General features: G+C 37.7%; 2 protein-coding genes and 1 pseudogene across 2 annotated transcripts; all 3 read left to right on the forward strand.

The window, feature by feature from the left end:
* The first annotated feature begins 29,626 nt into the window (after positions 1-29,626).
* On the forward strand, positions 29,627-30,967 carry or64a1 (odorant receptor, family 64, subfamily A, member 1). Its single transcript, XM_042740249.1, has one exon. It carries the CDS (start codon positions 29,894-29,896, stop codon positions 30,926-30,928), a length of 1,035 nt encoding a protein of 344 aa, XP_042596183.1. The 5' UTR covers positions 29,627-29,893; the 3' UTR covers positions 30,929-30,967.
* A 15,016-nt stretch (positions 30,968-45,983) lies between these two features.
* On the forward strand, positions 45,984-47,314 carry LOC122139740 (annotated as a pseudogene).
* A 6,755-nt stretch (positions 47,315-54,069) lies between these two features.
* LOC109049258 (olfactory receptor 52Z1-like) lies at positions 54,070-55,336 on the forward strand. The gene is made up of 2 exons (XM_019066993.2): positions 54,070-54,087; positions 54,238-55,336. The coding sequence occupies exons 1-2, from the start codon at positions 54,070-54,072 to the stop codon at positions 55,183-55,185; spliced, it is 966 nt and encodes a 321-aa protein (XP_018922538.1). The 3' UTR covers positions 55,186-55,336.
* Positions 55,337-72,089: the final 16,753 nt, after the last annotated feature.

The following is a 72,089-nucleotide window of genomic DNA, read 5'->3' on the forward strand; positions in this document are numbered from 1 at the left end:
ATAAATGTTTGTGAAAGTACTAATAAAACAATACAAATGCAAACAAATGCAAAATATGATTAGAAACATTTTGAGTCCCCCTCCATCTCCTGACAGTGGTTTGGTCCTGGGACTCCTGGCTCCTGATTGGTAATTGAGTGATAGTGGAGCGTTTCGGAGCGAGAGAAAATCACAACGCTCCGACATTTAAAAAATCCACTCCTCGCACCTGGCAAAATCACAGAACTCCGCTCCTCGCTCCGCTCCCACTCCGCACTGCTCACATACTCTGATAGACAGGTGTGTGGCTTTCCTAATCAAGCCCAATCAGTATAATCAAACACAGCTGGACTAAAATGAGAGTGTAGAACCATCTCAAGGATGATCAGAAGAAATGGACAGCACCTGAGTTAAATATATGAGTGTCACAGCAAAGGGTCTGAATACTTAGGACCATGTGATATTTCAGATTTACATATACAAATAATTTGAAACACGTAAGAAAGTTCTACAAATTATATGTTACACATTTACAAGTGATAGGGGATGCAGAAATTGTTATAAATGACTTGTTTACATATACAAATTATTTGTAACAGGTAAGAAAGTTCTACAAATGATATGTAACACATTTACAAGTGATGAGTAGTGTACACTTTAGATTAGGGGATACAGAAAGCTTTGTAAATTATTTATGCGTTTACACATCATCTATAACAGGTGCTGAACACTTTGTAGTGTGTACTGCAGTTTAAGTGCTGACTGGTGAGGGTATAGACAGCTGTCTTCTCTGACACACATGGAGACTTTAAAAGCAATGCTGTCTCTTTAAAATCTGATGCACGTGTGGTATTTCTGACACATATCAGGTTTTCTCCCAGCTCTTTACGATTATTTTGCACTTTATAACTCATTTAAGGCCTTGTTTAAAAAAATCACTCACCAAAACTGTGTATTTTTACATAATTTTTTGTCGTTTGAAGTGCTACTGGCACGCTTGTCTAAAGTGGCTAGCCAGCATATATATTCAGCTGAATGCGCAGACTTTAAAACTATACTGCATTTGATAATCACCTTTGTCCAGTCTGCGCTATTTCTGCATTATGACCGATAAAACTGTCTTTATACTCGTTTTAAACTGGAGTTGTGGATATCTCATAACTCCCTCTCACAAACTCTTGTCAACGCCGCCATCTATTGATGTTGTGGTCTTCAGTAGATTGTAGTTGTTGCCAGGTTTTCACAAGAAAACCCGCCCAACGCTACTCAAAACTAGCCCAATCGTGTTTCGTGGGGGTCCCCAGTTAAAAATCAATTTTTTTGGCGAGGTTCCCCTGCTTAAATTCGCATTCCAGTGGATAAATATCATGTTATTGGAGTCGCTTCAACCCGCGGACATGAAAAAAAAATGGTAACACTTTACAATAAGGTTGTATTAGTTAACGTTAGTTAATGCATTAGTTAACAATAACTAACAATGAACTACGCATCTGTTCAACATTACTTAATCTTTGTTCATGTTAACTTATTTATATACTAATGTATTAGTTAATACATTAGTTACCATGAATTGTTAATTTACACATTTACTAATGCATCTCTTCACATTAACTAATCTTTGTTCATGTTAACTTATTCATATACTAATGCATTAGTTACTACATTAGTTACCATGAACTAACAATGAACAACTCCACTCTTCAGAATTACTTAATGTAATGCATCTCTTCACATTAACAGATTAACTAGTTAATGATGTGGTTAATGCATTAGTTCAAATGAACTAAAAATTAACAACACACATGTTCAGCATTACTTTATCTTTGCTCATGTTAACTTATTCATATGCTTCTCTTCACATTAACAACTTAATTAGTTAACTTTGGTTAATGCATTAGTAACCATGAACTAACAATGAACAACTCCACTCTTCAGGATTACATAATGTTTTGCTTATGTTAACTTACACATTTACTAATGCATCTCTTCACATTAATTAATCTTTGTTCATGTTAACTTATTCATATACTAATGCATTAGTTAATACATTAGTTAATATGAACTAACAATAAACAACTCCACTCTTCAGGATTACTTAATGTTTTTTTTTTATGTTAACTTACACATTTACTAATGCATCTCTTCACATTAACAGATTAACTAGTCAATGATGTGGTTAAAGCATTAGTTAAAATGAACTAAAAATGAACAACGCATCTGTTCAGCATTACTTTATCTTTGCTCATGTTTAATTATTCGTATACTAATGCATTAGTTCATGTACACAGCAAAAAATCAAGAGTGAAATCAACTCTGCTGGGAGTACATGTGAGACCACACTCAAGAGTGTGAAAGTGTTAAAATAGGAGTGTTAAATTAACACTGAAGCGGAGGTAAAGTTAATGAGATAATTAAGTGATTAACTGAGTGATGATTGACCATTATTGACGAGACCTGATGTTAACAAGCTGAATCACGTTTGGTCAAAGACAAAAATCACTATTTTTTATGTCACCATTATAGTGGTCAGTGTTTGCTTTAGTTGTGCTCTTGACCCTTACGTTTTTAAAATTAGATTTGGTTTGGCTGTTATAACTCAGTTGTAATAGAGATACGAGCAAAAATAAAAACATGATTATATGATATTAGTTATGTTTTTACATAATAATTATTTGACCTGAATCACCGAACTTATTTAAAGCCTAAAACATTAGGTCTGAACATTAGAAAACAAACTACTAAAAGTAGCATTGAAAACAAAAATAGAGTAGTAAGAATAAAGGAAATTACTAAGACAATTCAGGTAATAATTTATTCATGCCACAGTGCATCATGGGAGCCATGGATGAATTTTGATAGGTGGCACCCAGAATGCACTGCAAACACAAGTCTCCTGCAACATGGCTTTTTTGATTGTCACCATCGTTGAGGTTCACAGGTTGATTCTTGATGTTTGCATGTCTTAATGAAAGACTCTTTTGAAAGATTTTTGAACAAACAACTTTTAAGAAATTCCACAGATTGTATTTAAAATGCCAGCAATCCTATGCTGAAGAATCATTTGGCCACAATAATCAACAATGAAAGTTTAACTCAGTGATTCAGGAAAACCAATATTTTTTGTTTTCCCGTCTGTTTTATAACTCCACTACAACAACCAAACAAAATCTGACTTTAAAATGTTAAGGGTCAAGAGCCCAACTAAAGCAAACATTGGCCACTATAATGGTGACATGAAAATAGTGATTTTCGTCTTTGTTGATTCTGCTCGTTAACATCAGGTCTCGTCAATAATGGTCAATCATCACTCAATTAATCACTTAATTATCTCATTAACTTTAACTCTGATTCAGTGTTAATTTAACACTCCTATTTTAACACTTTCACACTCTTGAGTGTGGTCTCACATGTACTCCCAGCAGAGTTAATTTCACTCTGGATTTTTTGCTGTGTATTAGTTAACATGAACTAACAATGAACTATGCTTGTCGATAGCTTTATTTAATAAGCTTTATTTAATTATAATACAGTATGTACACATACATTTATTTAGCAGCTAATACACAATGGATAAACAATACTAACTCCCTATTTGGACACTGATTTGGGCTATTGGTAAACTTGGAAACCATCTAAACATCAACTGATAATGTTTCTTATGTTTGTAGACTGTTTATTAACATGACTTACTACTATCAAAGGGTAATTTAAGGGAATTAATTTGTGAAACTTATTGTAAAGTTTGCACTAGTCCAACATTAACTGATGTGCTACTAATATTTTTACACTGTTTATTAACAAGATTAAGGCATAGGCTACCACTAACAAAAAATAATAATAAAAAAGTAAAAAAAAATTAAAAATACATAGATTGAACAGTTTTGTTCCTATAGCGTGACATCATACACTGTAAAAAATGATTCACTTTATTTACTCAATAAAATTGTTTAAAATTGTATATCCTATATTATTAAGTAAATTTAACACATTAGAATTAATTAGAAATAATCAAATTAGATGCTTACAAGCAACCATTCAAAATGATTAGAAGAACATGAAAAAATTAAGTAAAATTTACACAAAAATATTGATTTCATAAAAAAAAAAAAAAAAAACAGAAAAAAAACCCCACTATGCTAAAGAATACTATGTTATACATGCCAGCCCAGTAGTTGGCAATCATGAAACACCCTGTGAAAACATTTTTGTTGCTTACATAGATATGATACAGGCATAATGTTCAGAAGTTTGTGTCTTCAGTCCCTCAAAACATAGTTATTGAAGACACCTAAAGTTCACAAACAGAATCACTGAAGGAGAAAAGGCTAAATGTATAGGGTTTACCATTATAGTGGTCAGTGTTTAGTGCTTTAGTTGGGCTCCTTGACCCTTGACTTTTAAATACTGCATTTTGTATGGTTGTTGTAACTGAATTATAACAGCTAGATATGCCAAGAGTAAAGCTGTTCAGGTGGTGTTGGTTATGATTTTACAAAATCATTGTTTGGCCTGAGTGTTATAAATAGAGTCTGTTCTCTGAGTTAAATTAACATTCAATGTAGCAGCCCCTGTAATTCAACAATAGAAGACCTGAAATTTCCTGTTAAATCCAGAGTTTAAGAATTCTGATTAAGAAAAAAAATTATAAATAGTGGGGAAAGGAAACCTTCTTTTAGACACACAGTGACATCAAGAACCAGCGTATGAATCTCAAGAATGGTGACGAACAGCATATTCAGATTAACAGATGAACTGTAAGCATCACAAAACAAGTACTAAAAAATTGCATAAAAAAGTAAAAATAAAAGAGAACATATTAAGAATAAAATCTTAATACAATTAATCTCATAATTTATTCATGCCGCAAAGCATGATGGGAGCCATAAATGAGTTTTGATTGGTGGCACCCAGAATGCACTGCAACATGCTTTTTGATGGTCACCATTGTTGAGGTTCTCAGCCTGATTCTTGATGTCTGTTGCCTAAATGAAAGAATTTTTTTTTTTTTAAATGTTTTGAAACGTTTGCTTCTTACAATCTCTCTGATTATGCTGAAAATACCAGACCTTATACTGTACAGACAAAGGACGTCTGTTGTTGATAAGACACAACCAATTCAGAAATCCAGATCAAACGATGTCAAAACAAACAACACCAGATGATCTTATTCTTTATTGGCTTGTCTAACTGCTGTATCACAATTACAGCAATCAAAAATTTTTTTTAAAAGTTTAAGGGTCAAGAGCCCAACTAAAGCAAACACTGACCACTGTAATGGTAACCAAAATGTAGATTATGCTCCTTCAGTGATTCTGTTTGTTAACATCAGTGTGTCTTCAATAACTCTGTTTTGGGGGCTTGAAAACACAAGCTTTTGAACACTATGCCTGTATCATCTCCATGTAAGCAACAAAAACATGAATTTGTGAATTACATTTTTTGCGCTGTGTTTCTTAATCGCTAACTACTGGCCTGGTATGAATACCAACATAGTATTCCTTAGCAAGTAGTGATTTGTTTTTTTCTTTCTCAAAGAAATGTTTTTTTTTTTGTTTTGTTTAAACTTTACTTATTTTTTTGTGGTGCTATTTGACTCATTTTGAATGGTTAATTTCTAAGCATCTCATTTGATTAATTCTAATGAATTCTTATGTGTTAAATTCAATTAATAATATTGCTTGTAATCTGTTGCCACAATTTTATTAAGTAAATATAGTGTATTATTTTTAACGGTGTACACCAACTACGCACACATTTCCTATCATGTATGCCTATGAAAGACGATCAAAACCAATCAGAGTAGGGTTTTTGGGGCGGGTTAACATGTGCAACCCCACCTCTATATGCAGGTTGCAGCCAGGTGCTTCTCGTTTTTTTGTCCAACAAAACCAATATTTTTTGTATAACATTTTACTTTTTTTTTCATGTTATTTTACTCATTTTGAATGATTGCTTGTAAGCATCTCATTTGATTAATTCTAATTAAATGCTAATGTGTTAAATTTAATTAATAATATTGCTTGTAATCTGTTGCCACAATTTTATTGAGTAAATATAGAGTATCACTTTTTACAGTGTATTATTATTATTATTTTTTATTTTTTTTTTACTGTCTATGGCAGCGGTTCCCAAACTTTTTTCCTGCACACCCCCTTCTATGTCCCAACCGGGTTGGCGCACCCCCAATCCCCACTTCAAAAAAAACAAATAAAATTAAAAAAACACAACAAAGCTTTGTTTTATCGCCATATAAAGACTCATGTTTAATCATGCGCAAATAACCAGAACACACATGACAATAACAACATCAACAAAGTTTCAATATAATGCAACAAAGGTACGCACAAGCTTCCACTTTTAAGAGGACGAGTGACAGACACAGGCTCAGTAACAGAAAAGCACGGTTATTTTCAGCCGCGTAAAAGAAAAAATTGCAGCAAAGGCTAGGCCTATTAAATGACCTTGGAGCTAGCATCATCATCATCATAACACAACGGTTATGGAAATTAGAACAACATTACATTGAATTAAATTGCAATGAAGTTACAAACGATCTACAACATTAAAGACAATAAGCTCCGAAATAGATAAAATAAATAAAAACGAGGATCAATCTGAAACTTTTCAAGTGCAAAAATAAAATTAGCCTACACACGATCCACAACATAATTAAGTAACAAAGAGTATAGGCTCAAACATAAAATAAATTAAAAGAGGATAAAAGAGGATCCATCTGGAACTTTTCAAGTGCAGTGCAAAAGTCGCTCAGCCTGCAGCGAGAGAGAGGGAGGGGGTGGGAGACAGGGAGGAGGATGCACTGTAAAAAATGATTCACTTTATTTACTCAATAAAATTGTTTAAAATTTTATATCCAATATTATTAATTAAATTTAACACATTAGAATTAATTAGAAATAATCAAAATTAGATGCTTACAAGCAACCATTCAAAATGATTAGAAGAACATGAAAAAATTAAGTAAAATTTACACAAAAGAATACTATGTTATACATGCCAAAACAGAGTTATTGAAGACACCTTAAGTTCACAAACAGAATCACTGAAGGAGAAAAGGGTAAATTTATAGGGTTACCATTATAGTGGTCAGTGTTTGCTTTAGTTTGGCTCTTGACCCTTGACTTTTTAATATTACATTTTGTATGGTTTTGTTGTAACTGAATTATAACAGCTAGGTATGCCAAGAGTAAAGCTGTTCAGGTGGTCTTGGTTATGATTTTACATAATCATTGTTTGGCCTGAGTGTTATAAAATAGAGCCTGTTCTCTGAGTTTAAATTATCATTCAATATAACAGCCCCTGTAATTCAACAATAGAAGACCTGAAAATTTCTGTTAAAATCCAGAGTTTAAGATTCTCTGATTAAGAAAAAAAAAAAATTGTAGTGGGGGAAGGGAAACCTTCTTTTAGACACACAGTGACATCAAGAACCAGCGTATGAATCTCAAGAATGGTGACGAACAGCATATTAAGATTAACAGACTAACTGTAAGCATCACAAAACAAGCTACTAAAAAATGCATAAAAAAGTAAAAATAAAAGAAAATATTAAGAATAAATCTAAGACAATTAATCTCATAATTTATTCATGCCGCAAAGCATGATGGGAGCCATAAATGAGTTTTGATTGGTGGCACCCAGAATGCAGTGCAACATGCTTTTTGATAGTCACCATTGTGGAGGTTCTCAGCCTGATTCTTGATGTCTGTTGCCTAAATGAAAAAAAAAGTATTTTTTTTTTAATATTTTGATCAGAAATCCTTCTTAGAATCTCTCTGCTTATGCTGAAAATACCAGAACTTACACTGTACAGCCAAAGGACGCCTGTTGTTGATAAGACACAACCAACTCAGAAATCCAGATCAAACGATGTCAAAACAAGCAACACCAGATGATCTTATTCTTTATTGTCTTGTCTAACTGCTGTATCACAATTACAGCAACCAAAAAATTTGTTTAAAAGTTTAAGGGGCAAGACCCCAACTAAAGCAAACACTGACCACCGTAATGGTAACCAAAATGTAGATTATGCTCCTTCAGTGTTTCTGTTTGTTAACATCAGGTGTCTTCAATAACTCTGTTTTGGGGGCTTGAAAACACAAGCTTTTGAACACTATGCCTGTATCATCTCCATGTAAGCAACAAAAATCATGAATTTGTGAATTACATTTTTGCGCTGTGTTTCTTAATCGCCAACTACTGGCCTGGTATGCATAACATAGTATTCATTAACATAGTGTTTTTTGTTTTTTTTTTTCTCAAAGAAATTTTTGTTTTGATTTGTTTAAACTTTACTTTTTTTGTGCTATTTGACTCATTTTGAATGATTAATATCTAAGCATCTCATTTGATTAATTCTAATGAAATTCTTATGTGTTTTAAATTTAATTAATAATATGGCTTGTAATCTGTTGCCACAATTTTATTAAGTAAATATAGTGTATTATTTTTAACAGTGTACACCAACTACACACACATTTCCTATCATGTATGCCTATGAATGACGATCGACCCAATCAGAGTAGGTATGGGGCGGGTTAACATGTGCAACCCCGCCTCTATATGCAGGCTGCAGCCAGGTGCTTTCTCGTTTTTGTCCAACAAAACCAATATTTTTTGTATACATTTTACTTATTTTTTTCATGTTATTTTACTCATTTTGAATGATTGCTTGTAAGCATCTCATTTGATTAATTCTAATTAATTCTAATGTGTTAAATTTAATTAATAATATTGCTTGTAATCTGTTGCCACAATTTTATTGAGTAAATATAGAGTATCACTTTTTACAGTGTGTGTTAGTATTCCCAGTAGGCCTATATGTGTAGCAATAATATGAAATACTTACCCATATTAATACTTGCATTAATGGGCTTGCATCTTGGCACAAAGCTCTCCGACGTTTGGTGCAATGGAAAACAGTTTAAGCCTCAATTCCTTCTCAACAGCATCCAGTCTTTGCCGATGTTTAGTTTTAACTGCTGCCATAGCAGAGAAACCAGCCTGGCAGAGATACGTTGTGGCGAAGGGCATCAAAACTCTCAAGGCTTGCTTTGCCAAGACTGTGTGATGTCAGTGACTCGGTCCAAAAATCCACAAGTGGCTTTCGTTTGAACTGTAAGTGCAGTGCTCCATCAGATCCTGCTCGTGAAATGACAGCTGCGGGACGGGCAGGGAAACTTCAAATGGATTGCGAATCCAAGCGCGAGATGTGTCCATAGGTGGGAAGTGTTTCCGTAGATGTTCGGCGAGTTGGTTAAGGTGTTCAATTATGAGATTTTTACATGCTCACCCAGGTCCACGTCATTTTCCCCCAAGAACTCGTGAAGCGTAGTGTGTGTTCCCACTCAGACAACTCGCCCAGATCCGTAGCTTCTTTATCATGGCCTCAATCCTGTCTTGTGTATTGAACACAGTTACACTGACTCCCTGCAGACTTAGACTGAGTTAATTCAGAGCTGAGAAGATGTCCGCTAGATAGGCGAGCCTTTTCAGAAAATCTTCGTCATGCATACTGGAGGCCAGATGAAAAGGATTCTCCTCAAAAAACTGCTGCAATTCGTGCCGGAGTTCAAAGAGCCTTGTCAGCACTTTGCCGCGGGACAGTCAATGCACCTCTGTGTGCAGCAGCAGTGATTTGTGTTCGCTGCCCATCTCATTACATAACAGTGTGAATATTCGTGAATTTAGCGGACGTGCTTTAATGAAGTTCACCAGTTTGACTGCGTCGTTCAGCACGTGGCATGTTTTTGGCAGCGAGGGCCTCTCTGTGAATACTGCAGTGTAACCAGCTGATGGATGGGCAGACTCTCCTAATATGAGCTATAAGCCCCGTGTGTTTCCCCGTCATTTATTTTGCCCCATCTGTGCAAATTCCCACACAGTGCTCCCAGTCGATCCCATTGGTCTTCATAAAAACATTAATTAAATTGAAGATTTCCTGTCCTGTTGTTCGGGTAGCAAGGGGCCGACAGAACAAAAAATCTTCTTGTACCATTCCTTCAAAAAGGTAACGGACATACAGAAGAAGATTGGCCAGATTTGCAACATCTGTAGACTCACTTTTCTTCACACAGCTGACTAGTGTAGCCAAGATGTCTTCAGACATGGCATCAGTGCGGCGTGACACAGTGTTATTGGACACAGGACACTTTCTCTCCAATCATACACTCCACCATCTCTTTGGCCGCTGGCAAACACACGTCTTTGGCAATTGTGTGCGGCAGCCCTTTTCTCCCTACTCTGTAACTGAGCAGATATGAAGCCCGTAATGGCGTCTTTCGTAGACCCAACGCATGAATGAAACTGCATTTTTTTGGGGGGGCTTTTCTGCAACTCCTCCAACTTTGCTTTAAAAAAATGTAAGGGGCTTTTGACTTAAATTGCCATGTTTCGTGTGCAGGTGACGATGGAGATAAGACGGCTTCAGACAGCTGTTTGCTAGAACTTCACTGCACAACACGCACTGAGCCTTCGGGCAATCTGTATCGCCGATCCAAGTGAAGCCCAGACCCAGATAATTGTCATCATATTTCCTTCTTTTTTTCCCCGTCTGGTGTTCACCCTCATCACCTCTTTTTTGCCATCTCCTTCCCTCCACTTCAGTTTCCTCCGGCGCATCTTCTGACTCCTGCTCATTTTCTCTATTCTCTCCGTCTCTGTTGCCTCCAAATCCTAACTCTCTCTTGGTCCCTCTCCTCCTTCATGACTAACAACTTTATCATAAGACGTCCCACTTGACAGTTTCCCTGATTTCAGCCAGTTAAGCATATTTATAATATATATGTGGAATGAATGAAACGCATATAGACTAGCCGGCAGTGCATAAAAGAAGAGCAGTGCGTAGAAGAAGACAGCAGTTGTCTTCTTCTACGTTTCTATCAAAAAGTAATAAATTATATATTTTTTTTATTTAAAATAAAAGTGATCACAAAGGAAATGTTTACTGTTCATATTTTTTTATTGTATGGAAATATCCCACTTAAAAAAACAGACCGCCATTACATTTTTCCTCTCGCGCACCCCCTGGTGGCAGCTCGCGTACCCCTGGGGGTGCGCATACCACACTTTGGGAATCCCTGGTCTATGGTGACAGCACATCACACACTTAACAGGATTCCATTAAAATCTAAATCACAAATCACGACTGTAATTGCGGGAAATCTCGCACGGACAAACATGTCTTTGGTAAACAAATGGCGGACGACTTGCATGAAGAAATAGTGATTATAATATTTGGATATCTTTTTAATATTTGGATATCTTTTTTCATTCAGTGGGCGGAGATCTGAATGAAGTCGTGGAGATGGTGTGAACATGAACTTTATATATTACAGTGCTAGCTGAAGGAGAGTAATGCTTCCGTTTTCCTTTGGAAATCGCTTCGTTCCACGTGACGATCTACTGAGCGCGCACATCTGTTCTCGGGGTTCGGCGGTTAAATCGCCAGCGGGAACAGGACAGACTGGACCTACAAAAACATTGTCTGCTGGAGTGGATTAACAGTTAGTTAATGTTGATCTAGTGCACACTTTACAATAAGGTTCACAAAACCCCTTAGTAAATGCTTAGTTTATGGTAAGTCATGTTAATAAACAGTCTACAAACATGAGAAGCATTATCAGTTGATGTTTAGATAGTTTCCAAGTTTACCAATAGGCCAAATCAATTCCCAAATGGGGAGTTAGTATTGTTTATCCATTGTGTGTGTTAGCTGCTAAATAAACGTGTGTTTATACTGTATGTAGTATAATTAAATAAAGCTTATTAAATAAAGCTGTCTACAGGCATAGTTCGTTGTTAGTTCATGGTTACTAATGCATTAACCAACGTTAACTAATTAAGTTGTTAATGTGAAGAGAAGCATATGAATAAGTTAACATGAGCAAAGATAAAGTAATGCTGAACATGTGTGTTGCTTAATTTTTTAGTTCATTTTAACTAATGCATTAACCACATCATTAACTAGTCAATCTGTTAATGTGAAGCGATCCATTAGTAAATGTTTACAAGTTAACATTGCCAAAACATTAAGTAATCCTGAAGACTGGAGTTGTTCATTGTTAGTTCATGTTAACTAATGTATTAACTATTACATTAGTATATGAATAATTTAACATGAACAAAGATTAATTTATGCTGAAAAGATGCGTAGTTCATTGTTAGTTAATGTTAACTAATGCATTAACTAACGTTAACTAATACAACCTTATTGTAAAGTGTTACCAAAAAAACCCTTGGCAACACTGTTAAAGTAGCCCAATTCTGCAGGAAAACCGCAGACTTGGTACTGTTGCGTCTCTTCCTTTTCTTTTCCGGCTGGCCCGGGCCAGTGTTGCCACCTTGTGGACAAACTAACTTAATTAGTGTAAACACAATTCAAGGCATATATGCGATCTGCACATACTCTTCTCACAGGCCGGATGAAGATGATTGGCAGGCCGCATTCAGCCCACGTGCCACCAATGGCCCTGCTCTAAGCCTTCAAATGATACCATATATGGGCTGATATCATATAAGGAATATACACATTTTTTATGTGATTTTGGACCCATATCCAGGTCCGCAGAGTTAGTTTGTTAGGTCACAGCCACCATAGGTAAATATACTAAAGATTTGCACAAGGCAATAAAGCCCCGTTTTTTGATAATTCTCTGTCAGAATTTTAGTCAAAACAAAATGTGTAACAGCAGATCCACTCAATTAAAAACACTCAATTAAAAATGAAAATAAATAATATAAAACAGACTATATTTTATATGATGAGAGGAATACACACTAACTAATTTGAGCTAGTAATTAGGGCTTTATTAGCTAGCTTACATTTGATTTAAACTTACTGCTATCATAAAAATACACTTATATGTAGAATTAAAATTCTACATGTGTCACATTTAAACAACAAAGATTTTAGCAGAATGCTAGTAATTAGGGCGCTTTATTATAGCTTCCATCTGTTTAGCTTACATTTGATCATTCACTCATGTACTCGCCTCTCCTGACAGCAAAATGCTACTCATAAAAAACCCGACAAGTAACTTAACTCAAACCGTTTGAGTAAACAGATATCCTAAAAACCTGACAAGTTAGGTTTACTCAAAGGAAACCAATTAAAAGTTTTAAAACTAACATGTGTCCCGACAAGTAACGTAACTCAAACCTTTTTGTCCAACCTTAAAAAATGACAAGTATTTTTACTCAGCAGAAACCGATTGCATATTTTTTAAAACTTAACAGTTCTGACTTATTAATTCAGTTGAGTTCACTGCGCTATTTGCATTAAGTATTAAGTGATTAATTGATTCCATCTGAGCATTTAGCGTGAATTACTGAATGTGAGAGAAGGAACTACAGTGCACAGCCTCATAAAACCTGACAAGTTATGTTAACTCAAACCGTAAGGAAACCTCGCCCTCTCCTTTAAGTTTTAAAACTAATAGTTGTGAGTACAACTTAAGTGGTTTCACTGAAAGACAAGATATATTAAATAATGTCATGACTTTCAAACAGAATTAAAGAATTTGACTTCAGACACAGCCTTAGGTGAAATCAACTGAGGAAAAACACATTAAATCTCTCAAGATCTGATTAAACAACACAAACAGTCTCTAATTCATTAAAACTGGCACAAATATTTGAGAATTAACTGGTTTAGATGTTGGTTATGTTTTCGATTTAAAGTAATACATGATCAAATGTCAATTAAAAATTTTGAATCCACTTTAGTCGCGATTGATTTATTAGAATAAGTGTGCACATCAAATTATCCTGACTCATTGAACCTGAATCAAATTAGTGAGATTGCGTGAACTTAAATTGTCGTTTTTGAATCCACTTTAGTCGCGATTGATTTATTAGGTTATTTCAAGTCAGTTTTTGATCTCTAATCCCTGCTCTAATTCTCTAAGATCTCTAATTCTTAGCGTCTTTTATGAAACAGCCCCCAGGTTTGGAACAACTTGAGACAGAGTTTCATTCTCTGCCTGTTGTTTTAGCAATCAGTATGAGGAATTATACAAGTTATGGAGGAATTAAGTTAATGTTATACTAATGTTATAATGTTATAATTCCAAATGTTCAAAACAATGTTAAAAAATGGTAGATTGTGAAAAGGATTGCACACAGTAGCATCTACATATATATGTACATGATTCCAATCAAAGGTTTTTCTTTTTTTTTTTATGTCAAATTGGTTTGTACACTCTTCAACTAGGAAGAAACTCTACATTTTCCATCACTGTTCCATCTCTGTGTCATGTGCTCGACCTTCCATTGAAATGATGCAATATTCTTTACATACAACATCATTAATAAGCCTCACCGGGACTTGCTCTTTGACCATATGACCAACGGGACTCAATTAAAGTGTTGTAATGTTAAATTAAACCTAAAGGTCCATTTATCTTGACCCAGTGGGAGAAGTGCTGGACAAGCTGATTTCCTGTGATGCCCAAGGGACAATATTAGAAAAGTGAAAAACACAGTAATGACCCGTTAATAACATGTTTATCTTTGTTGAGTTGCATCATTTGGTGATAAACATTTGGTCCCTCTTTAACCTTTAACCTTACTAACTTAAATGTTCCTTATTCCTATTTCTTTTTGTGTATTGTTCTCTTTTTACTCTTACAATGCATTTTGTTTATCTAGATAAAGCCATACAGTACATAAATACAAGACAGTGCATGTACAAAATAGAGCATTTATACTGATATATTGATATTGATTTTGGTACTGAAGAAGGATGCTAAAGCACATACAATACTGTCTATCCACTAATAATGGTGTCCTTGGTGCGTATTAGCAAAACAGGCTGTGAAAAAAAAGTCTTTGCTGTTTATCCTCACAGTGTTTGATTAAAAAAAAAAAATCTGCCTATTCATAATGAATGTTTTAAAGTTCACCTAATGAGTTATAAACACTTAAGCAGTAAGTCATGAGCTCCTGCTTCAATGGGCTAGTAATATGAAGTGATACACCCACTTTTTATAGTCACCCATTACTATTGTAAAATTCCAATCAAATTGAGATATTAACAATTGACCTTGAAGAAGATGTCTGTAAGAATCTTGCATTTACATAAAACTTTAACATTAAACTAGAAACATTAAAGCAGAAAAAAAATTGATTGAGATAGGATGGTTATAGAGCTATGATAGGTAATATGTGTTAATTATTATGCCATTTGATTCAAAGATTTGATTATTTCATCATTTGCATATTCATGACTGAAATAAAATAATTAAAAATGTAATAATATAATTTCAAAGCCCCAAATAATCAACAGTACAGCTAAGCTGAACAAACATACTACAGTTGCCATTGCTGCAGTATGTAAAAGTGGTTCTTAACTAGTTTTGTTTCAGGACCAATATTTTATATTGGAGATCACATGCATAATTATTGTGTAAGTCGATTTTCTGATAATATATATATATATTTTTTGGTGTGTTCTAAGCACATCTTACCAATTCCAAACTACACCAATCTTACAGTAATAAACTACTATTGATTTTACATATATTGATTTATAAGTTATATATGATTGTTAACAATGGATGGAAGTGAAAAATTGCTTATATTCAGGTGTGCATAGTTATTAAGCAGGGTTAATTTTACAGGTAAAATAGGCCAAAAAAAAAAGAGATTTTACTCACACTGAAAATCACCATTTTAGCATCATTGTTTGAAATGCAGGGTCCTCCATTGCTTTAAATAAGAAAACCTTGGCATCAGTATGCCGACTCGAAAGGCACTGAGAATTTTATTTACACTTCTCAATACCTCATAATATTATAAAATACTAATATTTTTTATATAAAATAACATTTATTAAATAATAATATTTAATAATAAAAAACAACAGCCATTATAAAAGTCGCATAGCAATTCGGTCAAGATTACAAGTGCTGAACCTGGCTTCGTTAATTTTTTTTTTTTTTTTTTTTTTTTTTTTTGAAATTCTGCTTATATTGGACTCTATTGCTGAGTGATATGTTCATATTGTATATATTTTGTCAAGATATACATACAGTCATGGCTAAACGTTTTGGCAGTGGCATAAATTTTGTGTTTTGCAAAGTTTGCCGCTTCAGTATTTATAGATTATTTTTCCACATGTTTCCATGGTAAACTGAAAAATAATGATACACATATAAGTTTTAAAGGCTTTTACTGGCAAAAAAAAAAAAAGTGATTATTTGACTATTGTAAAAAGAAAAAGTTATCAATATTTACAATGTTGACTCTTGTTCTTCATAACCTCTGCAATTCGCTCTGCATACTGTATATTAGTTTCTGGGCCAAATCCTGACTGATGGCGATCCATTCTTGCCTTATTAGTTCTCGGAGTTGATCACAATTTGTAGGCTTCTGCTCATCCACTTGCCTTTTGAGGACTGACCACAGGTTCTCTATGGGATTGAGATCCGTGGAGTTGCTCCAACATGCTGGAAAATGTACGGATCATCACCAAATTGCTCATGGATCGTTGAAAGAAGTCGCTCTTGCAAGATGTTTTGATACCATTCTTTATTCATGGCAGTGCTTTTCACAATGATTGGAAGCGCTTCTTCCCTCCTTTAATAGCAATCAGTCTGATCTTAAATTCTAATTAGTATGATAATGATTTTACCTGACCAGTGGTGTAATGTAACGAAGTAAAATACTTTTTCGTGTTTTCACTGTTATACACTTGGGGGCACTATTAAACATCTTCTGAACGAGTACAAAACCTCCCAAACAAAAGACACGTGAACAGGATGGAAAAAACTAGCCATTTCTTATGTAAACAGATGCATATGATAAATAATGCGATCTTTAGCAAAAGACATCATATAAATGAAAAGTGCATAATGTTATGGAGTAAAACAGGGGTCGGCAACCTACAGCACGCTTGCCAACAGTGGCACGCAAAGGGATAATCCGTGCCAGGGATTATCCCTTTTGCTGTGTGACTATGAGACGTTATTACCTCTCATAGTCACACAGCCTATTAGGAGCTATAAATACTATTAAAGTGTGAGAATTAACTTGCGCTTCAGATCAAAGCCTCATCGGTCTAACAGTGCCTGTCAAAGTCAAAATGACTGAGATGGCCAATCAAATCAAAGTAGGCAGGGTTTACTGTTGACAAGCAGAGCGCGAGGTGTCAGTTTGATGTAAAAGAAAGCGAGGTAAGATAAAGCTGCAAATCATTTTATATTACTCCACTTTTAACTATAAGTTTTACGATAGAAATGTTAAATTACCGACAGCTATATCCAGTGATGCAAACTACTTTTTTTCTCAAATGTGGCCATTTTGAGAGAGAGAGAGATAGAGAGATGTTTAAATCGTCTGCGTCTGTGTGTCTCTCTCTACAAATAATGAAGCTGAGTTTAGTTACTTAAAAACGTTTTTAACTTCCTCGTTGCTGAGAAATATAATGTAGAGATTCAGTATTGATCAAGAAAAGTCACGTGGCAGTGCTAACAAGTTTATGATTCTTACTTTTTGCACAGCGCAGTCTCAGATCTCTGTATGCCAGTTGTGTGTCTGTGCATCCGTGCATCAATTAAAGCAGTGCATTAATATAGAACATGATTAAACTGAATGGCTTTAATGCATTAGCCTTGTCACACACACACATACAGTGCTGTTTAGTACGGTCACACTGTATATGTGTAAGAAACTTTTGAAAAGTTTAAAAAACAATTGATGAAAATTGCATGAAAATCAAATATGCCTATTGTTTTTATCGTATTATTAAACGTCATGCCCAAAAGTATCCCAACCCCTGGAGTAAAATGATGATCCAGGAAGTGGTATATGGCTGTGCAAGCTTTGGAGGTGTTGATGGAAGCAATTTTTACAGTACTTAAGAAGAATTTTTGTGAGTATCTGTCCTTTACTTTAGTTTTTATATTTCAGCCAACTTTTACTTTTACTCCACTACATACTTTTACCCCGATACATTTCCCCAAACCATATTAGTTTCTTACTACAATAATGCCATATCATTAGACTTTTCATTCCTGACCTCACTCAACAAGCCTAAACACAAAATCTGCTTTCGCAAAACAAAATAAATTAACCCTGAACACCTGTCTTACGACCTACAAAACCTGGCCATATCCGCCCATCACTCTTCTCCTGACGCACTTGTCGATCATTACAATACCGGACTGCAAGAGATACTTGATGCCCATGCGCCCCTCAAGACACGGACTGTAACATTTACACGCTCTGCTCCGTGGTACACTGGTGCGCTACGTAGACAGAAGGCGGCTGGGAGGGTCCTTGAGAGGCGTTACGTTGCCTCTGGGCTGACTGTCCATAAAACTGCTTATAGAGGGCACCAAAGATCATATTCCAAATTACTCAGTCAGGCACGATCACAATATTATTCCAACATCATTAACAATAATCCAGGAAATTCAAAACAGCTCTTTAAAACAATAAATCATCTTCTCGGTCCACCAACCCTGAGGCAAAATAACAGTACAGACGATCAGTGCAATAAATTCCTTGATTCTTTCACCACAAAAATAACTACCATCCGTTCTAACCTAACACCCAGCAATGTCATTCCATCCATTCCCTCAACCTCAGCACCAACATTCTCTCATTTCATTCTCCCCACACACAGACAGGTTGAGACTCTTATACACAGTATGAGACCCTCAACGTGCTCACTGGACCCCTTTCCCACTGCTCTGATCAAATCAAATATGACTTTCCTAAGCCCTCTCATCACCACCATTATAAACTCTTCCCTGCAATCTGGCCATTTTCCAATCTCTCTAAAAACTGCACTTATCAACCCTCGGATTAAGAAACCCTCCCTCGATCCTGATGTTTTATCAAATTACCGGCCCATTTCTAACCTCCCATTTCTTTCTAAAGTCATTGAAAAAGTCATTGTCACCCAAATCCACAATCACCTCCACTCACACAGTCTCTATGAAAAATTCCAGTCTGGTTTTCGCTCCGCCCATAGTACAGAGACAGCCCTGGTCAGGGTCACAAACGATCTGCTTGTGGCCGCTGACCATGGCTCTCCATCCATTCTCCTGCTCTTGGACCTCTCAGCCGCCTTCGACACTGTTGACCACGCCATCCTTCTCCACCGTCTGCAACACTTCATCGGCATTTCACATACAGCATTTCAGTGGTTTCAGTCCTACCTGACTGATAGAGTTGAGTATGTGGCCCTGGGGGGAGCCAGGTTAAGGCCCCACACAGTCACATGTGGAGTGCCTAAGGGTTCGGTCCTCGGCCCCACCCTTTTCTCCATTTATATGCTTCCCCTGAGCCACATCATAAGCAGGCATGGAGTTGCCTTCCATTGCTATGCTGATGATACTCAGCTCTATGTCAGGTTGGACCCCACATCCCCTACATCATCACTCCCCACTCTAACTGCCTGCCTGGAGGAGACAAAGTCATGGATGACTGACAACTTCCTTCAGTTAAACAGCTCCAAAACTGAAGGTCTCTTCATTGGGACCCCACACCAACTCCGATCCTCCACCCTGACTATTTATTCATTTGCTGGCCACGACATTTCTCTCACATCCTCTATAACAAACTTGGGGGTTCGATTTGACCCCCACCTATCATTTAACACCCACATCCAACTTATTTGTAAGACTGCATTCTTTCATCTCCGGAACATCTCCAAACTCCGCCCCTCCCTCTCCTTTTCCGATTCAGAGAAGCTGGTTCATGCCTTTGTCTCCTCCAGGCTCGACTACTGCAATGCACTCCTCATCGGGATCCCTGGCAGGAGCCTGCAGAGACTGCAGTACATTCAGAACTGCGCTGCCAGGGTTTTGATGAGGATGCGTAAATCTGAGCACATCACACCCATCCTCCATAAACTTCACTGGCTTCCTGTTAGGTTCAGGATTGAGTATAAGATATGTCTCCTGACCTATCAGTGTGCCCACGGCAGCGCACCAGTGTACCTCCAAGACCTCATCAATAGGCAAAACCCAACCCGACATCTCCGTTCCTCTGATAGCCACCAACTCCAGGTCCCCAAGTCCAAACTCCGCACCATGGGAGATAGGGCCTTCCAGGTGGCTGCCCCTCGACTGTGGAATACCCTCCCCAACCACCTAAGGAAGCCACAATCTATTGAGGTTTTTAAAAATAATCTAAAGACTCACTTATTTTGTATTGCATTTTCTTAATATAATTCTGTTTTATTGCTGTTTTTGACTGTTTTTATGTTTAGTTTTTTTTTTTATCTGTGCACCTGTAGCACTTTGAGATGTGTTCTTCATGTGTAAAGTGCAATACAAATAAAATGTATTATTATTATTATTACAAAATAGTCAGAAGAACACGGATTGCAGGAAAACAGGTTTGATGAATCAGTGTTCTGGCACTTGCAAGACTGCTAAAAACCCCTTTGCTCACGTGCAAACAAGTGCGCGCACAACTGCGGATGATTAATTTTCCACTCAAGTTAAGGCTGGGGTGTGCAATATACAATATATCTTCTGTGATAATATGGTAAGTGTTGTTTTAATGATGTGCGATCTGACATTATCAAGTGGACTATTTTACCAAATCACACACAAAGTGCACACACGTTGATTTATTATTCTATTAAAACTCAAAATTCCAAGCATTCTAAATTATGAATGGCAAAAATGCTTCTGTATGCTTTTTATATCTACATAATTTAATATAGTTAACTTAATCTATCACACAAAGAGTATTGTTGCTTGTTTTGCTCAATTTTGCCAACGAAAATAGTTCCAAAAAAAAAAAAGAAAAGTTTAGCGTCTCTGAGCAATGGATGGTGTTTACTTATTGAATGAATCAGCTTTTTGAACGAATCGGTTGCTAAAAATGATTCAGTGATTCACTCATTAACGATCGGTGCATTCCAAACGGGATATATCGCTCTCCAAAGGGCACTTCGGAGTGAAAACAATCATGGCCGCCAGATTGAAGGGCCGTTCAAAACCGAAGTGCTCACAAATGGCCACTTGAAAGGGCCCTTCTGAATGGAGGGCTTCGAAGGGTACAACTGATGGACACTTCGGGTCCCATGATCCTTTGCGCAGATACTTTGTATGATGACGGGCATGTGATTATGATGTGATTATGATGCAGAAGGGCACTTTAAGAAACAGTTGTTTGTCCCCTACAGTTGTTTGGGGAAACTTCATTTTACAGCGATATCGTTGACTTGATTGCAAATGATTGCACAGATACTATTTAAACTGAACTGAACTGCATGATGACCTCACTGAATTCAATGATGAACTTCCTTTAACTGTCATTTTGCATTATTGACACACTGTTTTTCTAATTAATGTTGTTCAGTAGTTTTGACACAATCTGTTTTGTTTAAAGCACTATATAAATAAAGGTGACTTGACTTGACTACACCCCTTCAAAGCTCTCACTCCACATGGTAAACACTTTGAAGGGATTAGGGCATAGGGATAAGCCATTCCAAATGGAACACAGAGACAGTCGGATGCTTTGTTCCTGAATGAACAAATATGTAGAATATCAATGACTCACTCATTAACGTCACTTGTTGTCACCTACTGATGGTTTTAATTTTGCATTTTTTTTAACTGCAGGTTAAATGCATCTGTTACCCGTATCAGGGCTGGGAAGCCTGAATGGGTGAGGTGAATTAACCACTTCTGCCGGCTCTGTAGAATGATAAATGAAACGCTGTGAGACAGGAGTACTGGCTGTAAGCTCCGGCAAAGTTTAATTAACTCTGAAGCTCCCGGTGCAGTACCTTAGTTAAACAGCACTAAACGCCCTCTACAGGAAACAATAATAACAGCAACATTTCCTTTACCCACAACAAAGAATGTAACGATGAATTTACCCATCAATAAACAAATGTTGAAGGCATCATTTATAAACAATAAAATTTTTAAAGGGGGTGTCCTTTTTTCCTCTTTAATTTTAACATATATATATATATTTTTTTTTTTCAACCTACTACACTCTCCCCTGTTTTTTTTTTTTTTTTTAGATGACTCCTGGCATCTGAATAACCTCTGAAAATGTGTTATTTGCTTTCATTCTCTTCTTTGAATCACTACCTCAGTACACCTTATGACAACAATGACAACAAGGGTTGGTGGCCATATACTGAAAGTAATGTGTCCCATTTTGAGATATATAGGGTTGTGTGAGTTGTAGTGAGTGTACCTCTGACCTCCAGGGTTGATAAGATGGAACACCCAGAGTGTCATATGTGAACATTTCTCTTGGTTTTCCCACTCTTTGTGTCCTTCTCACATTTCCTTCCTCCAACACTGTAGTTCCCCTTTCCATTTCATTTTCTGCAACTCTGACTGTTTCTCCTTCATTCCTTCGCCTCTCCTCATCAGGCATCACAGACCTTTGATTTTTCCCAGGAACAGATGGAGACTCAAGAATTTGTTCCCACTCCTGACCCTGGTTCCTTGGTGAATCACCTCTTTCATCAGGATAAAATTCTGTTGCAGTTGGACGGAGGTAAGAATGGTTTTGGGTTGTTTGAGTTTCAAGTTCACTCTCTGTTGGTGGAACTGTCACAAATCTATAGCAAGGTATGTTCGTACGAAGGTTATAACGGTAAGTATGTTCCTCCTCATCTGAGGCATCTGAGTCTGACTCATTCTCCAGCTGATTTCTCACTTGTTTTCTGTGTTTTCCTTTCCTTGTCTCCTTAGCTTCCGCACTGGGATCTTCCAAAGGTAAATCATTGACAGCGAGCAAGAGGTTGCGATGAAGCACTCGAAGGGTCTTGGAACCTGTCTCGGATTGTATCTTGTATACTGGGCTATCACCGATACGCTCTAGGACACGATGTACATCCTTTTCCCAGTATGCACGTAACTTTCCCAGGCCACCTCTTTCCGAAAGGTTTCTTACCAACACCCGGTCTCCTGGTTGAAGAATGACACCTCTTACCTCTCGGTCATAGTATTTCTTGCCCTTTGCTGAAGACTTTTGACTGTTCTCTTTCACGATCTGATATGCTTGCCTCATTCTGTCTTCCCATTTCCGTGCAAAAGTTTGTTGGTTTGAACCCTCTGTCTTGTTTTCCAGGTTAAACAGCAAGTCGACAGGCAATCGGGGTGATCGGCCGTACAAAAGGAAGAATGGAGAGTAGCCGGTTGCTTCATGCCTGGTACAATTATAAGCATGCACAATGTGAGGCAAGTAGTCCTTCCATTCTTTCTTTTTTTTTTCCTCCAGAGTCCTGAGCATTTGCAGAATTGTCCGATTTAATCTCTCCACAGGGTTACACTGAGGATGATATGGTGTGGTTCTAGAGTGGGCTATTCCTGACAACTGTTGTAACCTCTGAAACAGTTGATTCTCAAACTCTCTACCCTGGTCGTGGTGGAGTTTTTCGGGATACCCAAAGCGAGGAATGAAGTCCTGGAAAATCTTTTCTGCTGCTGTCTTACCGGACTTGTTTCTCGTAGGATACGCCTGCGCGAAGCGGGTGAAGTGGTCTACCAGCAGAAGAATATACTCACAACCACCCTTGCTTGGCTCAAGATGCAAGTAGTCCACGCTCACCAGCTCAAATGGGGAACTAGATGTAATGGATCCCATGGGTGCTCGTTGGTGGACATGTGGATGCTTTTGTTTTATGCAAGCACACTTAGTTGTTACATACTCCTCAATCTCCTTCCTCATTGAGGGCCAATAAAAGCGTTCACGAGCGAGATGGAGCACTTTCTCCACTCCTACATGTCCCATTTCATTGTGCAACTTTCTAAGTACTGTGGTTTTAAACCGCGGAGGGAGAACTAATTGTCTGGCCTGTCCTGTCTTACGGTACAAGATCCCGTCCTCTAGCTCCAATTTGGTCCATTCAAAGAGAAGTCGCCTTGTTTCTTTATTCATGTTATTCTTGTCTTTTTCGTTTGGTGTCCAGCCCTGTTCTTTCAACATGATTATCTCACATATCGCTGGATCATCTCGTTGTGCAGCTTTGATGTTTTCAGGGGAGACTGTGGAGATGCTGCCCTCAGTGCATATTACATCTTCCCCTGGACTACTGAGCTCTAAGGCGGCAACCCACGGAACATCACTGTCGGCCACAGCTTTACTACCCTGCCAAACAGCAGACACAGTTTCAGGTGATAAGGTTTCCGTGTGTTCACCCATGACTTCAATCAGTTTCAGGGGCTGTCTGGACAGTGTATCGGCGTCGACATTGGCTTTACCAGGTCGGTATCGGATGTCAAAGTGAAAGTCCGCTAACTCACCCACCCAGCGCTGCCCTACTGCATTCAACCTTGCTGTGCTGAGGATATAGGTCAGCGGATTGTTATCGGTGTAAACTGTGAATGTTGGAGCATAGTAGAGATAGTCTCTAAACTTATCGCAGATGGCCCATTTGAGTGCCAAAAATTCCAGTTTTACCCGAGTGTAGGTGGTAGTTCTTTTCAGCCGGGGTTAATGTGCGGGACCCATACCCACTGACGCGGAGTTTATTGCCCTGTTGCTGATAAAGCACAGCCCCTAAACCTTCATTCGAAGCATCGGTATGTAATACCAGGGGCAGGTCACAATTTGGGTAAGCTAGCACTGGCGGGCTTGTCAACATATCGACAAATTTGGAAACAGCCTCCTGATGTTCTGCAGTCCAAACGATTGGGGTTCTCGAGTTAAGCTGCCCTTTTTCATTCTTTCTTAGTGCACCTCGACGATTGGGAACTTGGGGGTTTTGCATACTCTCTCTTGTTCCAGGTGGCGTGAGGAGAAGCTCAAAGAGTGGCTTGGCCAATCTCGAGAAGTCTTGGATGTAAGACCTGTAATAACTCAGGAATCCCAGCAGCGTCCGCACTTCTCCCACTGTGCGAGGTTCCTTATTTTTCAGGGCCCTTACCGCCTCCAAGTCTGCTGGGTCTATTTGGATTCCATCTCCGGACACCAAGCGACCAATGTATCGCACTTGACTTCTAAATAGCTCACATTTTTTTGGTTGAAGCTTAATTCCATGCTCTCTCATCTTACTAAAAACACTTCGAAGATGGTCAACATGGTCGCTGAAGGATTTTGAGTAACACAGTACATCATCTAAATAGGGTGCGCAGCACTCACCTCTAATACCCTCCAACACTCCTTCCATGCATCGTTGAAATGCAGCTGGGGTGTTTGTTAACCCAAAGGGAATACGCACCCACTCGTATAGTCCCCATGGAGTGTTAAAGGCAGTGACATGTCTAGAGTCCTCACTCACAAATCCCTGATGGTATGCGCTTCCCTGATTCAGAATGGAAAACCATGAATTTCCCCCAAGGCTGTCTAACAGATCTTGAATCCTGGGGAGGGGATGTCGATCAGGGATGGTCTTGCGGTTAAGAGCTCGAAAATCGACACACAAGCGCAAGCTACTGTCTTTTTTCTGAACACATACCACTGGTGACGAATACGATGAGGATGACTTCTTGATCCAACCTCTGTTCAACAGATTCTGCACATAGTCTTTCACCTCCTTATAAAGGGGTTTTGGGATGGAATTATAACACCTCTGGACTGGTGTATCATCTGATAAACGGATTTTCAACTGCAGATCAGGAATACACCCGATGTCTCCCTCATCCTGAGCAAACACATCTGACTCCTCAAACAACATTTTCCTCACAATATCTTGTTCCTGTTTATTGAGGTGTTCAAGATCAACAGGTGGGTGCCATTTTTCCCCAAACAGACTCTCATGATGTTCCCTTTTACAGACATCGTCCGCTGACGTGAGCTGGGATGCACACAAAAGCGCACCATTGATCTGTTGATCTGGATGTGAAATGCTGGAGGAAGAGCAAACGGGTCTAATTTCGCTAATGGGTTCAATATTACCTAAGACAAGTCTCTGAGGTAGGTAAATGTTATGGTTTGTGGAATTTTGAACTGGAATTTTCACTGTCTTTCAGGCACCAGGAGGCACATTTACAACAGCAGGAAATAACTCCAACCCTTCGGGGATGAAACTTTCTGACGCTGGTTCGAACATCATGGTCCCACCCTTGTGCCCTGTTCTTACTCTGCATTTTACCTCTAGGACCTGACCACAGGGGATGGTGGCTCCTGACTTCCCAGTCTTTACTATACAGCTGGCAGTACATTCTTGGAGGAGGTTAGAGTTCAGTGGCACCTTTTTGCATCTGCAAAGCTTCAGACAGAAGATCAATTAGGCTCAAGTTATTTGCACAGTCATTATTCTCCCTTATGATCTCCTCAATTACATTGAACCCAAGCAACGGGCAGTCCATGCATTTTCGACTCACCAAAAGGGGCACTTGGATGGCGATTTTGTTTTGTTTGCCACTTGTGATCTCTAATAAAACCTCAACCCACCCATCAAAGGGTACAGCTGTCCCATTTGCTGCAGTGACGTGTAGCTGGCTATCTGCTAATAGAGATTCTAGTGGTTGGATTTCGATGTTTGGTAGGTTCTTCTTTAGCCACATCTGTCCAGCCATACTGATCTGAGCTCCACTGTCCAAAAGCATTTGAGTCTGGACACCATTTAAATGGCAAGTTATCATGCAGCGACTGCCAATCAGCTGTGCGACACGCTTCCCTCCAATTTCCTTTGCTCTGTTGGATGTGTTCTGTGTTACAGGTTGCTCACCTCTGGGTGCATGGAAAGAAGGTTGGGACACGAGATCTTCTCCGGTCACTGGTGGTCCCTCCCCAGTGACCTCCTCTCTTTTAACACCCGACTTTTCATGAGACAGCCCACAGCTCGGTGCCCTGCTTGACCACAGAAGAAAAACAGTGAGTACATACTTCAACATTTTGGGCTATACACTGTTGGGCATTTACCCTTTGCCTCTGATTTCACTGGTTGTTGTGCACTTGCAGCGACGGTTTGGGTTTGCTGTTGAACACCAGGGCCCATTGACATGACAACTTTCTCTAGATTCTTCGTCAATGCAGATACTTGTACAGAAAGTTCATGAATAGCATCACGATTGGCTCTAACTTCGGCATGATTCAGTGAAGAACATTGCCCCTTCACATCCTCCTGCTGTGTCACACTTGCAATTGTGACTTTGGATTTGTATGTGTGACCCATTCGTTTTTGTCTTTCAGTTTCCTCACTAACAGACTGTGTAATCAGTTCTAGGATCTGATCATCTGAGGTTTCCTGTGTACCTATTGCTGCTTTAATGTCCCTCCGGACAAATGTGTATTTTTCATTCAGACCCTGATACAGTGAGTGCAGAAAAACACCTTGGACCAGTTTACGGTCATACTGAAACTCAGATTCTGTTTGTTCTGAAGCAAACAACACCCTCTGCTTAAGCCCCATTAACCTATACATAAACTGTTGAGGGGATTCTTTGTCCTGTTGTTTTGCATTGCTCAGCTCCTGAAATAATTCAGTACTACTTTTGTCCCTAAGGTGAGCTCAGCTACGGTAAGGCTGTCTTTTGTAATAAGCATCTCTTTGAAGGTACCAGGTTTGATAACCTTTAACACTGTTCGAATAACTTCTGACTCTGAGAAATTTTCTGCTATACATTCATCAATTTGCTTACAAATACTGTTGAAACTCAAGTCTGAATTTGAATCAGAAATTTGCCCACCGTAAATTTTGAACTCTCTACGTGGCAAATATGATGCAACATCAGAGAATTTGATAAGACCAGTCATTTGTTCAGACACTCTAGGCAGTGGAATAGTTTGTTCAGCTCTTGAATGTGATGTCAGACCTGGAGTTTGTGCTACCTGCACCCTTGCAGCCGCTGATGTCGATGCAGGTCGCGATACCAGTCCCACAGTCTCTTCATTTTCTGCGACATCCGAAGCAGAATCTTGTTCTGTAGCAGTCAACTCACGAACGAGGTCATGAAGGGTCAGCAAACGGGCCATTCCTTGGTCCTCTAGACACTGCAGTTGTTCTCCTCGCATGAAATCAACGATGACGTCGTAGAGTTCCACTTCTGTTGCATCCCCGTCTGGGACCCCCTTTTCTCCCTCCTCCGTGCAACACAGGGCTACCTTGAAGAGTGCTTTGCAGTTCGAAGAGCTGACCAGCAGGTGGAGCTGCTTCTCGATCTCCCACCGTAGTTCTCGAAGAGTAGCCATGACCGGACTGCTGGTGTCTGCCGTTCAACTCGCTGGTCTGGGACGAATGACGTTTAACCACTGTGGTTCTTTGATGATCAGCACCCGACCACCAGGTGGCGCTGATCCCGGACGAGCCCCCAAATTGTTACCCGTATCAGGGCTGGGAAGCCTGAATGGGTGAGGTGAATTAACCACTTCTGCCGGCTCTGTAGAATGATAAATGAAACGCTGTGAGACAGGAGTACTGGCTGTAAGCTCCGGCAAAGTTTAATTAACTCTGAAGTGCCCGGTGCAGTACCTTAATTAAACAGCGCTAAACGCCCTCTACAGGAAACAATAATAACAGCAACATTTTCTTTACCCACAACAAAGAATGTAACGATGAATTTACCCATCAATAAACAAATGTTGAGGGCATCATTTATGAACAATACAAAATTTTAAAGGGGGTGTCCTTTTTTCCTCTTTAATTTTAACATATATATATATATATTTTTTTTTTTTCAACCTACTACACATCCATGTCCCTTCTGAGATACATTAAACTGTAGGCTAAATGCAATTTCAGATGCAGATTCCATAAATGATTTCTTATGTTGGAATGAAAAACATTAAGTACTTGATGAAGTGCTTCCTATTCTTACCCAAAACTGCAAAATGGAAGAAAGAGTTAAAACTGAACACAATCTTGCTACTCAAGCTGTGTATGAACAGCTTTTATATATATTTACTTGCTTCATTTAACTTTTGCATTTCCTTTTGTCACGGTGTGCCTACTGTGAGGAGTGAGGAATGATGAGAACGCAGGAGAATCATAATCAACAGTCTTTATTGACATCTAGGAAATCACACATCGGACATGGAATTGGCATTCAAGACAGCACACTAGACATGGAAACACACAGGGCTTAAATCAAGGGACTAATCAAGGAATAGACGATATACAACTGGAACTAATGAACATAATGACATGAGGGAAAACTGGGTCAAGGAGCACGTGGGGGAGGAAAACACGAGACACACAGGAACACATGACTGATAACTTTACTTTCAATACTTAAGTATGTTTAAGATATATAAAAATACTTTTCGTACTTAAGTACAATAAATATCACATACTTTAAGACTTTTACTCAAGTGATATTCTAAACAGTGACTTCAAATTCTACCAAAGTAATTTTCTGGTAAGATATCTGTACTTTTACATGAGTATGGCTTTCAGGTACTTTATACACCACTGTACCTGACTAGTATTTTTCTAGTCATTTTATGTCAGGATAACAAAAAACAACAACAACAGTGATATTTTATTTAGTTAGTTAGTGATTTTTTGAAGCTTTTAGCAATTATTTAAAATGCATCTGATCCCTCTACACAATAATCTAGAAACAATGTGAATGAACACCACAACAGCTTAAGCAGCTAAATTTATGTCACTGCCAAAACTTTTGACCATGACTGTATAGCTACATTCAGTCATATTGTGTAGCTTAAAGTTATCTGTGCCATTTTCCTCTCTACTTGCATAATTTATTGCTCATTAAAGTTATACATGTATTACACTTGTTAAAAACCAACAGCCGTCCTGTAAAATATAAAGGTTTTAATTTTAGTTGATGAACTTAATTAACAGCAAAAATGAATGTGGCCAATTCTCATGTGTACAGTTTGTAAAGACCCAGATGGTGTCAGCTCTTGTTATATAATCTGCTCACAGCAAATTGAGCAGTTGCCTCAGATCAGAGGCAGCAATCAGTTCTCTTCACCTTGATTGTTACTTTAAAATTAGCTGGAACAAATAAATACATTTTAGACTGAACAAGGGACATCAACAACTACTCGGATGCTTTACTCTTCAAATAACAGACAAAAACTGAATCCAGATATTTATTTTGAGTGGCACTTTCACTTTTTGATCTTTTTTAATCACCAAATGGAAAATGGAACCATGCCTTCCTATTTTTATTTCACTTTATTCAAGGACTTTGTTCACATGAGATATCTTATCCTAATATTGACAATTACAGTTTATTTAGCAATTATATTATTTAATGCCATCATTTTGTTTGTGGTCTTTAAAGAAAGATCTCTTCATGAGCCAATGTACATACTGATATCTTGTTTGTCTGTCAATGATCTCTATGGCTCAGCTGGTTTCTTCCCTAGGCTAATGGTTGATCTCCTTTTTGATACAAATACAATTTCTAGGCCAGCGTGTTTTGTTCAGATTTTTATGATTTATACTTATGCAATGTCTGAATTTTCCATATTAACTCTGATGGCATATGACAGATATGTTGCCATATGCAATCCTTTAAAATATCATAAAATTATGACCTCAAAAGTGACAACATTCTACATGTCACTAGCATCACTTTATGCAGTGTTTTCTGTGGGTCTGGTTATTTTCTTCTCAGCCAGGTTGCCTTTGTGTGGGACTGACATAGCACGACTGTACTGCTCCAACTGGTCTGTGGTTCGACTGTCTTGTGGGACTTCCACTTTGAGTAACAACATAATTGGATTTGTTGCCTCAACAACAACAGTTTTTCTCCCTGCCTTCTTCATCTTCTATACTTATGTCAGAATTTTGATCATTTGTCAAAAAAGCTCCAAAGAATTTAGAGGCAAAGCATTACAAACATGTCTTCCTCATATTATAAGCTTTGTTAACTACTCTATAGCTTCATTTTGTGATATTGCTTTAAGTCGGTATGATTCAGACAAATTTAAGATTGTGGCTATCATTTTTTCAGTGGAATTTCTGGTTATCCCTCCTGTTCTGAATCCCCTTATTTATGGCTTAAATTTACCAGAAATTCGCAAAAACATTGCATGCTTGTTTAAGCACTCAAAAGTTGGCAGTTTTCTAGAATAAGTACTTAAATATAACATAATATTGTTTTAAAAAGCTACTTACTGGTTTTACAGTGTTGTTAAGCATAAAACTTAATTTTCTGAAATTATTTATTTAGTCGTAAACAATGAGGTACAAAAAAAATAAAAAATCATACTTCTGATGTCTTCATAAAACTAATGATCTCCTTGATGTTCTGTAACAATTTCAACTCTAATATTCAATAAAATACTTATGGCACATAGTACTTTACTATGTTTAAAAATGTCTTTCATTTTTTTTTTTTTGCTGTAAGTCCAGTTGTAACAATATGCACAAATGACTTTGTGTTATATGTCACCAGTTTAAATGTGAAAGTTGAATATTTAAACTATATAATAACGAATGTATGGTTAAAAACCCTAAAAAAAAATAAAAAATGTTTAAGCATTGTAAACGTGGACATGCAGGATTATTAAATTTTCTTGCATGGAGCTATCAAAACAAACAGTGACACAAAGGGAACTTACAAAGTCCTGGCTATGACCACACAACCCTGTCAGGCCTGACTAGCATAACTGGGAATCACCAACATCATTCAGGGAAGTTATAGTGAGTTACAAATTGCTTTCTCTTGTAGTCTGTAGGGCTACACCATAGATTTCTTTACTATGGCCATCAACTTTCTTCTTTATTTTATCTACAAATGTTACCCCCTGACCTTGGGACAACACGTTCACACTTTATTTATTTATTTTCTAAGTTGTAATTCACATGCCATCCTGTAAATTAACACCAAACTAGGATTTAACTGGAATATTTTGTATCACTTTATTTTACAGTGTCCTTTTTACATGTTACATGTAACAGTAAATTAAGCATAATTACATGCAACTAACTTGAAACCAAACCCTAATTGTAACTCTAACCCTGAGCACGTTGTTTATTAATATTAATTAATAACTCATTACTTAATTGTATAATTACACCATATGAATGCTTTAAAATAAATTGTAACCAAATATGTATATCATCTAAATGTCTTGGACATGTGAATATAATATGGATATGCACAAAAAAAAAAAAATAAAAAAAAATAGAAAACATGAAATACTATTATAAATGCAGGGTTTACTAATGATTCAAGTGCATAGTTCATTAGGTACTTATCAACATTAAAATTCTGTCTGTCGTTTACACTACTTCAGCATTGTTGACCCTTGAAAATGAAGACTAATGAAAACGCTGCAGACCCCGTATTAGTTTGAAAACTCTGGGGTTGCATTTCAGTGTAAACGGACCAAAACTGAGACTTTTGAAAACGATGGCATGGCTACCCACATTCACTCTACGTTCCTTGATGACTGTGTAAACAATAACATCCTGCTCATTGTTGTATTGTGACGGGATGAGGGGAACAGAGGACTCAAATGCAGATGATCAGATGCAAATGGAGGTTTATTTTCAAAGGTGAACAAAAATAAATCTGTAACCCTAACAGCGAACAACTCTCTGGGGTAATCCAGCTTCGGTCAGCAGAGTGATGGGGACCAAACAGGCTGATCACTTCCCAAGACCCAACGCTCATACATGACAAGCAACCTGAGAGTAAAGCGCGACAGAGAGCAGCAGTACTTATCTCTACACATCCTCGGGTGCCGGTAAATACAGATGTAAATACAGTGCAAAGCAGAGTCAAGTCAAGTCACCTTTATTTATATAGCGCTTTAAACAAAAAAGATTGTGTCAAAGCAACTGAACAACATTAATTAATAAAAAACACTGACAACAACACATCAGTTCAGTTTAAATAGTATCTGTGCTGTCTTTTAGGGCTGTAGAGGTCCTTTCTAGGTACTGATCCACCATCTGGATCATTTGCAATCAAGTCAATGATATCGCTGTAAATGAAGTGTCCCCAACTTAGCAAGCCAGAAACCTTGGGAGAAACCAGGCTCAGTCGGGGTGAAGAATGGAGAAAAAACCTTGGGAGAAACCAGGCTCAGTCGGGGGGCCAGTTCCCCCCGCAAATGAAATCAGCAGTTCAATGGCTGCAGCATAAGTCAGATTGTGCAGAAGAATCATCTGTTTCTAGGTGTCATGAGACAAGGTCCACAGGGGATCTGTATCTGGGGCTAGTATTGTCCTGGTCTCCGCTGTCTTTTAGGGCGTAGAGGTCCTTTCTAGGTACTGATCCACCATCTGGGCTGACTATTGCCAGTGAGTGACCCTCTGATCTGGATACAGACTAGAACTGGTGGCTACGGTGACCTCGGAATAAGAGAGAAACAGACTAATGTTAGCATAGATGCCATTCTTCTAATGATGTAGCAAGTACATCGGGTGTTATGGGAAGTGTTCCCGGTTCTGGTTTACCTAATTAATGCAGCCTAAAAATCCTTTAACAGATTTGGATATTAGAAGCATATTAGTGTGTTATGTGTAAGTGTTAAAGAGATAGGTCTTTAATCTAGATTTAAACTGCAAGAGTGTGTCTGCCTCCCGAACAATGTTAGGTAGGTTATTCCAGAGTTTAGGTGCTAAATGGGAAAAGGATCTGCCGCCCGCAGTTGATTTTGATATACTATGTATTATCAAATTGCCTGAGTTTTGAGAATGCAGCGGACGTGGAGTTTATTAAGCGTGCAGAACAACCACCCAATAAAGCATTACAATAATCTAACCTTGTGGTCATAAACGCATGGATTAGCATTTCTGCATTTGACATTAAGAGTACAGGCCGTAATTTAGATATATATTTTGAGATGGAAAAATGCAGTTTTACAAATGCTAGAAACGTGGCTTTCTAAGGAAAGATTGCTATCAAATAGCACACCTAGGTTCCTATCTGATGACGAAGAATTGACAGAGCAGCCATCAATCTTAGACAGCGTTCTAGGTTATTACATGCAGAGTTTTTAGGTCCTATAATTAACACCTCTGTTTTTTTTTCAGAATTTAGCAGTAAGAAATTACTCATCCAGTTTTTTTATATCGACTATGCATTCCGTTTTTCAATTTGGTATGTTTTGCCGGGCCGCGAAGAAATATAGAGCTGAGTATCATCAGCATAACAGTGAAAGCTAACACCGTGTTTCCTGATGATATCTCCCAAGGGTAACATGTAAAGCGTGAAGAGTAACGGCCCTAGTACTGAGCCTTGAGGTACTCCATACTGCACTTGTGATCAATATAATACTTCATCATTCACTGCTGCGAATTGATGGCAGTCATATAAGTACGATTTAAACCTAAACCTACATTTAAACCTTTTATGCTAATGCACTTCCATTAATGCCAACAAAGTGTTCTAGTCTATGTAAAAGAATGTTGTGGTCAATAGTGTCGAATGCATCATTAAGATCCAATAGCACTAATAGAGAGATACAACCACGATCAGATGATAAGAGCAGGTCATTTGTAACTCTAAGGAGAGCAGTCTCAGTACTATGATACGGTCTAAATCCTGACTGGAAATCCTCACAGATACCATTTTTCTCTAAGAAGGAATATAATTGTGAGGATACTACCTTTTCTAGTATCTTGGACAGAAAAGGGAGATTCAAGATCAATCTATAATTAACTAGTTATTTGGGGTCAAGTTGTGGTTTTTTGGTGAGAGGCATAATAACAGCCCGTTTGAAGGTTTTGGAGCACTGAACAACAAGCACCCTGACCCGTGACAGTACCCCTCCCCTCAGGGACTCCCTGGAGGATTCACCATTATGCCGATGGAATTGGTCGATAAGAGCACGATCCAGAATGTCGCAAGCTGGAACCCAGCATCTCTCCTCTGGACCATAACCCTCCCAGTCTACCAGGTATTGGTGACCTCTACCCCTACTCCTCACATCAATTAGCTGCCATACTGTATAAACCAACAACCTCTCGGTGAGTCTGGGAGGCAGAGGGGCAGAGGTCTGGGGCTGAAGGGGGGAGCGAATAATGGGCTTGATCTTAGACACATGAAAAACTGGGTGAATATTCTTAAATAGGGGGGTTAGAAATGATGAACAGTCTAACGAATATGGGTCCCAGTTTACATGTGAGAAGTTTGTAGTGAAGGTCCTGAGAAGACAACCAGACCTTCTGACTGCACATGCAAAATGGGGGCTTAGTACGGCGATGGTTCTCTGATGCCTTGTTCTTTTCACCAGTCTGAGTGAGGGCTTCTCTCGTGAACCTCCAAGTATGGAGGCACCTCTAAATGAAGACATGCACAGATGGAACAACAGCGTTGGATTCTCATAGACGAGACCGGGAGGAAGTACATAAAAACATCAGACTATATAAAGGCCTTGACGAGTGCAAGTTCCAAGATAGAATACTTTAATGATCACCACACAGAAAAAAGAGAGCGCCAACTAGTTATTTATCAGAGCAAATTAATGCCACATAGCTAAGCTAGAGCTAATTGCCTTAATATATGTCCTGAGAATAGTAAAATAATAACAGATTAGACGAAAGTATGATGAAATGCTTAGTTAGTCAATATAGGGGGAAGTCGTGGCCTAGTGGTTAGAGAGCGGGCGGGCGGGCGGGTGGGCGGGCAATACCACGACTGAGGTGCCCTTGAGCAAGGCACCGAACCCCCAACTGTTCCCCGGGCACCGCAGCATAAATGTGGCACACTCCGGGTGTGTGTTCACAGTGTGTGTGTGTGTGTGTTCACTGCTGTGTGTGTGCACTTTGGATGGGTTAAATGCAGAGCACGAATTCTGAGTATGGGTCACCATACTTGGCTGTAGGTCACGTCACTTTCACTTATATTTGGAAAACTTTAGTGTTTGAGCATAGCAAGAAAACGTGTCCGTTTACGTTCATGCTCTTATTCAGAGGATGCTCGTGCAGAAATAGACAGCGAGGACCTCTTTGCAGAAATGGTCTACGCAACAGGAGAGACTTACTGGAATGAGGTAATACTTACCTCATTCCAGTACAAGGCAATCAGGAATTGTTATAGATAGACACAAATTAAACAATGACTGAATAAACAAAGACAAAAGCATATAATTAAGACAACAAATACCTTACAGTGTGCTAGGCATAGCATATTTATCATTTATCAGTATAAAGACTGTAAGCTTTTTGTACATTGAATGTATTAGTTTGATACAACATCTTAATTATGCAGTGCTAGTCTGCTAGATAAACAAACAATCACACAACACCAAGCACTGTATCTTAAACGTGTAAATAACCTTGCAGAGAATTTATGCCCAAGCACCACAAGTGCATAAAACAAATGATACACTGTAAAAAATAAGTGTCATTTTAACTGTACAATTTTGTAAAAACGCTACAAAAAAAAAGTGTTAATAGGTTAACAGTAAGTTCCTGTACTATATACAGGGAAAAACTGTAAAAGATCTAACCAGACATTTCATGTAATTTTACAGTAAAATGCTGTTAATTTTACAGTTTTTAGAAATAAAAAAAGAACAAATCAATGTATAATTTACAGTCAAAAACTGTAAACTGATATTCCCAGAATTCCCTGTGTGACGCTACACATTTGAAAGTATTTTGTTTAAATAATCATGTTTTTTAATAGTTTTTTGTTATCAGTTGTACATTTGGGCTTTATGTTACATCTTCTGCTGTTTAATGAAAGTTTATTGAATTGTTTAAGTATCGTGTGTCACCATGATGGTGTTTTGTGTTTGCATGAATGACTTTGTGCACCTTCTATATATTAATATAAACTTCTGCTTGTGGCGAAGCTACTTGTGATGAACTTCGATTCTTCATGTGGCTTTCTCTTTTACCACCTGCATTATTATGGTGGTTGTCAGTATGATAAAGGTACAAAACAGATTTTAATAGCAGTGTGCGTTGTTGAATTTACTGGTTTACATTCAAATTTTCTTGTTTGTAAATAACAGTTTTATACTGTAAAATTTACAGTTTTTGGCCGTAATTGTGTTTACAGTTTTTCTGTATTTTTTACAAAAGTATTCTGGCAACCACAGCTGCCAAAATTATTTTGTAAAAACTACAGACTTTTTTTTACAGTGTACTTATAATGGTGTAGGCTGATGAAGTGATGAGGACGAGATGCCAAAGGAGACCGGCAGCCTTGTTTCTGACTGCAGGCCCGGAGAGACTTCATGCGCGCAGGTTCACGTGAGTGTATAGATGAAATGTTTGGTTGATTGAGACCCAAGAAGCGCCGACGCGACACGTTTCCAAATCGGCGGTTTTGAGGTATTTTAACACTGTTGCTGTGGGGTTACTTTTCATGTCCGCGGATTGAAGCAACCCCAATAATGTGACAATTTAGTGCCTGGAATGTGAATTTTACCTGGGAACCCCTCTCGAAACGCGATTGGGCTAGTTTTGAGTAGCAATTGGCGTTTTTGAGAAAACCTGGAAAGCACTTGGAAATCCGCCAATGTTTCACATTCTCTGCTGAGAAAACTCAGAAGCCTGTATATCCTCCAACATTATCAAATGAACGCAAAGATTCACCGCGACGGCAGAGCAATGCCAACGATCTAGTGTCCATCTTGAGAGGAATGTCAAACTCACAATAGTTTGCAGGAGATGAACTAAACTACTGTATATGCAAGTAACCCAGGGAAAGGCAGGCAATAAGTCAAGTTTGAGCAAGAAACGTCATCTGCAAACACAATGAAGGGTGAGTAGAGGGCTTTTATATTCCTTGTGTTAAGTGCCGATTGGCTAGATCTAATTGTAATATGTGACGTGGCATTAAGTCTTCCTAGTAGAACTTGCACTGACGCTTCCATTTATGTGAAAACTAATACATGTAGATTAATAAAAAAAAAAAAAAATACTTACTCATGTTTATGATCTCTGCTGGTTCAAGCCACTGCATCAATAATCTAAAGCTTCTTGAGGTGAATTATGTCTTATTTGTCACTGTGAGTCTTTTTTTGAGGGAAATTCTGTCTTATTCCTCTCAGCTATAAGCGAAAAGTAAAATTGAAAACCCTCGCTGCTTTGTTTGCTCTGATGTGAGCGGTTACCTGCCGCTAGCTTCATGTGGATGATTGTAATATCAATAGTGCGCTTAGCGCGTGGGCATGGTCGCATTAGATATAATGAAGGGAGACGTGAATGACTGGACATAGCGTTGGTTTCATATGGATTACTTTATCACAGAATATTTGTTTTCAATAAGATTGCATAGATAAAGAGTAGACATGTCAAGCTTTCTATAGATACATCTCTTATGTCTCTGTGTTGAGTATTTGCTGAGTTACAGTTCATTTTAATGACGTGTTTCTAAATGAAGATCACTGCAGACCTAAGCGGCAGACAGCGCACCCTGTTTCTTTTCTTTATTTTATAAATGCACAAGGTTTTGTTGTTATTGTGTGTATACAAATAAAAGAAGAACCTTTACAGATTCGATTGATGTATTGCTCTTATCTGTACGATCAAAACTGAAAGTGTAATTTAAGTTATTTTCTGTGTTATCAGGAGAAGATGCCACAAATCCGTGTTAGTCGACCCCAGAGGGTTAACCCTCTGGAGTCGATTAACGCGTATACGCGTTTTGGGGTATTTTCTCCTGATAACCCCGAAAAGAACTTAAATTACACTTTCAGTTTTGATCGTACAGATAAGTGCAATACATCAATCGAATCTGTAAAGGGTCTACTTTTTTTTGTATACAGACATAATAACAGCAAAACTTTGTGCACTTATAAAATAAAGATAACAAACAAGGAGTGCTGTCTGCAGCCTTTGTCTGCGCTGATCTTCAGATACAAATGCGTCATTAAAATGAACTGTAACTCAGTGAATACTCAACGAAGAGACATGAGAGAGATATCTATAGAAAGCCTGACATGTCTACTTTTAAACTAAACAAGTGCTGCTGAAAACAAATATTCTGTGATAAAGTAATCCATATGAAAACAACGCGATGTCCGTTTTTCACGTCTTCCTTCATTATCTTCTAATGCGACCACGCCCCCGCGCTGAACGCGCTTTTGAGATTCAAATGTTTCACTGAAGCGCGCGGCTTTTGAATACGCCCACACAACAGAAGACAACGCAGCGAGACTGTTCTTCGAGTTTTTATTATTTTACTGTTTGCTTCGCGATGAGAGGAATAAGACATAATTCACCCCAAAAAGATGTGATGTGGTTGAGGATTTGAGATTTGGATTTCCTCAGAAAAAAGAATGAAGCACTTTATTCAGCAGAGATCATAAACATGAGTAAGTCTTTTTTTATTTATTTATATACTTGTACTAGTTTTCACATAACGAGTAAACATTTTACTAGTTAGACTTTTTCCAAAGACTTTTTCCAAACTATAATTCCTGACTAAATGTATAATCAAGTGAAATATTATGAAGTTTCAATAACAATATACACTACTATACCGTTCAAAAGCTTGATGTAAATAATATAAATGTAACAATAAATGTAACTGTAACAAATGTAACAATCATTGCTGTTCTTTCAATTTATCCCCCCTAAAAAACCTAAAAAAAAAAAATCTCAGCTCTTTTCAACATTAATAATAATAATAATAATAATAATAATAATAATAATAATGATAATAATAACAATAAATGTTTTTTTTTGTAGAAAATAAGATTGTTAAAAGGATTTCTGAAGGATTGTGTGACTGGAGTAATGATGCAAAAAAATTCAGTTTTGAAAGTCAGCTTTGATTTTTTCCTAATAAACTGTTTAACTGCACTCACAAGTGAATATTAAATTATGTTGTGGGGATAATTAAATATATTCTAATAAAACTACAAACATAAAATTATATAGATTTATTTTGTCCTCACATTCTTCTTGTAACTCACCCCTCTCAGTGACACAGGTGACTGAATGGCTCATTATGCAGCTCATTATGCAGGCCTTTGTCTTCTCAGGTGTGAATTCATGATAGTTGACGCCTACTCTCGCATATGACTTTTACCAACAAAAAGTGTCTTAGAAAATTTAAATCAATATATTGTTTTCTGTAAGTGAGTAAACAAGATGATTTTTCACATCATTTAGAAAAAAAAAATTCTAGGCTACAAGCTCCAGTTCTCAAAATTCCTGGGAACCAATGTTCTTTATGTGTTTTATTGCCTTATTCAAGTGGTTTAACATTTTTAGTTTTTCACTAACCACGCATAACATTTTTTTTCTCAAAAACACAATCTTGTACATACATGCTGCTCACATATTATTATAGCCTAGTTTGTGCTGATTACAGTGAGATTAGATTTTAGCCATTTAGATATTTATATAAGAAACTGAAAAAAGCACAAATGTCAGGGCATGACAAAACTTCTCCAGGCCCCAAAAATACCCTTAGACTCCAGAGGGTTAAAATGCCATTTTAACACGAAAACGCATTAGTGTAAACGGTGCCTGAGTTACATAATTTCCTCTATAGTGGATCTATATAGTGGTCTATAGTATTACTTACAGTTATGACTTCCTCTAAAAATTTTTTTTATATATAATTAATTAATAATTTGCATTTGATAAACTGATAATAATAATAATAATAATAATAATAATAATAATAATAATAATAATAATAACATTGTACACAGTGGTTCCCATGTCTGTGTCAGTGTCATCATCTATATAATGATGCAATATTGTTCATGTCAGTCATCAGTCATATGCCTAACTGGGACTGGTATTTTGACCTTATGACCAGAGGGACTTGATTGTGGTTATAATGGCTAATTAAACCAGAGGATCTATTTATCTTAGCCCATCAGGAGATGTTGTCAGGATCCCAGTCTATGGTCCCCTGTCTTTGGTTTTGTGGACTCTTATTTTGAAATATTCTTGTTCCCCATTGTTTCTGTGTTCCTTTGCCCATCTTGTTAGTTTTTATAGTAATTGATTAGCTCCTCCGTCCTCATTACCTCATTATCCTGTCAGTATATAATGGTCTCACACCACCATTCACTGCAGAGTATTGTTTAGCCCGTGTCGTGTCGTGTCGTGTCGTGTCGTGTCGTGTCGTGTCGTGTCGTGTCGTGTCGTGTCGTGTCGTGTCGTGTCGTGTCGTGTCGTGTCGGTTTTGATTTTTGCTTTTGTATTTTTGGATTTACCCTTTGGATTACCCTGTCTAGATATTGTTCACTCACTGAAGACCCACACTTGCCCTAGGATTATACTTGTGTCTTGCCCTCTGTATACCTGTTTGCCATTGTTTGGCCCATGCCTGTTTTGACCACATCTCTGACCAATAAAAGCTTGCACATGGATTCGCAAGTCTCATGTCTCGTCGGCTCAAATGTTACAGAATATTCGGCCACAAGAGGATCCAGCGGCTTTTCTGAGGAACATTGGCCAGGTATGGACATGGCACGAATTTTGGTAGCCCTTAGGCAGGGTCCTCGATCGCTGGAGAACTATATTAGAGAATATTTAGCTATCGCATACTATTCAGATTTACCGGATTGTCTTTTGATAGAGTTTTTTGTGATGGCATTATCAAACCTCTTAGGTCTAAGCCTAGACACGAGGGTCAACAGTCATCACTCACTCAGTTTATGGATTATGCTTTATTGACTGTTGGCTCTTCATTCACTGTGGGTTTTGCGGAGGAAGAATGCGACACTGCACTCATTCATGTAATGTACTAGAGCATGAGCACAAAATGGCGGTAACAGCTGAGCCTGATTGCAAAATGGCACCCACAGCAGATCTTCAGGAGTCAAGTCACCACTGATTTTCACGAGTCAAGTCACCGTTGAACTTCACAAGTCACATCAAGTCACCGTTGATCTTCCAGAGTCAGGTCAAGTCACCGTTGTTCTTCATGAATCAAGTCAAATCACAGTTGCTCTTCCTGAGTCAAGTCACTTTTCAATTGATCATCCAGAGTCTCGTCACGTCACAGCTGGTCATCCAGAGTCTCGTCACTTCACAGCTGGTCATCCAGAGTCTCTTCACTTCACAACAGACCTTCCAGAGTCTCATCACTTCACAGCTGATCATCCAGAGAATTGTGACATCTCAGCTGATCTTCTAGAGTGTCGTCATGTGACAGCTGATCACTGTGTCTCATCTGTTCATCCTGAATCCTATCACTCCCTGTCTGTTGCACCCAGAGCCTTGAGGTCAGCTCTTCAGTCTTCCAGACTGGCATCCAGCTTGGAGGATTTAATGCTGGTGTCAGCACATGCAGCTGGTATCCCTAAACCAGCGAGCTCAAACCCAAATGCTCACAATCTATGCACAGTCTGTGTTTATGCAGTGCTTTTCTGTAGAACATTGGGCACTCTCAGTCAACATATAAATCAAATTCCAATTTGCAAACAGTTAGAGGATAGTAAATGAATTCAGGGAAATTTGGTTAACTGTTTTAACTTTATTGTTTTAGCTTTACGGCATTCACTAAATTCCAGGGGTTTCATTACCACAACGTAAAATGGGCGTTTCTGAAGGTCTTGGTAAAACACCCTCTTTCAAAAAAAAAACAAAAAAAAAAACAAGAGGTCACCGATCATTTTTTTTTTTTTTTTGCGCGGGTGTTTTTTAATCCCAGGATAAACTCAGATGGATGAAGGAGAAATAAAAGCATACCTACGATGGATAATGAAGGAGAAAACAGTCATACAGGTAGATATTATATTTTATATCTATTATGTTTTATTGTCTTACAGTTAAGCTATTTTCGAAAACAAATAAACAACCAAAAAAATGTAAAACGTGCCGTAACGTTAGTTCTCTACTTATGTTTTACTGTAAGTTTTACTACAAACCAAACATGGTTATTGACGTCCATGGTAATCACAAAATAATCATGGGTTTGATAAGCCACTCACATTCAGACATGTACAACAGTGCTCCTGTTCACACCTTTCACTCCTCAAATATTTTATCGATCTCTTTCTCTGTAGTGTGACAGTCCACTCTTCAGAAAAGTGATGGTTTGGGAGATAATACCTCAGAAGATCCTGTAAGCCCTGAAGCAACCAGTCCTTCAAACATTATCAAATATCTTATGTTCTTTCTGTGTAAATTCAATTTAGGATGGAATTATAAATAATTACAAGAGTTTCTTTACAAGCAGTGGGCTTTGGAAAAGTACTGAGATTAATAAAATCTGAGGTTTAACTGCAGACTTGTCTAGTGTGATACAACTCCTGATAGAATGGATCTGAAGACAGTAAGCTGATAGTATATTGTGAACATGGAGCGATCAGGACAGGTATCTGAAGTCATAACTGTATTAATGTAATTTGACATGAAACACCAGAGATCAGGACAGGTATCTGAAGTCATAACTGTATTAATGTAATTTGACAAGAAACACCTGAGATCAGGACAGGTATCTGAAGTCATAACTGTATTAATGTAATTTGACAAGAAACACCTGAGATCAGGACAGGTATCTGAAGTCATAACTGTATTAATGTAATTTGACACTAAACACCTGAAATTAGGGCAGGGATCTGAAGTCATAACTGTATTAATGTAATCTGACATGAAACACCTGAGATCAGGACAGGGATCTGAAGCCATAACTGTATTAATGTGATTTGACATGAAACACCTGAGATCAGGACAGGGATCTGAATATAACTGTATTAATGTAATATGACATGAAACACCTGAGATCAGGACAGGGATCTGAAGTCATAACTGTATTAATGTGATTTGACACTAAACACCTGAGATCAGGACAGGGATCTGAAGTCATAAATGTATTAATGTGATTTGACACGAAACACCTGAGATCAGGACAGGGATCTGAAGCCATAACTGTATTTATGTGATTTGACACGAAACACCTGAGATCAGGACAGGGATCTGAAGCCATAACGGTATTTATGTGATTTGACACGAAACACCTGAGATCAGGTCAGGGATCTGAAGCCATAACTGTATTAATGTGATTTGACACTAAACACCTGAGATCAGGACAGGGATCTGAAGCCATAACTGTATTAATGTAATTTGACACGAAACACCTGAGATCAGGACAGGTATCTGAAGCCATAACTGTATTAATGTGATTTGACACGAAACACCTGAGATCAGGACAGGGATCTGAAGCCATAACTGTATTAATGTAATTTGACACGAAACACTGAGATCAGGGCAGGGGTCTGAAGCCATAACTGTATTAATGTAATTTGACACGAAACACTGAGATCAGGGCAGGGATCTGAATAACAGTGTTAATGTAATTTTAACAGTGTGAATGTAATTTGAAACGAAACACCCTTGATCGCGGAAAGGTTACCTTAAGTTGTAACATTATGAATATAATATGAAAAACACCCATGATCTCGGAGAAGTAACGCTATTTGAAACAATTCTAGCAAACAGCTTTCCTCCCAATCTGCACATGATCGTTGACCTATGCAAATTATCAAATAGGGCACGCCTGCCCGATGATGCAATATCTGTTACGCTGTTCTGAAATCCCTGGAAAAAAGTTCAAGCCTAAACAATAAATTTACACACACACAGACAAAAATCTTATCACCTAATCAAAGTTGTTAACAACAAATAATAACTTGACTTCTAGTTGATCGTTTGGAATCAGAAGTGGCTTATATGAAAGGCAAAGGCCTCTAGATTACGCTTATTTTACCAAAATAAAATCTTATCATGCCTTGCTTTTTAATTATTTAATTAGAACAGAAAGGTCAGACTTTTCTGTCTTGTCACTTAACAGAAATAATGTACAGTACAGAGCATAAAGTCATGGTGCAGTGAAAAAAAGAATTAATATTGTGTATGACTCCCATGAGTTTGGGCATCGCTAATTCACTTAGCTGGATTTGATTGTTGGCGATTTGGCATGATCTTGGATTATTTGGTTCTTCGAAGCTCATCCTGCACAGCAAAATCTCCAGTGTTAATTTAACACTCTGAGTGTGGACTCATATAAACACCGAAGTAGTGTTAAAAGTAACACTGAAGCAGTGTTGAAGTTAATGAGATAATTAGGTGATTAATTGAGTGATGATTGACCATTATTGAAGAAACCTGATGTTAACAAGCAGAATCACCAAAGAATAAAATCACAATTTGTGTGTCACCATTATAGTGGTCAGTATTTGCTTTAGTTGGGATCTTGACCCTTAAGTATTTAACTTTAGGTTTTGTGTGGCTGTGATAACTGAGTTATAACAGACAGATAAACCAGAGGAAATGTGATCATGTGGTATTTATTATGATTTGGGCTAATTGTCATGTAGTGACCTGAATACCTGAGTTGGGTTTTCTTTATTGATTACATAAACTAGGTGAAAAAAAATACAATATCTTTCATTTTTGTCCTAATCAGATAGATGTTTTTAAAAGTTACTTCTACATAAATAAAGAGTTCTTTATTTAGACACACAGACATCAAGAATCAGCGTGAGCATCACAACAATGGTGACCATCAAAAAAGCATGTTATAACCAATAAAAACCCATAATTTTTGCAGTTTTTATTTGACTTTTAAGTATGTAGTTTTGTGATGTTCAGAGTTGATCTGTTTATCTGAATATGCTGTTTGTCACCGTTGTTGTGATTCATACACTGATTCTTGATGTCTGTGTGTGCCTAAAACAACGAACGTTTTAAAATCAGAACAGTTTGCAAGGGACCCTTACAAAATGTATAGTAAACACAGACTCTTTCACAGTGGAATGAAAGTTGTTATATTCAATCAAGGATACATAACTCAGAAAAAAGTCTCTGAATGAATTCAGTGATCCAGGTCAAATAGTGATTACGTTAAAACATAATCATCACCACCTGATGACTTTCACTCGCTTATCTGTCTGTTACTCAGTTATATCAGCCAAACAAAATTTAATGTTAAAAAGTCAAGGGTCAAGATCCCAACTAAAGCAAACACTGACCACTATAATGGTGACAAGCAAATTGTGATTTTCTTCTTTGGTGATTCTGCTTGTTAACATCAGGTGTCTTCAATAATGGTCAATCATCACTCAATTAATCACCAAATTATCTTATTAACTTCAACACTGCTTCAGTGTTACTTTTAACACTACTTCAGTGTTTATATGAGTCCACACTCAGAGTGTTAAATTAACACTGGGGATTTTGCTGTGTGGACTTGCTGTCATAGCAACAGGTGCGCAAGCTTGAACCTGTTCTCGAGCAGGCTTATTTCATGTTTACAGGATTAGATCCCGGCTTTATAAGTGGAGGTGATACAGGAAATCTTTCGCAGCCATGGCTTGTCCGTTTTTACGAGAGGAACCTAATTTTTCGAATTAGACCTAATCGCGTTTTGCGAGATAGACAGGATCCTTTAGCGCATCACGACAATGTACTTATTGAGAGATATCGTTTTTCTTGTGAGGGTGTCACATACATCATTAACTTGTTGGAACCACACGTGAAATGTTCGACTCGTCGGAGTCGGGCTTTAACAACGGCACAAACTGTTTGTATTTCTTTGAGATTCTTTGCCAGTGGCACTTTCCTTAACACTATTGGTGATGCGGAAAACTTGGTGAAAAGTGCTGTCTGTCGTGCCATTCGCAAAGTTTATCTGACACTCAAGTAGTTTTTAGGGGGTTTTGTGGTATTTCCAAGCCACTTAAGACCACAGGTTGTGAAGCAGGTTTTTTTTGCCATTGCAGGTACATTATAATTGTTAATGAAGATCATGCAACCATGATCATGCCAAAAAGTAGGACTTATTGTATTTCTTCATCAGGCTTCCCTAATGTGATTGGTGCCATAGACTGCACACACGTCCCCATCAAGGCCCCACCAGGCCCCAATGAAGGGGATTTTGTGAACCGAAAGGGATTTCACAGTGTAAATGTGCAGGTAAATTACTATTACGATTCTTATTCCACACTACTAATATATGAAATAATAACAAAAGTAATGTAATCAAAAAGTATGCAGTTGACTGATTAAAAATATCTTAGATGGTGTGTGACTCCATGTTCCACATCATAACTGTGGAAGCAAAATGGCCTGGTTCTGTGCATGACTCTAGGATTTTCAGAGAGTCACATTTATGCACATTATTTGAACGTGGTAAGGAACAATTTAATATCAAGCTCACTGTATTACATAAATTCATTCAGAGTCTAACAAAACTGCATTTTTCCAGGTGCTTATGACGGGATCCTGCTTGGTGACAGGGGCTATGCCTGCAGGCAGTATTTTATGATGCCATTCCCTGACCCAAACCCCGGACCACAAACCCGTTTCAATGCAGCTCTAGCCAGGACAAGGGCACACACTGAAATGACCTTTGGGCAAGTAAAGGAAAGATTTCAGTGTCTGAAGGGTCTGAGGGTTGCACCTGACAGGGCCTGTGACATTATTGTTGCATGCGCAATACTCCACAATATTGCCACCATCAGAAAGGAGAGGACGCCTGTTGTGGAGTTGCAGCCTGATGATGATCTCCAGCCAGTGCACTTGGACCACCTTAGTAGCAGAGCTGCACGGAACAGAATTGTGGAACACCTTTTTTGATTAGATTTTTTCTTTACACAGAAAAACCTTCATTAAATTAATAAAAGACAAGACAACATGCTTACTTCCTTGAGTTTTATTTCAATGATTATGTCAATAGAAGCCATTGATGGTCATCTTTTGCCTGCAATAAGATAAATTGTTATCCATGGTCAGCCATAGTCCTCTGTGTGAAATAGTGTATAAGCACTTACTCTGAAGTTCCTTTTGAAGCAACTCAATTTCTAGTTCCAGTTTTCTCTTCTTTAAAGTGTCAAGTTCTATTTCTCCCCTTAATTTTTGGCGTTTCAGGTCAAAATACTGTATTTTCTGTTTTAGATGCCGTTTCTATAGATTACGGATATCACCCTGTGCCATTTTTGGATAAAAATAATTATCAAAACCAAACCAAAAACAAAAATCAACACAAGCCTCATGCAACAGAAATAAAAAGAAAAAGTACTACACTGCCCACTTTTTTATCACATTGTGCAGTAGGCCTGTCTGGCCTTTCCTCCTGCAAGTCAGATTGTAGTCAGAAATAATATGTACACAACTATAAATTAAGTTCTTTATGCACTTACAAGTACTTCCTCCAAAGGACAGTCATCTGAGAGGGTTTCTTCACTGTCCTGTGCAAAAGAAACAAATGAGTATTCCAAAGTGTTGCACTTTTTTTTACTTTTGATGGAAAGTTAGAAAAAGTCCACTTACTGAACATATTTCAGCCACCACTTTGTTGGGAACAGGTAAAAGTGTTGGTGTATTATGTAAAACTGCACAAAAGAGAAGAACACAATGGCATTACAAGAACTACACTAGGAAAAAATTTGATCAGTAACATAGCAACAATTTTTTGAATTAGGTTATGCAGTTTTCAACTTCACAAGTCAAAGCAATTCATCACAACTCAATATTTAATCAGTTCAAATGACAGTACCAGCCATTTGGATTATAGGCACACTTAATTTAATGCAGCAACAAAGTATTTACAGTGTAGCAAGATACATTTAAAACACTTTTACCAGTAATGAAGGTGTTGCTGTTACTGGTCCCTGGATTTTGGTCTAAGGAAGAGGTGCCCCCAGGGATGCCCTCCACAATGGGTCGGTTCACATTTAACCCAAGGGCCAACTCTTCTGCTGGGGTATAATGTGGGGGGTGCAGGACCACCACCTGTTTTTTCTGCTCCGCCTTTTTCTTGGTTGCTGTTATAAACAGACAAACACATCATTGAACATTTTCTAGTAAAGTACTAGTAAAACAATAAATTTAGAGTTCGTAAAATACATACAGATGTTTATAGAAGCAGCAATAACAATCCATTCAAATATAATTTGCCAACGTGTTTTATTAATATCAGATACACATAGTGTAAGTAACTATAAAGTTCACTCTATACTTCTCCCAGTTCACTGGCCACTTACTTACATGTATTTCAGGAGAAACCGATACATTTACGTGCTGTAAATCTGACAGGACTCTCTGAACTGTGGCACAAACAAACATGGTGGCACCCATCTAACATTATAGATCATACATTATAGATCATGATCAAGATCATTTAGAATGTTTTTTTAAACTACAAACGCACTCATTTACACATATTGTTGAATCAGAATGTCAGATAGTTGATGATATGGTAAGCAAGTTTATGAATATTTTGAATAAAAAAGGAAAAACTAAATAAAAGTGATCCATCTTTTCTACAGTGTTATTGTGGCTGTGGTATGTCACGTGATAAGCATGACACGTCGCCATAGAAACAGGGGAAATGTTTCAAAATAATGGTCGCCTAAAAAAACAGCTAGAATATTTTAAACTCACCAGTGAAAGGGTTAACAGCTAGGGTGACCATAATTTAGTTTTCAAAAAAAAAAAAAAAAAAAAAAAAAAAAAATAGGATAGTGGAGGCAGGATGCAGATAATTGTTTGAGGGGTGTTAAAGTAAAGCCCCCAAAGTAGCGCAATGACCATATCCCAAATATCAAAACTCAAAATATGTCATTTCCATACCTAAAACACGTTACAGTTACCGTTATGCAGGTTTATCATAAGCACATCTAAAATGCTTCCTACCAGTGGCCATACTTCACAAAACACAACTATCACAGTTTTATCATAGGTAGAATGTAAAATGTTTCAGTACAAGCATTTCAGTCACATGCAATTTATGCAATATTTCAAACCTTTAAAGGGGTCATATGACATTGCTAAAAATAACATATTTTGTGTATTTGGTGTAATGCAATGTTTATGCAATTTAAGGTTAAAAAAACAACATAATTTTTCACATAATATACATTATTGTGTCTCTTTTATGCCCCACCTTTCTGTAACACATTGATTTTTACAAAGCTCATCGTTCTGAAAACCGAGGTGTGCTCTGATTGGCCAGCTATCCAGTGCGTTGTGATTGGCCAAATACTTCAAACGTGTGACGGAAATCTTATGCCCCTAACCATACTGTGATGCCATGTCCCCCAAATTGACGAGACAAAATCAGTAAAAACCCATTATATACGAGGCATTTGCTGCATCCAATGGGGACATAATTACTGATTATAATGACTTATATTGTCTTTTTGAATCATCAGTGGCAAATCCTTTACATATGAAAAGTTACCTACAGCATGTTAGTCAGAAGCGCCAGACTGTCCTTGCAAAGTTGGAATTGCCCCACTTTATACAAACAGACACTGGCATTGTAGGCTACTCTCTCAAGAAACATTCCTCGTCCTCCGTTAAATGCACTGAACACATCTGAATATTTGGGTTGAACTGTTCCGGAACAGTGTTGTACAACAAATACAACTTAACCACTGATCTCTAGTTGTGTCCTCTTTGTATGGCCAAACATGGTAGTTTTGCTTTCACAACAAAACACGGTAACATTTTAGAATACTGTTTCTTACTTACTACATAACTAATAAGGAATTATTGAAGAACTAACAGGTATTTTTTCATGAACACTTAACTCACTACTGTTAACTACTAAGGAAGATATGTTAATTAATCAGTATGTAATACAATTTTATGATTGTGTTAAGTAACAGTTAGCTAATCAATAACTAATGTTTTCTGTCATACCTCCTGAAGAACTACTTTTAATTATCTACTAGTTAGAGTTCAAGATAAATAACTGTGAAGTAACTACTAATGAACAGTTATACACAATTGCATTGAATTGTGACCCTTTCATATAAATGTTATTAGCAGTAGTAGTAGTAGTAGTATGAAAATGCAATATTAATAAATGCAATACATTTTATAGAGGTTTTGCCTGTGTAGTGAATTGTTTTGTGAGTGTGTTTTGTAAGAAATCAGCTTCCAATAGGAACCCCACCACGACTCCAGTGACTTGCGATAACTTACCTTAGTTTTTATATTTTATATACAGTACTGTATGTGTGCCTCATCAGCATATACCACATTACCATTAATTAAATTTCTGTATGTAAGGCAAAGCCTGAGGAAAAGTGAAAATACAGGTAACAAATTAGTAATTAATAACAAATTATCAAATAATTCTGCAGGACTTATTTCGAACCTGAAACATTAGGTCTATTCTAAAGTGAAAATATTGGGAACCCATTAGTAATTAATAAAGAATTATTAGATAATTCCGCAATAATTACTCAGAACCTGAAACAGTATTCTAAAATGAAAACATAGGGAACCCATTAGTAATTAATAAAGAATAATCAAATAATTCTGCAGGACTTATTTCAAACCTGAAACATTAGGCCTATTCTAAAGTAAAAATATTGGGAACCCATTAGTAATTAATTAATAATTATTAGATAATTCCTCAAGAATTACTTAGAACCTGAAACAGTATTCCAAAGTGAAGACACAGGGAACCCATTAGTAATTAATAAATAATTATCAAATAATCTGCAGGACTTATTTTGAACCTGAAACATTAGGCCTATTCTAAAGTGAAAATATTGGGAACCCATTAGTAATTAATAAATAATTATTAGATAATTCTGCTAGAATTACTTAGAACCTGAATCAGTATTATAAAGTGAAAACATAGGGAAACCATTAGTAATTAATAAATAATTATCAAATAATTCTGCAGGACTTATTTTGAAACTGAAATATTAGGCCTATTCTAAAGTGAAAATATTGGGAACCCATTAGTAATTAATTAATAATTATCAAATAATTCTGCAGGACCCATTTCGAACCTGAAACAGCAGGCCTATTCTAAAGTGAAATTATAGTGAACCCTTTGGTAATTAATACAGAATTATCAGATAATTCTGCAGGAATTACTTAGAACCTGAAACAGTATTCTAAAGTGAACCTATTAGTAAATAATAATGACTACATCATTTCGACTCAAATCAAACTTACACTCTAAAAAAACTATAAAAGTAATCAGAAACTTTGTAAAATGCACGACACAACTTGTTTACGATCTTTATTTCAGGTGAGAACATTTCTTAATACAGCATATTTTATTCCATTTTAACATGTATACTGCCCACATTTAAACTAATTTAACAAACATTTTATAATCAAAAGTTAAACATTTATATGCAAACAAAATGCATATTTCATTTCCATTATAGGCTAATAAGTGGACTGTAACAAAGTTGCCACTGTAGTAGTACTTTGCACTTGTCCTTTTACTCAAGTAATTTCGAAAATGAATAGGCCTACTTATAATTTTACTGGAGTAATATTTTATTGTGGTATCTGTACTTTTACTCAAGTACTTGATTTGTGGGCCACAGCCTGATTATTATAGTGATTATTTGCATATAACTGTTCAGTATTATTTATTTCATAGTTATTTTTCTTGAACCTTAACTAGTAGATAAGTAATAGTAGTTCTTCAGGAGGTATGACAGAATATATTAGTTATTGATTAGCTAACTGTTACTTAACACAATCATAAAATTATATTACAAACTGATTAGTTAACACATCTTCCTTAGTAGTTAACAGTAGTCAGTTAAGTCTTAATGAATAATCACCTGTTAATTCTTCAATATTTCCTTATTAGTTATGCAGTAAGTAAGAAACAGTATTCGAAAGTGTTACCCAAAACACACAGCATCTCCACGACAATACTACAGCGAGAAAGTTACACCTTCTTTCTTTGCATGAACATATGGGCGGCGTTATGCAAATATGCGTGTTAGAATGAGCTGTTTTAGGAGGGAATGGTTGACTCTTAACTTTTATAAAGAATAACTCTTTGGATTTTAGACTTTAGTCTTTGCAACTTTACAGATCTTCTTTATGCACCAAGAGCTTGTAACACTCCAAAGAGAAAGGGAAAATTAAAATCACATCATATGACCCCTTTAACCCATGTGAGAAAAAAAAAATGAATATTTGGCGACCCTGCATCCAATACGAGCTGCATCCAAAGTGATTTAAATACTCTGCATATTGATAGCGGCTCCCTGCTGCATTAAAATTATATTAAATATGAGTAGGTTTTGGGTGATTTAGAAATCCCAGCTGGATTCCTTTTTTTTTTTTTTTTTTTTTTGTAAGAGGATGTTAAAAAGAGGATGTATTGTCAGTGGCGGCCCTACCTAATAAGCGACATAAGCGGCTGCATAGGGCCACCGTGGCCACCAGGGGGCCCCGTGTCAGGAGTTCAGACAGCAATCACGGGTGTAAGGCGAGATGATGGTGGAGCAACAGCAGAGCTGAGCTGGAGCATTCTCTGAAGCTGTACTTCCATAGGAATGAATTAAAAACGTTCGTGGACACACATTCGAAGTGTCTGACAAATCATGTAAAATACAGTGCGTGTTCAGCACCTCCGGCCCTGATGCGAAATCGAAAGTGAGACTAAAAAGGATGTGCGTGCATATTCAAACGCAATTTCAATACCAGCAGTTTGAGAGTGGCTGTGGCTCCCTGATGCATGCAAATTAGGCTGCGTACAATATCTAGGCTGTAATTAGTATGCATACTATAATAGGATGTGTAGTTATAAGTTATTATAAGTTATCCTTTTTAGTTTCATTATTATTATTATTTTAAATTTTTGAGCTAAATCTCAAAATTGTCCTATGGTTTGACTATCTCAAGGATGTTCAATAAATTACAACTTTTATAAATTAAAAAGGAAAGCATACAGTTGTTAATAAATACCTCAGACATAATTTTACTTTAATTTAAAGTGTCTATTTTAGTAATTGGCAATCATTTTTTCATCCATATATTTCTTAAAGCATATGAACTTACATACATTATGTCACTGAAAACACTGTCCTCTGGTGTGACACCATATCCTGATTTTAAACTCCACAGACAACTTTAATAAGTTGAAGGGCCAGAGTAGTGTTTTACAAAAATATGCGTTTTTACAGCGTAGGATGTGTACATTGGTATGGAATGCTGGTGGTTAGGTGAAACTATAGGTATGGGGGCCCCTTTTAAAAATCTGCTTAGGGCCTCCAAAACGCTAGGGCCAGCACTGCGTATAGTCACCCTATAACTGCCAGACTGGTGTATTGAGAGACAGCAAGTGTTTCACCTTTGCATGCTAGTTCAGCTTGTTAATGTACAGAATTAAACAGAAAATAATGTTTTGTTAGGAATATGAATGATAATAGATATGTTGGACAATATAACTGTGAGGTAACATATGCAATTCTGCATGTGGGGATTTATTTACCTTAAAAGAACGTAGTCTTTAGAGAGCTTGTTTTCATTGTATGTTACCAAGGCAATTAGCTTGAGACCAATATCCATATATAGCAAACCAAATCAAACCTTTGCAAAACACTACAGGAAACATGCAAACAGAGAGCATGGTAAGATTTCAACTGTACTGTAATTGAGTGCTTTATCATCTACAGACTTCCTATAGTGACAATTGAAGTTAATACAACTTTCTACACCTAATTCGTTTTCTAATAACTGTCCAGTAACAAAATCCACATAATAACTGTATATCATTCAAGATGCAGTCACTGCTGAAGAATGAGTCCAGTGTCTTAGTATTTAAACTCTCTGGTCTGAATGAAACAATGGAGAACAGATATGTTTTGTTATCTTTCACTGCACTGTATTATCTCCTGATAATCTTTTGTAATGTAACTGTAATTACTACTATACTCTTACATAAGAAGCTTCATGAGCCAATGTACCTGTTTATATGTAATCTGTGTGTAAATGGAATTTTTGGCACTTCTGGATTCTACCCTAAATTTATGTATGATTTATTAGCCCATGATCATGTAATTTCATATGATGGATGTATGATTCAGATATTTGTCATTTATTCATCTCTTATGTGTGACTATTCAACATTAACAGTAATGGCATATGATAGGTATGTGGCAATATGTAGACCACTGGAGTATCATTCAATAATGACAAATCAGAAAATTCTTAAATGTATCCTTTTCTGCTGGCTGACTTCATTTTTTTGCATGTCTTTTCTAATTATGTTAATATATAGACTTACCTTATGTGGCTTTAGTATTGAAAAGTTATACTGTGAGATTTGGGCAGTTGCAAAACTTTCTTGTTTTTCTACAACAGTAAATAATGTATTTGGGTACATTATTATTCTTACATACTTTGGAGATGCAGTATTGATATTTTTCTCATACATTTACTTAATCAGAAAGTGCAGGAAGTCATTAGAAGGCAGACTCAAATTCATACAAACATGTGTACCACATCTGCTTGCACTGCTCAATGTGACAGTTGCATTTATGTTTGATGTCCTGTACAGTCGTTATGGTTCAAGGAATGTGCCTCAAAGTCTGAGTAATTTCATGGCTCTGGAATTCTTACTCATACCACCAATTTTGAATCCTCTTATTTATGGTCTAAATCTGACAACAGTATGGCAACAAGTTATTAGACTGTTTTTCAAGAAACAAGGCAGAATATCTGAATGAATATCACCTCATTTGAAAAGATCTGAGGCTTTCTGTGTTTCACAATGTGAAACTAAAAAAGTCTAAAGGAAGAATCAGTTTTAGATGTTTAGAAGATTAAATTATTTTTTGTTTGTTTGTTTTGCAGAGGATATATAAAGATAATAAGCCACAGGAGGTTGTGTGATTACAATGATTTTACCTATAAAGTGAAGTAGAGGTCCTTGGCCACAATAAAATCTCTGTACTGCACAGCCTTAACAATACAAATGTTCAGAATGTTTATATATATATATATATATATATATATATATATATATATATATATATATATATATATATATATATATATATATATATATATATACACCTTCTTTCTACTGTGGATTACAATTAAACAGATTTGTTTATGATCTTTGCCGTGCCTTTGTCTCCCTAACATCAGCGTTGTGTGACTATATATATATATATATATATATATATATATATATATATATATATATATATATATATATATATATACATTCCCCTCAAAATATTGGAACAGTGAGGTCACTTCCTTTAGTTTTGCTGTAGACTGAAAGCGTTTGGGTTTGACATCAAAAGATGGATATGAGACAAGAGATCAACATTTTAGCTTTTATTTACAGGTATTTACATCTGGATCTGATAAACACAATTACAAGATAGCACCGTTTGTTTAAACCCACCCATTGCTCTTGTGACCAAAACTATTGGAACAGATTGACTTAAACTAGATTGAAGTGAATAAGACTTAATATTAAGTTGCAAATCCTTTGCTTGCAACCGACTGCATCAAGGCTGATGCATTACAAAACTTTTGCATTCTTCTTTTGTGATGCATTTCTAGGCTTTCACCACAGCCTCTTTTAGTTTTGGGGGGTTACTCTCTACAGTCTCTTCTTTAGCAGGTAAAATGTATACTCTGTAGGGTTTAAGTCCAGAGATTGACTTGGCCAGTCTAAAACCTTTCACTTCTTGCCCCAATGAATTCCTTTGTTGCTTTGGTACTATGTTTTGGGTCATCATCTTGTTGCATTATGAAGGATCTCCCAATTGCAGACAAAATGTTTCTGTAGACTTCGCAGTTCATTTTGCTGCTGCCGTCATGTGTTACATTATCAATCAAGATTAAGTACATTTTCATATTTAAAGAATTTGCCACTGTTGATTCAAACGCGAGTTTTGAGCAGTGTAGAGTAGCGCTTGTTGTTTGTCGTTTCTCCAATCACAAATGCAGACATGGTTTTATGTTTATGAGGCATGATATGCAACGCAACACATAAAAAGACAGTGTAAAGCCCAATTCCGACGGCAATTGTTTCTCACGTGGATGTCTGTAAAAATAAATTTACATATCACCTCAGTGATAAAACTCATGGATTCACATGGCGATCTATTTACAGAGGAGTGAGTTCTGTGATCCTACAAACATTAGAACGCGCTGCTCATGTGACCTTTAACATAATTGTCTGCTGTAAATAAAATTAATTTTATTTACTAAATTTATTCTTATTATTGTGCAAAATTTAAAAATACTTATTATTATGTAAAATGTATTCTTATTATGCCAAGTATATTTTATAATATATAATCATATTTATTATTTGATTATTTAAATCTCCTGTTTAAAGGGGACATATGATGTGATTTAAATTTTTCCTTTCTCTTTGGAGTGTTACAAGCTGTTGGTGCATAAAGAAGATTTGTAAAGTTGATTTGTAAAGTTAAAGACTGAAGTCTCAAATCAAAAGAGATATTCTTTATAAAAGTTAAGACTCGTCCACGCCCCCCTAAAACAGCTCGTTCTAACACGCCCCAACATCTCTACGTCACTATGTGGGAAGATTTGCATAATGCCGCCGAGATGTTCACGCAAAGAAAGAAGGCATACCTTTTATTCTCATTGTAGTAATATTGTTGCCGTCACCGCAATATCATATAGACGCTGTGTGTTTCACTGTGAAAGTGAGAAAACTTTGTTTGGCCTTCCAAAAGAGGATGATATCCGCTTCATCATGCCTGGGGCTGATCCGTGCTGGTCGCTGAGGAAATACATCAACTTTGTACTGTGGATCGCTGGATCAGCTTTCACCGTGGACGAAGCGGCTTCCAGCCCGGGGTCGTCACATGTGGTTGCTGCAAGCCCAACGGACGCTCCTCCGCCTGCCGCACCGCTCTAGAGCCACCCGCCTCTGCTCACTCAAGCCGGCCTCCACTCACTCTAGGCCTCTGGCCTCCGCACACTCGAGGCCGCGGTGTGTGGCGCAGTTTCATTGAGAACACGAAACTACTTTGTTTGGCTTTCCAAAAGAGGACAAGACTATAAATCATTTTTATATCATGTTTATAATTGGTTTTATGTTTATGTCTCGTCGCTCCGGCCGGACAGGGCATCACAATGTGTTAAGGAGCGTAACATTTCCATCACATGCTCGAGGAATTTTGCCAATCACAACGCACTGGACAGCTAGCCAATCAGAGCACACCTCGCTTTTCAGAGCGATGAGCCTTGTAAAAATCGACACGTTTCAGAAGGCGGGGCAAAGAGGAGTATGTGGAAAATAATGTGTTTTTTTTTTAACCTTAAACCGCATAAACACATTTCATTACACCAAAATACACAAAATAATGTTCTATTTAGCAGCATCATATAACCCCTTTAAAAAGACTCGCTTGTATATAATTATACATGATAGTTATGTAGCCTATATATCCGTTTTAATAGGCTACACATTTTAAAACTGTATTGCATACCTGCTGCTGCCATAATAAAGACTCCTTTCCAATGTTTGCGTGCTTTTCTTCTCTTTCTGCTCCCAGTCGCTGTGAACAGTTATGAAGTATTGTTCTTTTAAATACTTTCAAGCATTTCAGAAATAAATATGTATGCAAATTACACTGAAGTAAAAAAAAAAAAAGGGTTTAAGCACTGAATTTTGAATCTATTTCTTCTTGTAAACTCAGAGATATTTATTTGGATGGCAATTAAATTACCACACAACCTTGCCATACCCTATGGTTTTGTGAAACGCCTCCACTGCTGGTAAGGCTGCTGGACGAACCAGAGTGTGCCTGAGAATTTTAAAGGCCTGTGCAGCTGAATTGGCAGTGGTCCTTCAGTATGTTTTTAAGCTGAGCCTAGAGATAGGGAAAGTTCCATCATTGTGGAAGACATCATATACCTGTTCCCAAAAGGGCACACCCCAGCATGCTCAATGACTACGGGCCAGTTGCCTTGACATTGCACATTATGCCCCTCAGAAAGGCTGCTGCTTCATTTGTTAAGGCCCAAGGTTCATCATGCTCTCAATCCCCTACAGTTTGCATACCAAGATAAGGTAGGAGTGAAAGATGCCATTCTTTATTTGCTACATAGTTCTCGGTGTTTTCTGGATAAAGGGAATGGTGTTGTGAGGATCATGTTTTTTTATTTCTCCAGTGCATTCAATACTATACAGCCTCTACTTCTGAGTGAAAAGCTGGCAGATATGGGGGTGGATCAACACATGGTGAAAAAGAGACTTCCTCACCAGGAGACTTCAGTATGTCAGGCTGAGTATCTATTCCTCTGACATGGTGATCAACAGGTGATCATTGCCATCATCCTCTTATTCGCTGTGGTGTGCTGGGGATATGGTATTAAGAAGAAGGATGCTATGTGGTTGAACAAGCTGGACAGCAAGGCTGGTTCTGTGGTTGGTCTACAGTTGGACCCACTTACAACAGTGGCTATATAACACTAAATAACACTAAATAAACTGTTATATATCATTATCTATATTAATAAAGTATCAATCATTTTTAATTCTTTAATCAATTGACTACTAGAGTCATACCCAGATAACGTCTAGGTTATGGATGTAACCCTCATTCCCTGAAGGAGGGATGCTTCCCAAGAGGCTTACTGTCAACAGGGTCATGGTAAGCTGCAATGGCGGCCACATAGACCTTCAGGGTGGAAGGAGACAGCCTTCGTTCCAACCCTTCCTGAAGAAAGGAAAGCACTGACCCGATCTGGCATCTCCGGGGGTCTTCATGACGTGTAGAAGACCAATCATTGAAGAGGTTCCACTTCAGAGCATAGTCTGGTAGACGAAGCCCTAGCTGAAGTGATGGTAGGAAATGCTCACTGGGGGAAACACATGCTTGTGCAGGCCCTGCGGCCAGCTGTGTGCCAGAGCGTCCGTGCCAAGGGTGACCATGGTCAGGGAGTAAAACAATTGGCAGTGGGAATTCTCGGGAGAGGCAAACAGGTCTACCTGAGTGTCTCCGAAGCGTTCCCAAATCAGCTGAACTGACTGGGGGTAGTGTCTCCATTCCACGGGGCGAGACTGCTGATGTGAAAGCTCGTCGGCTGCACGATTGAGCCTGCCTGGGATGTGAATGGCACGAAGTGACCTCAGATGCGTCTGACTCCACATGAGGAGGTGGTGAGCGAGCGTAGTCTGCCCTGACAGTTGATGTACGCTATGGTCGCAGTGTTGTCCATACGGACCAGTACGTAATTGTCCCTCAGCAGGGCCTTGAAGCGGTGCAGAGCAAGCCGTACTGCCAGCAACTCGAGGCAATTGACATGTCACTGAAGGAACACCTGCCCGTAGAAACGAGATGTCCAACCACGGGGTGAAGGTTCGGCGGCCAGTTAGAGCGATGATCACCTGGAACGTGCCCTGTTGCCATGCCCATCTCGGGACTCGGCTGTGAAGCCAGGGGAGAGTTTGTTCTTTTCCCAGTTGACCCGAAGACTCAAGACGGGCGAGGTGTCTGAGCACCAGATCCCTTTGCTCGCACAACCCTGCTTGAGAGTGAGCTAGAATCAGCCAGTCATTGAGGTAGTTGAGGATATGGACACCTGGTTCCCTGAGAGGAGCCAGAGCTCCCTCCGTGACTTTCGCAAAGATGCAGCGAGACAGGGCCAACCCGAAAGGGAGAACTTTGTACTGATACGCCTGCCCCTCGAAAGCAAACCGAAGAAACGGTGTGTGTCAAGTAAGAATGGAAACATGAAAGTATGTGTCCTTCAGGTCAATTGAACGGAAGTTTGTGAAGAGCTCGGTTCAAGGCACACAAATCCAGGATTGGCCGTAACCCACCTGTTTTCTTGGGTACTATGAAGTAGGGGCTGTAGAAGCTGGACTTCATGTCGGCTGGAGGGACCGGCTCTATCACGCACTTTGCCAGCAGGGTCACCTCCTCCGTGCGCTTTACAAATGCGTCATTAAAATGAACTGTAACTCAGTGAATACTCAACACAGAGACATGAGAGAGATATCTATAGAAAGCCTGACATGTCTGCTTTTAAACTAAACAAGTGCTGCCGAAAACAAATATTCTGTGATAAAGTAATCCATATGAAAACAACGCAATGTCCGTTTTTCACGTCTCCCTTCATTATCTTCTAATGTGACCACACCACGCGCCGAGCGCGCTATTCAAATTATAATGTTTCACTGAAGCACGCGGCTTGAATACGCCCACACAACAGAAGACAACGCAGCGAGACTGTTCTACAAGTTTTTTTAATTTTACTGTTTGCTTCGCGATGAGAGGAATAAGACATAATTCACCCCAAAAAGATGTGATGTGGTTGAGGATTTGAGATTTGGATTTTCTCAGAAAAGAAGAATGAAACACTTTATTCAGCAGAGATCATAAACATGAGTAAGTCTCTTTCTATTTATTTATGTACTTGTACTAGTTTTCACATAACGTGTAAACATTTTACTAGTTAGCCTTTTTCCAAAGACTTTTTCCAAACTATAATTCCTGACTAAATGTATAATCAAGTGAAATATTACTGAAGTTTCAATAACAATATACACTACTATACCATTCAAAAGCTTGATGTAAGTAATATAAATGTACCAATAAATGTAACTGTAACAAATGTAACACTAATGAGCGGATGGTATTCAACCATCTGTTTCATATTAATGAATCCTGACTCTCTAACACATTCTGCACTTAGAGACAAGAACTTAAAAAAAAAATAGATAAGGACTTTTGTTTTACAACATCCTCCAACATAACTCCCCACTCGGGCGCCGCGATGTCGACAACATCCCAGACCTAGTGACATTTATTACACCTTCGAGATGGTCCAGAGATACTCTCGTGAGCCTCAAAGGAAAGGCAAACACCCGCCTTTTTACTCACAGCACGACGACATTACACAGACACACACACACACGAGCATTTCTGGCTCGCACATGAACCTTTTTGATAAAACTACCTCTAAGTGTATTAAATGTATCTCTTTATGTACTTAGATGTCTTCACATGATATAGAGGAATAGATATAATGTTTACTGTGTGTTTAATCAAACTTTATATGCCTGTAGTTAGGAACAACTCTGTATCTCTGTATCCCTGACTCGCAAAGTTATAGTTTATGGTGTCTGTATGATCATTGAAACCCGACTGTGACGAATCTCAAACGGCAAATTACTAAAAGATGCATTGTTTCAGAAGTACAATCTTTCTGAGGAAAAATGTGTAATTTTGTCATCGCCATAAATTAGACCAGTGGGCGGAAATCAGCAGACAAAGAAGATTTTTCCCGCCTCAGTTTCTCACACCTCATTGGTTCATAAGGTGACATAGGTGTAAACCAACTTTTCCATAAAAACAAAGGAAAACCCTTGCTCTTGGCATTCCGCCAGAGAAAGAGGGGAGTTCCCAGCTTCGCGATCGGACTTCTCAAGAAGTCTCTCCGTTTGTTCTTCTTTACTTTTTCGTTTTATTTTAGTTTTTCTTCATTGTCTTCTGATATTTGACTTCGTTCATTTGTCCTCACAAGCCAAACGAACTTAAGTCTAATCATCTTTTGGCAAAGTTTACATTCGCGTTAACCATCGAACTCACGCATCATCTGCTCTGGAACGGACAACGCAGAAGCTACAAGAACGGACAATTTGAGCTCAGCTACACACAAGAGTCAGATCAAAGCAAGTACTTTCTTATATCGCAGCTTAAAAATTGCTGTTTTAGGTTGTCTAGGCTATTCCACTTTTGTGAAATTATCCAATGACTTGGAGTCTCTCGCAAAGTTAACTGTTTGAAAATTGTCACTCTGAGATCTGCCTTCACTCTTTCTCTCTCTCACTCTTTCTCTCCCTCTCTATCTCATTACTATTCTCATTCGATTATCTTGTTTAAATTGTACTGTTTGTTTTGCTATATACTCATATGTACTCTGTGTGAATTGTAGTTATGTACTCTTTAGGCCGCTTTTATTAAATACATTAATTTGCTTGAATTGAACCGTTTTATTGCTCATCAAGATCGAAGTCCCTGAATCGTGTGATCTAAGCTACAAGCTTTGTTTTCTAGGAATTAATTTCAGTAATCTAAATAGTACAGACACAAAAAATATTGTTCTTCCTGATCAGAAGATTAATATTTCTTGGAGTTTGTAAGAAGGGTATTTTTATTGATCTTTGATAAGGAAGTCTAGCATCCAGTTACATTAATTCTAGTAGAGATTACCTTTAAATGATTAAATATTCCCTCTTTGGGTAATTTAATATTTGTAAGCAATAAGCACATCATATTCATATACTCATGAATATTCACTTCATTTGAGTTAATTATTCCCCAGAAAGTGATTGTTGCTACACAAATGTAATAAACAATGCTGTTCTTTCAATTTATCCCCCCTAAAAAAACTGAAAAAAAATATTCTCAGCTCTTTTCAACATTAATAATAATAATAATAATAATGATAATAATAACAATAAATGTTTCTGTTTTTTTTTTTTGTAGAAAATTTGATTGTTAAAAGGATTTCTGAAGGATTGTGTGACTGGAGTAATGATGCAAAAAATTAAGTTTGAAAGTCAGCTTTGATTGTTCCTAATAAACTGTTTAACTGCACTCACAAGTGAATATTAAATTATGTTGTGGGATAATTAAATATATTCTAAATAAACTACAAACATAAAATTATATACATTTATTTTGTCCTCACATTCTTTCTTGTAACTCATCCCTCTCAGTGACACAGCTGACTGAATGGCTCATTATGCAGCTCATTATGCGGGCCTTTGTCTTCTCAGGTGTGAATTCATGATAGTTGACGCCTACTCGCATATGACTTTTACCAACAAAAAGTGTCTTAGAAAATTTAAATCAATATATTTTTTTTTGTAAGTGAGTAAACAAGATGATTTTCACATCATTTAGAAAAAAAATTCTAGGCCAATTTTCTGTATGTGTTTTATTGCCTTATTCAAGTGATTTAACATTTTTAGTTTTTCACTAACCACACATAACATTTTTTTTTCTCAAAAGCACAATCATGTACATACATGCTGCTCACATATTGTTATAGCCCAGTTTGTGATGATTACAGTGAGATTAGACTTTAGCCATTTAGATATTTATAAGAAACTGAAAAAAGCACAAATGTCAGGGCATGACAAAACTTCTCCAGGCCCCAAAAATACCCTTAGACTCCAGAGGGGTTTGGGTACGGCGGAACAAAAAGAGAACAAGAACAAAAAATTCTCCCCCGGCCCTCCTCCAGGGGAAGGAGTGGTCCTGCTACCATCTCCTGAAAAGAACTGACTTCTCCAAGTCCTGGTCGCCCATCTCAGGAACGCCGCCTGACATGACGCTTGGCAGGTTTGGGGGCAGAGACGGGCTCCTTCTGCGGCCATCTCCTTGCTGTGGCCAGGGTGGAGGCTGCTGCTGTGGCCGAGCGGGAGTGGAGGAGACCACAGGGAGGCGCCCTCTCCAACGAGCAGGCTGAGGTGGCTGAGGTGGCTGAGACGGCGGCAATGTGGAGGCAGCAGCGGGCCTCCAGGGCAGAATATGTTTTATGGCCTCAGACTGCGGTGGCAGATAATTGCTGGGCAAAACTCTCAACTGTGTCGCCGAAGAGGCCAGCCTGAGAGAACGGGGAGTTGAGAAACTGATTCTGATCAGACTCCCTCATGTCTGCCAGGTTCAGCCATAGGTGGCGCTCCTGGACAACCAAGGTGGACATCACCTGACCCAAGGAGCGCGCAGTGACCTTCGTCGCCCTGAGGGCAAGGCCGGTAGCAGTGCGCACCTCCTGCGAGGCTTCTGGGTCAGCACCACCCTTGTGCAGCTGCTTGAGCACCTTGGTCTGGTAGACCTGGAGGGTGGCCATGGCGTGCAGAGCAGAAGAGGCCTGGCCCGCAGCTCTGTAAGCCTTGGCCACAAGCGTGGATGAGAACTTACAGGCCTTGGATGGGAGCTTGGGACCACCACACCATGTGGAGGCGCTCTGAGAACACAGTTGCATCGCAACAGAGCGCTCCACTGGGGGAATCCCCGGATACCCTTAGGCCGCCACACCATCGAGGGCAGTGAAGGTGGAGGTAGCACCAGAACGGTTTTGGGGCAGTTAAAGGTGCCTTCCACGAGCTGGCCACTTCCTGATACACCTCTGGGAAGAAAAGAACCGGAGGGTGGTGCTGGTGATCAGCACGTGCAGCCCGCAGAAACCAATCGTCCCGCCTCGAGCGTTCGGGGCAGGATGGGGGATTCCACTCAAGCCCGATGCTCTCAGCTGACTGGAAAAGCATGGCCGTCAGCTCGGGATCAGACTCGGGCAACGCTGGCGCTCCAGAGGGAGGCAACGCAGCCAAATCCTCATCTCCCAATGACTCAAGCCTGCCTTGTGATGAATAAGATGCTGGGATCCTGATGAGAGGGTCCAGCAAACTCATCCAGAAACTCAACCGGGTGCGGCGTTTGTGGGGGGGTGTGGCCCGAGGATGCTGGCTTGTCGGGGAAGCCCACATGGTAACCCTCAGATCACCTTGGCCACCAGCCAAAGTAGCCCTCTTACGAGAAAAGGAACTAGATTGGGGTGTGGCAGAGGAGACTCTATACCTTTTAAGGTTATCGAGTCTCAATCTTAAAACCGAGATGGTCATGTCCCCACAATGAGGACATGAGTCATCCACAAACGCCGTCTCAGCGTGCTGAAAGCCCAGACATGTGACACAGCGATCGTGGTCGTCACAAGGAGCCAAGTATCGAATGCACCCAGAAACACACGGCACAATGACATCTTTAAAAAGATGCAAACACAACCCGAAAACTCTTTTAGAAAGCTCTTTCAGAGGTGCTGAAGTGCTCAGGGGAACGCGGGAGCTGAACAGAAGCTCTTGACGAACCACTGAACCGCGCAGTCACACCAACACCAGCTGATTCACCAACAGAATCACTTGCAGATGATGATGGTGTTTATATTCAAAGAATGTGGCGGGTGAGAGTTCTATGGGGGAATTCCCATTGAAATGCAAATATTGTGTTTTCATTTGCTTAAATACCTAGTGAAAGTGTTAAAAGCCATTTTTTTTTCACAAAGCCTACAAGCAATTAGACTATATAAGGCAATAGTATTTCCCTTTGTTGTGTTTTTATAGTGCTGTCATTCAAGATATGTCTACATATTATTTAACCAAACTTTAGTATTTCAGTATTTTGTATGCATGTCCTGCTGTGTTGTATTTTCTAATGTCAAGATTGCAAACTTGTCTTTATATTTTTCATAAGTGTTTCCATTTTCTCTTGTTTTAATACTATTCTGGAGAAAATGAGCCTGCTGAGAAAAGACTTTAAAAAATACAAAGTGAATCAGATTTTTGCTGAAATTCATTGTGCAGTTGTTGTTAAGAGGCATGGTTTATTTGCTCTGCCTTAGGATTGCAAGTGTCCTGGGACAGGTGAGTGGAAGCTGGTGGAGCTACTCAAAGAGGACAACAAACTCCAGAGAGAGAGAGAGAGAGAGGAGAAGAGTGTCCTGGGACAGGTGAGGGAGTGAGTGGGAGCTGGTGGAGCTACTCAGAGAGGACATCAAGAGAGAGACAGAGGAGAGAAGAGCACAGGACAGCAGGGAGAGAATGGAGAGACTGTTTTTGTCTTCTCTCTTTCTTAAGAGAATGCTTAACAAATACATTATTTGTTAACCATTCTCTATTAGGCAAGAGAAAGCAGTGGAAATAAACAGTACATTAAAATTTTTCAATATTTTTTTTTTGTCACATTGTCAATGAAAAAAAAAAACTATTTTCTTTAGTTTATTTTTTGTGATGCAAGTTAAAAATAAAAATGAATCAAGTTGTATACGTTATCATTCATTTTTTTTGCAGTGTAATTTAATTTTGTAACTGAGCCTGAGTACTTTCTGTACATTTTCTGGTGGAGCTACTCAGAGAGGACATAAAAATTTTTTAATGCAGAGAGAGAGAGAGAGAGGAGAAGAGTGTCCTGGGACAGGTGAGGGAGTGAGTGGGAGCTGGTGGAGCTACTCAGAGAGGACATCAAACTCCAGAGAGAGACAGAGGAGAGAAGAGCACAGGAGAGCAGGGAGAGAATGGAGAGACTGTTTTCGTCTTCTTAAGAGAATGCTTAACAAATACATTATTTGTTAACCATTCTCTATTAGGCAAGAGAAAGCAGTGGAAATAAACAGTACATTAAAATTTTTCAATATTTTTTTTTTGTCACATTGTCAATGAAAAAAAAAAACTATTTTCTTTAGTTTATTTTTGTGATGCAAGTTAAAAATAAAATGAATAAGTTGTATACGTTATTCATTTTTGCAGTGTAATTTATTTGTAACTGAGCCTGAGTACTTTCTGTACATTTTGTACTTTTGTTTTGCAAACTCACATTTGTAAATAAAAGAGAAGTATGTACATTGTATTTTTTAATGCAGCTTATATTTTTTTCACAAAACATTCTTATATACATTTATATTTTGTCTTATAAATATATATTTTTTTACACATTAAAACAAATTGTTCTATACATTACTGAAAGTGCTTTATACAACTATTTACAACATAGTTTAGGTTTAACATCAGAAAAACAACATCAGTTTTGAGCCCAGCTCTGCCTCCATGTGTTCCGGGGTCTTCGGGAGGTGAATCTCTCAGTGAATGGCCAGCACCTCCTCAGGGACTTGGAGGACAATGCGGTGACAATGGATCGAGGCAAGTCAAACACTCTGAAGAATACTCTGTATGATGTACAACTGGCAGACAGAAAAGACACACCAGGGTCTGGATTCTGGCACCCCATCACTGTTGCCGTTCACTTCTCAGAATATACTGCAGCACTTCCAGGGCCTCCTTGCACAGCTGAAAACCATTATAAACCTGTCCAGCACTGGCACATTCAGCTTTATTCTGCAGTACAGGGGTCTGGTCTGATTTAGGAAATGAAGGAAAAGAGAAACTGTTTAGCGCTACAGTAGGTGGCCAACCAGAGTGTGCTTTCTACCGCAGCGAGCGCCGCCGCATCTGCAAAGTGCATTTGCAGCATTTGACCGCTGAGTGGCGCTTTAACCACAAGTTATCAAGCAAACGCATCAAAGCACAGTTTCGCAAATAGCCGTCAGCTTTGCCTCACCGATGTGTTACATTTGAAGTCTGCAGTCGGGGAAAATGAAAGAACACTGTGATTAAAATATTTAATATTAACAGATGAAAATTTAGTAGGCCTATTTATGAAGTTATGAGCATTTTCTAGAATGAATTCACGCAGGATAAATATCAAGCCTATGAGCCTGTGCATATATTTACTCTAAGCTACAGAGTATTACACCATATTTTAGATTTGAAACATTTAACAGGTGTGCAGAATTATTTATATAATATGAATTGTGTTATATTATCCTAAATAAATGGTGGTTTACTTTTCATCAGAGCATTAAAAGTGGTAGCCTATTTTAGTGAGCTAGACTACATACATGCAAAATGTCAATATTCTCACAGGCCTATTTTTTCACAAGTATATTTTTAATTTATATTTTAAAATCCTTTAATAAAACAGCATGCATTTTTGACACGCACACACTTTACTATTCGTTACCTGTCCTTTATTTTGACAGATAACTACTTGGGGAAAAGATATCTGTTTGTACAATGATTAAGAAATTCTTGCGTGCTTTATTAATTATTTCCTTTATTTTAGTAAAACATGAGACACTGTATAATTTTGCTACCATTATTTAGCCCTAACTAAAACAAGAAATGAATAAATTAAAACTGGCCACGATTTAGCTAAATCACTGAAACTGAAAAGAATCGACGGATTAATTAAACGTCCTCATGTTTAAATTCAAGTTCTCTCATTATAATCAACAAAGTACACACGGTGTAAAAAAGAGCTTCATTAATTGACAACTTCAGTGATTTTAAACGGAGCTAACTTTACTTGCTTTTATACAGTTTAAATAAAACTCAAAAAAAAAAAAAAGTGTTATAAATGACTTGTGTACATATACAAATAATTGGTAACAGGTAAGACAGGTCTACAAATGATATGTAACACATTTACAAGTGATGAATAGTGTGGCTAAGTTTACACTTTAGATTAGGGGATGCAGAAAGCTTTGTAAATGATTTAGTCATGCTTTACACATCATCTATAACAGGTGTTGAACACTTTGTAGTGTGTACTAAGTACTGACTGGTGAGGGTATAGACAGCTGTCTTCTCTGACACACATGGAGTCTTTAACTCTGTGCACCTGATGTGAGGTTCAGTGGAAGGTAAAAGTGGTTGAGAGGTTCACTTCATCACTAGATCCCACAGACTCCACACAGAACACAAGTCTGTGCTGATGAGTGAAAGGATTTAACACAAGCCACTGAAATCACCTGACTAAGGCATTTATAAATATTTATCCACTTCAAAACAAATTAATTACTCTTCTTAAAAATAGTGTTTTAGCATAGCTGCATGTCTGTGCTTTTGAACACGGACCAGCTAACAAATTCGCCAATAAATAATACACTGATCATTTACTAATGGTTTATTCATCATTTGTTCATGATTAACAATTGTTTATTGAGATAATTATACAAAACAATTTTGATAGAAATACTTCAATGATTTATAAGTGATAATGTATCAACTAATAATTTATAAACCATCTACTAATGATCAGTTTGATTTATTTCATGATTTAAACTTTTTTAAGGTAACTTACAACACATTTGTAAATCGTTAGCATACCACTCATTTATCATTTATGAACATATAGTCATGTTTAGTAAATGATTCGTTCATCATTAACTAATAACGTTTAACTGACTTATAACTGAATTAATAAAACATAACTAAAATGTTAACTTATTACTTATTAATCATTTATGAAAGTATAGTCATGTTTTGTAAATGATTAGTTCATCATTAACTAATAATTTATAAATGACTTATAACAGAACGTTATAATGAAGTGTTACAAAAAGTTCATATTTGTTCTGATGTCTGGACTCTGTTTGGGATTTAGAAAAACATAAAGAGATGGTTCAGTATATTGGTAATGAATACATTCTGTGAGAATTTATATTTCAGGTTTTGACTGAATGTCATGTCAATAATGCTTGAATTGCCCAATAATGAAAATAAAAATGATTAGGCCTGCATGAAGTAGGGCTGTAGTACTCAAGTCCGGTCTCAAGATATTTTTCTATCGTCTCAGACTCATTGGTGTTTGCACTCGGAATTGTCTCGGACTTGGTCATTGGACTCGCCAAATGTTCTCGTTGGTCTCGACCGAGTCCAGCAATATGTTTTTTTCTCCTTCAAAACAAAATCAAATTTGCATGTCGCACCTGAAAACGTGTGGAAAACACTAGGCGTGCACTCTGAAGCCAGTGCTGTATGCTTGCGCTCCAGTGGTGTCTGCCGTTGCTAAGCAACCATGACCTGCTCTCCATGAAGACGCAGAAGTTTCCGCAAAGGATGAATGGAGCACTAAAAATCCTGCACTAAAAATCTATTGCAGTAGCTCTGCTAATAAATTCATTTTAAAAATGGCTATCCTTGTACAGCTATGATCAGCTGTTTGTCCATCTTGGCTTAGTTTTCAATTTTGTTACGGGAAAGGATGAAGCTGATTCGTTGATTCTTGTCAAATGACCGGCGGTTCACTTGGTGCATTCTGAAAAGTTTAGATGTTTCTAATTTAATTTTCTACCTGTTAGATTGTGTTTTAGTAATGTCTACACCTTTACAGCATTAAACTTACCATTAACAATAATGAAATACTAATTAATGTTGTACAGTGTGACAAATTAGGTTGTATATACAGTAGGTGGACATCCAAAGCGTTGGTTCTACCGCCGCTCGTACCGCCGCCGCGGCGCCTGCAAAGTGCATTTGCAGCTTTTGACCGCTGAGTGGCGCTTTAACCACAAGTTTTCAAACAAGCGCATCAAAGCACATTTTTCCCGCAAAATAGACGTCAGCTTTGCCCTCACCGTTTTGTTATATTTGACTGCAGTCGGGGAAAAAATGAAAGGAAAACACTTTAGGCTAGTTAAAATATTTAATATTCACAGATGAAAAGTTTAGTCCTTATGAAGATATGTGCGTTTCTTAGAACGAATTCAAGCAGGATAAATGTGAAGCCTATGAGCCTGTTGCTTATATTTTCTCTACACCATATTTTTAGATTTGACACATTTAAATAGTATGCAGTATTATTTATATATATATGAATTGTGTGTTATAATATTCAAAAGAAATTGTGGTTTACTTTGCATCGGAGCATTAAGAGTGGTAGCCTATTGTGAGCTAGGCTTGCGTATTTTATAAATTATTTTATTTATCTTAGTAAAACGTAAGTGACTGTATAATTTCGCTCCCATTATTTAGGCCTAATTAAAACAAGAAACGAATAAATTAAACCTGCACGATTTAGCTAAATCTCTGAAACTCTAAAGAATGGACTGATTAATACAACGTCCTCATGATTAAACTCAAGTCATTAATCAACAAAATACACACGATGTAAAAAAGAGCTTCATTAATTGACAACTTCAGAGTCTTCTTTACTTTTATATTATTTAAGTAAAGTAAATAAATAAATAAATAAATAAATTGCAGCTGCATTTAAATGCAGGTTTGTACAATATTTTGTAAAATGTCAGAGTGCAAGATTTGCTCGGCGCGCATGATGCTGAGTGCACGTGCAGTATTTATTCTTATTTGTCTACATTTTATCTTAATTACAAATCTTGTTTGGTTTTATTTTGGATAATTGCATGTAAAAAAAAAAAATTACTTTGAAATGCATATGGAAAATGTGAATTATTATTCATATTCAAGTGTTTGTGCGAAAATTATTAATGCGCTTGACAGGGATGCGCCCTCTCGATCACGTGATTTTTCCCTTATAATGAAATAACTGAAAATCTGGGTGTCTCACATACATGAGAAATATATCTACAGAAAGCTTGAAAATGTCTTTTAAACGAATCAATTCAAAACGAAAGCATTATGTAATCTGAGAAGGTTTAATTTCTCTCTAAAGCCACGTTCATGTGGAGAGAGTCAGCACTGTGAATTTCATCTTGCAGCCGAGAAGAAAACATTTGTTTATTAATAAATAATTAAAATGTCTCCTTTTTCACAATTATTAGGCTACTTCTGCCTGTGCTTTGTGGCAAACTTAATGCATGTTCTTAAACGCGGAATATATTAATCCTCATTATGGATTATAGATGTAAATTTAATATAAACCTGCGATTAGTTGAATAATGACAAATGACCGACTAGTAACTAGAAAATCTTACATGGGAGGCAGATCTATTAAATACCCTCTAGACATCTCTGTTGTTTTTAAAGTTTTTAAAGCATTTTATACGCGTTTGTATAAATTCTTCTTTCAGAACGGTCTGTAACGGAGAGATGCCTTAACAATGATTTTCCCTCTGAAACACAAAAATGTTTTGAGAATGGCCAGCCCTTCTCTACAGATATTGTGCTTCTGGTTTGTGCATTTTAAATCACATAAAGTCTACAAAATATAATGTCTCCCAAAACTCTGGTGTTTTTTTGTCACCTATAAAACATGTTCATAGACAGATACTTTACTGATGTCTGGACTCTATTTGGGATTTAGAA

The sequence above is a fragment of the Cyprinus carpio genome, chromosome B15 (assembly GCF_018340385.1).
Source record: "Cyprinus carpio isolate SPL01 chromosome B15, ASM1834038v1, whole genome shotgun sequence".
In the NCBI taxonomy this organism is placed as follows: domain Eukaryota; kingdom Metazoa; phylum Chordata; class Actinopteri; order Cypriniformes; family Cyprinidae; genus Cyprinus; species Cyprinus carpio.

Bases quoted from the DNA above. Each gene is read 5' to 3' on its own strand.
- or64a1 (XM_042740249.1), top strand. From the start codon at position 29,894: ATGCTTTACTCTTCAAATAACAGACAAAAACTGAATCCAGATATTTAT.